The sequence below is a fragment of the Papaver somniferum genome, chromosome 10, assembly GCF_003573695.1.
Source record: "Papaver somniferum cultivar HN1 chromosome 10, ASM357369v1, whole genome shotgun sequence".
Lineage (NCBI taxonomy): Eukaryota > Viridiplantae > Streptophyta > Magnoliopsida > Ranunculales > Papaveraceae > Papaver > Papaver somniferum.
The window spans coordinates 146,683,384-146,755,472 of record NC_039367.1 but is presented as its reverse complement, the minus strand read 5'-3'; the positions used below and the strand labels follow the sequence as shown (position 1 = coordinate 146,755,472).

The window sequence follows — 72,089 nt, the reverse complement described above, 5'->3', positions numbered from 1 at the left end:
CTCAGACTTATTGTTTGTCAAGCACTGTCTATGGGTCTGTTTAAGGAAGATTTAAGATTTAAAAAGGTTTGGTACGTGTTGAATGTATGCTGGGAAGAACACATGTGTACTGGGAATCGAAACTAGGTTAAAGCATGGGTTAGGAGTAAGCACCAGGAAGAAATCTGGTGTCCAGTCGTTGCTTGTGATGATCGACGGAAACATGGGTTCTTGGAACGGTATAGCCGTTGCTTGTGATGATCGACGGAATCATGATCATAATCGTGATTGAGAGTTTGGCTGTGTTGATGGATTAATGCTAGTATATCCAAGGAACTGAACTACAACCATTAATATCGATGGTGGTTGATTGATGAAGATTTACTACTCGTAAAGGATTAGAATGAATGGGTTCTGCTTGTGATTTCTAATTAAAAGGAGTACGAGATGTGCTGATTTGGGTCAAGTCTCGGTGAATCAGGGTGGGCTTGAGAGTCTGGCCTGTTCACGGAGGTGCTGAGTCGAGTTGGGTTATGCCAGTAATGGCAGTGACGGAGGTTATATCTGGTGGTTGCAGCTGCAATGAGGAGCAGGTGTTGATATCTCATGACGGAGGTTGCTGCTATTAACATGTGAAGACGGAGATGTGTTATGTGGATAGTTCATACTTCAGAGTGGTAACGAGTTTTGTTGACTGGTAATTGATCATCGGTGATGGAACAATGGCAGTGATGTTGGTTCGATAAAGCTGCTTGTGTTTACTGGTTAGATGACTTGGCTCGTTGTCTGTGCTCATGAAAATTACAAAAATGAAGAAATCACAGTGGAGTGTTGGAACCGTAAATTAAAAAAAAAAAAGGCAAACTGTTATTGAAGGTTGTCACAGTTGGACAGAAGTGTATTGGGAAGGTAGTAACGGTATGCGTGTTCAAAGGTTATTGTCACAGTTGCTGGAGAACAGTTACAGAAGCGTACAGAAGAAAGTGTCACAGTTTATCACAGTAACAAAAGTACTATAACAATGAACATGTGTGACGGTTTTCTGGCAGAGTCGTTGCGGAAAGCAGATTTGATGATGGTTGAGGTAGTAAGCAAGGGTTGTTGTGGCAGAGCATTGGTTGATTTTAGAAGGTGAAGAAGCTTTGGGTGAGTGGTTGATTAAAAGGGTTAGGTTATGGATTTGAAACCAATATAAGTAGGAGATCAAAGTTGGTATTATAGTCGAGGAGGATTGGTACAGTTTGATGGAGGATCAAAGCTGGTATTGCAGTCAGGAGGACTGGTACAGTTTTATGGAAGATCTAAGTTGGTATTGTAGTCGAGAAGGACTGGTACAGTTTGATGAAGTTGAAATCAAATTCAGAGACTTAGAATGACAAGGAATGTTGGGTGGTTATGTTAGAGCTTAAGGGAGGATGGTGTCATGTTGGAGTTTAAGCTCAAACATGTTGGTTGAAGAGGTTGTGGCGGAAACTTGGAAAACCTACAAAGTGTGGCAGACTTTAGAAGAATAGTTAGAGCTTGTGGCAGAAGCGTGACTAGAACAGAGAAGAACAAAGAACAACAAAGTTGTGAAGAAAAGTAGTATCGGTAGAATTTTTGTTCTTTGATTGCAACATGAGTTGTATAAGTAAGGCGTACGGTAGGAGTGTGTGTTCTTCCTGTGAAAAGAAGTGGACTTGGTTTCTTCAAGTATGAGCAAGTGGATAGATCGCAACTTATAGAGTTTAACTCTCCATAACGATTCTGGAGCTTGTTCGGCTAGCAAGTTGGATATTGAGATTCTGGAGCTTGTTAGGGAATGTTAGATGTAGCTGCGGTGTCATGAAATATCGGGACAGTGGGATGTGATTTCCCATCATCGGTCTAAAGGAGACATAGTGATATGCATGGTGGCATGCTGTCCATATGATTGCATTCTACTGAAGAAATCAAGGGCCTGAAGAATGAACCATTTGTCGGTTGCAAAAGGATTGTTGAGAATATTTTCTCAAAGAAGTTTGAATTGAAGTGAGGCTTGATCAGTGTGTGGAAAGCTTGGAGTAATGGAAGTCCTGGTTTAAGGGAGGATGTTGGAAATAATAAACCAAGACTATATTTGGAAGTCGAGGTATCTTGAGAAACAAGATGTTTGGTTCTAGAAGAGTTCTTTATTTAGAGTTTTATTCTTATTAGGAAAGAGTCTTTGAGTAATCGTCAAGTTTGTGAAACTATAAATAGGTTGTTGAGCCATGAGAATTTGTACACCGAATTTGATTATCAATGTAGTCGTTTTATGCTTCCGCGTTGTGCTTTTCCCTTTTTTCTTGCTCGATCCTACATTTGATATCAGAAAAAGGTGAAAGGGAGGGAGACGAGAAGGAGAAACGACATGCAAAATCGTAACTTCATGATTTAAATATTCAATCCACATTGATAATTCATCATAAAAACTACATTGATATAATAAACATCTGTTAGTTTTCTTAAAGCTCCTTCTTCTTCAGTTTTTTTATTAATTCATTGGTCGTCTTCACATAAGTACCAGAGTCCAGAGAAACTAAGCTTTCAAAATAACTCTCGGCTTTCAAGAGAGGAATATGATAGAATTTTACCTCTCTGCCACTGCCACGTTTTGGGTCATATAAAACTACTGTCGCCCCTCAAGAGCAGAATCTCGCCATTTTTAAATGACCACCGAAGCATAGAATCATCTTGGTCACTGAAAAACTGTCATAGCTATAGGCAATGGTATAACTTTTAGTCCAAGATTCCCAAACTACATAATCCAGCATCACCCGTACTTCAAAACCACTCTTCACACCACTAACCTCTGGGAAGAGAAGTACGGAAAGGCAACCATCCAACACTCCCAGAGACATCAGAATTTTATCCATCTCCAAAACTTTTTTTTTTTTTTTTGATCGGTTTCTCCAAAACTTCTTTTGGTAATTGCATTTCTTTGAAACATTAGTCGCTGATATCCAAAGATAGTAAGACGAGATTTCCTTGAGCTATCGCCAACCAATGAAGGTCTCCATTAACAAGCACCCCAGATATTTCATCATGATCAATAAACTCATAAGGTAGATTTTGCCCGATTTTCCATGAATTTGATGCTAGCGAGTAGACTTGGATTGGGGGCATATCATTGGTTCTCCAATGAGTCCAAGCACCTGCCACCAACACCAACTTGTAATCATCCGTCTTGCATTCATAACCGAAAGCATGTAGGCAAATATTGTTTATGTACTCAAATGGATATGGTGGTTCGGGTATTACTTGATATTCTCTTGTGGCTGGGTTCCAAAACCAAACAGCGGCCGATAAAATTGGCTGTTTGCAACTACAGTCAGACAACAACAAAGAAACCTAATGTCGAAGTCATATGAGTAAAACGAATATGCTGACGAATCACCACATATGTGGTAAAGGTTACTGAACACATAATCTTCCTGTATGAGAATAGGGTTGTTTTTCTGGATAGTAATATGGGTTTTAATAAAATTGTAGGAAGTACTTAGGGCATACCTATTCTTGCAAACACACTTACACACAAGTAATGATTCCATTGGTAACCTTGAAAGAATTTCACTGTACACATCTTCTGGAACGCTGGACATTATTGCTGCTTCTCTACTTTTTCTTTCTTGGACGAATTACTATCAAACGATCTACGATTTCACGTTCTTCTATTTATAAGCTGAGATATGCTCTCGAATACCATGGCGGGCTTTACACGTGAGTTGGCTGAATACCACAGTTGGACTTCGAGCTGTAAAGCCTTTTGCCAAACTTTCCGGGCTCCGGATCCTTGGTACCGAGAAAGCCTCGCTGCCTCTAGCATAAGAAATATTTTCGGGATACCTAAAGTTGAGTTTGCTAATGTTTTTATTCTTTTAAAGAACATTCTCAAAACCAAACAATTTTTGATATTGGTGTTTGGTAAAAAAAAGGTTTCACTTGCAACCATTGTTTTTTTCTTTGACAACATAGTACTAGTCAAAGAGGGTCATGATTGATCCGGATTAAGATTTAAAGTCCAACTACAAATCCAATTTGTTGATTTGAAGTTTGTTCTATTGACTCTACCCTAGACCCCCCGTGCTTTTGTTTGCTTCTTCATTTTCAAACATGCTATCGATGTAGTTTCAGGGGAAGATTTATTGGTCATCTTCTTTTATACATGACTCTCAATTAATTACTTACTCCGGAGAAAGATCATTTGGAATCATGGTGTTGAAAAATAAAAAGAAACACAAAATTTTGTACAACAACAATATGATCATATTCTTTCTTTCCCTCCAACCCCATGTGCATTTTATATTCTTTCTTTCCCTCCAATCAAATTATGCATCGTAATTTGCTAAACTTTTGATTTAATTGTTGTAGAGCATATATATTAGGGGTAGGACTTGGGTTGGGTCAACCCACCCAACTCATGCCCAACCCGAATGTTGGGCGTATATGGGCAATTTATTTCAAAACTTTGGCAAGTTTGGACATAAATTTTATGAACCCGAATTAAATTTGGGCAAGTATGGGCATAAATATTTCTAACCCAAACAACCCGTCCAACCCGAAGAGCTATATATAAGACATTTTTTATAATTGGTATTATCATATATTTAAAGAAATTTTAGATATTATCTTCAAATCTATTAATGAAAATATAAATTATATATATCTCATTAATCATTCAATATGAAAAGAGTTTATATTATTATAAATAATCTATTTGGAAATTTAAAATAAATTGAGCAATTAAATCTTATTATTACTAAATTTATTATCATCACATTAACAAACTTGTATGTCTAGTGGAACTAGGGACAACCCGAAAAACACGAGGAACATAACTTGGGCGGACTTGGGCAACACCTCAATGGGTTCCACAGGTTCGATGGGAAATCTGGACAAAAAATTCCTAGTTCGGATCTGTCTCCGCCAAGCCTTCTAACCCTCCCAAACAACCCAAGTCCCACCCCTAGTATATATAACTTATATGATATAAGTGCCGAAAACTGTTGGGTTTTCACGCCTTATGGCCCAACAACCAAGGTGACCCTTATCAAATAAGGGGGATGATTAAAAGGAGTTTAAGTTAGGAAACTATTTCTTGTCCATGAGAACAAGAAGGCAGCCGCGAGAAAAAGAAAGATGTGAGTTTTGCAGCCGAGCAAAACTTGAGGTGCTCGGTGCCGTGTAGAAAACAAGAGGAAGAGAAAAGAAGATAGCCATCATAGGGAATTGATTGGTGATGTTTGTGATCTTGAAGAAGCGGTTTGGTTGGTGAAGATTTATCCACGGCATCCTACATCTCTTCAAAGGGTTTCTAGGATTTGTTCAAATCCTAACAGTAGTAAGTTTCTTATCTTCCTTGTTTTGCTATTGGTTGAATCTACCTAAAGTATGTGGTAAAGAATTAGTTATCCATCGTTAGCGGTGAGTAGAGAAAGAGGGCATTGTTATCCAAGTGCTTTATGCATCTTGAAGTCGTGTGAAACCCCAGTTTGAGAGAAGTCGTTGTAACCCATTATTTATCATAGTGGAAGTTTGCCCGTGGTTATTTACTCTTCGCGTTGAGGAGGTTTTTCCACGTTAATTTTGGTGTTGTGTGATTGGTATTATTTTTCGTCGTATTCGGATATTGCGTATTATTGCTTGTGTAGGTTTCACATTGTGCATAGCGTCCCGGATCGGTAATTCCCCCAATAAAAACAACGATGGTTATTTGTCACTTGAACCTAAATTAATGTTCGCCACCTCACCTGTAGTCAATCAAACTCAAAAACTTTGAGGGGGAACCAAAGGAGCTAAATGCCACTGTTTCTGAATTGTGCTAGATTTTTTGAGATAGAACCACTGTCGCTTCTCCATGGCTCTCCAAGAACCATGAGAAACAACTAAATGTGACAAAGCTGTTACTTATGTTTCCAAAACCCGCAGCTTCTGTGGTTATAGAAGTTCATCTAGATTATGGTTATACACAAATCGTGTTTCTTTATTAGTTTTCAAGAACTAAAATTTGAGCTTCGGTTACGGTTTACAATTTTAGAATATAAATTCCCAAGAAAATGCGATCTCGGGAAATCATATTCATTTTTAACCAAAAAACAACTTGTATAAAGGGTTAGTTGGATTCTAAGTGCTAAAATCTTGATAGAAGTAATCGTCCAATATTCATAATAAAAGTTTGAGATGCTATCGACGTATTAGTGCCCTGCATCTATTTTCATTTGATAAATATATATCCACATGTTTAGATAGACAAGGAAAAGAAACCATCAGTTATCTTTTGGAATAATTAGGAAAAGAAAAAAAAGAAGAAAAAGAAGAGGTAGAGTCAGAGTCAGACATGACTACTATCTAATGCGTTCGAATTCGAGTCCATCCAATACATTCCTTTTGTTTATTTATAATTGAACGAACCAAAATAATTAAAAGTAAAGGCTAACTCAAGATTAGTGGGTTTCCTTTTCTTGAACTTTTGTGTTAAAAAAGAGAACGAGAATCTCATGCTGTACCGAAATTACGTCCCAAATCTCTTAATACTTGATTACTAATGAATGAGTAAGAATTACGCAAATCTTTGTGCTGAAATGGGGTTTTCAGAATCAAATGGCAAAGGAATTTGCATAATTATTGGTCCTTCCAAAAACAATAATGCAAGATTGATTATTACATTTATGTTGATGAAGACAGATTTTTTTCAAAATGACTTGGTTTGAATTTGAAGGTCTTTTTCTTTTTTGTTTTTTGGTGGCTACTTAATTTTCACAAATGTACTCATTTCTCGTTGAAAAGGGTCTCACCATAAAATTTTCCGCATAGCATTAAAAATCTCACCATAAAGATTTTAGATTATTTATTCCTTTTAATAAATTCAATCCCTTAATAAATGCTCCTGAAATATTCGTTCCATCTTTGCTTTTAAGTAATCCAACCAACCCTATACATACAACAACACTTCAGCATTCCAGACTCAATATACTACCAACTACTAGTAGTAGAAGTAACTACATTTCAGCATTTCTCTCCTTTCTCTCTTTGGGTACATTTTTTATGTACTTAATTTTTACAGATCATTGTGTTGGTGTCATCTAAGATCATTAACGTGTTGATGATCAAGATGACGACAACAGCAACAAATAATGTTAATGATGGGGTTGCTTTAAGTGTACGGCAGCAAACTCTTGAACCAAAAAGATCTATTGGCAATGGTAGTACTGGAATTGAAGATTTGGATGACGATGGAAAACCAAGAAGAACAGGTACATAGTTAACACAACCCAATTTTATGATTTTCTTTTGGATTTCATTCGTTCCTTTTTGACCTACAATTTGATCCAAAATGAAGAAGTAGAGCAATCCCCATTTTAGAATCTTGCACATTCTTTAAGTTCACATTCTTTAAGTTCACATTCTTTTGGTTTACTTGTAACAATTCTTATTTCTTCAAAACAATCTCTCTTTGACGATCAAAAAAATAAAATAAAGAAAATAGAACAATCCCCATTTTAGAATCTGTCACATTCTTTAAGTGATTATTAGCCATGTATGCATGAATGATGCATCTTTTTAAACTTTTTTTTTAAAAAAATTTGTTTTTACCTTTTTACAAGTTGTATTTAGTAGAGACCAGAGACTGCAAAGACTGTATCCTTTTAACAAACTTCTGGATTAAATTAATGAATAGAGTCAAAAGATTGAAAAATAAAATATTTAATGACACCAGAGATGATGCAACATATGTTGGATAATACGTTTCTTCCAAGGTTGTCATTGAGAATTCATTTCAACCACCTCCACCTACCACTTCAATGACCAAAACCAACCCAGTCAAAAACATAGTAGCTCACTTATATATGTTTTTGCACTAGATGCCTAGAAGCATTACGACCGTTAGGTTCAGACTTGCTTAAATTTTAGTTAACCAACAAAAAATGAAAAATAAAATGGATGTGCGTAGGAGCATACCTCTGAGGAGTGTAGACTGGTCAGTAAAAATATATTTTCGTGCAGATATTATAATATTTGATTATTAACGCATGAATTCATTGTGTTTTTATGTATACAGGATCTACAATATCGGCCAGTGCACATATTATCACCGCGGTTATTGGTGCAGGTGTTCTATCACTGCCATGGGTTATTGCACAACTAGGATGGGTTGCTGGACCTATTGCATTAGCAATTTTTTCCTGCATAACGTTCTACACGTCCAGTCTCCTAGCTGATTGTTACAGATATCCCGATCCTAGATTCGGAAAGAGAAATTATAATTACTCTGAAGCTGTAGGAACTTTCTTAGGTATATATATGCATGATTCCCGTCATTTCTCATTTCTTGCATCAGACCTTATTCTTTCGTGAATATATGCAATTACATAGAATTAACCATGAAATTTATAATTGATAGGTCAAAGAATGCAAATGGCCTGTGGGATTATCCAGTATGTCAACATTTTTGGTTATTCGGTTGGCTACGCAGTTACAGCAGTTGTTAGCATGGTGTAAGCAAATGAATATAAGTTCAACTACATAAATAATTCTATGCTTGTTTCTAACATGTATTTACCTATTAATACAGGGCAATATTCAAAGCTTCTTGTTTCCATAAAAGAGGTTTTGGAGAAACTTCATGCAGCACTTCCAATATTCCATTCATGATTGGATTTGGAATTTGTGAAGTTATTCTCTCTCAGATCCCAAATATGAGTGAGCTCACCGTACTCTCAACGGTTGCCACCCTGATGTCTTTCTGCTATGCTAGCATTGGTGTGTTGCTCTCAGTTAATAAAGTCGCTAAGGGTAGGGCCATATCTATAGCTTTTGATATCTATCCGCTTTCAAAACGTTTTTTATTCGATAAATTTTGCAGAACATTTACCTGATTGAGTACAATGTGGAATGTAGGAAATACGGGGAAGACAACTGTAACTGGAGTTGAGATTGGGCCAGAATTTTCAGTAGCAGATAAAGTATGGAGTTCCTTCAGTGCAATTGGTGATATTCAAGTAGCATTCTCATTTTCACTGCTCTTACTTGAAATTCAAGTAAGAACTCTTACCAGTAATTTGATTATACTGAGACTCTCAACCCAAAAAATGCAATAAGCCATATTAGTTGCTAATGAATGATTTTTGCTGCGTAATTGATTAGGATACTATGAAGGGTCCTTCGGAAAACAAAAAGATGAAAATGGCGAACTTGATAAGTGTAACGACAACAACTGTGTTCTATGCCTTGTGTGGGTGCGTTGGATATGCTGCATATGGAAACGACGCTCCTGGGAACATGCTCTCTGGGGTTTATGACCCTATGTGGTTAGTCGTCCTTGCTAACGTCTGCATTGTAGTTCACGTCGTTGGTGGATATCAGGTAAAATTTGATTCCTTACCCTGGAATTTGAATACTCGGATGTTGGTATAATGAAACGTATACTCAAAGATGCTGTTATGAGATTTACTAATTTTCGGCTATTTATATATTCCAGGTATATAACCAACCGTTGTACGCAGCAATCGAGTCGTGGAGTTCAAAGAAATGGGAAACTTCAAGGTTCGTAAATCACGAGTACCCCGTACGCATTCCAGGGTTTAAGAACAAGAAGTGCTATATCAACATGTTTAGGATAGTTTGGAGAAGTGGTTATGTGATAGTGGTTACCCTAATAGCCATGGTATTACCTTTCTTCAACGACATACTTGCTTTCCTCGGAGCTACTGGTTATTGGCCTTTGACTATATATTTCCCAATAGCCATGTACATTTCAAGAAAGGAGATAAGAAAATACAGTCTCAAATGGATTCTACTTCAATCTCTGAGTGGATTTTGCTTGATCTGCTCTATTGCTGCTGTCTGTGGTGCCATTCGTGGGATATCCAAATCTCTTGCCAATAATCCTTTCAAGGCCAAAGCTTGATCTTAGAGGGAGAAAAATTATTCAATGACAGTCTGTTGAAGCGAAAGCCTGGAAGTGTACGAAAATGCAATACAGGAGGATTGTGTTTAGTTGATTAATTACTACTTAATTAATCAGTCTTTGTAGGTTTTGCTGTAAGACAGTTAAGTGATGATACTCTAGATTTTACTATCTAGCTAGTTTGTAGTAACTTAATTATATTGAGAAATTCTAGACCTAACAGAAAACTTGCAAAATTACACATTAGAAATTTAGCACTGAAATATAATCTTAGCTGGGGCAAGTATTAAGATGTTCCAATAGATATTTTCTGTGAAAAACTTTGGAAGGGGCAGAGGTCTCTGAGCACCTAATATCTAAAGTGTGGTCCGAAAAACCTTAGGAAAACACTTTTAGGCCCAAACAAAATCGCCTTGTTTTTCCTACAAGACCTGATAACAATAACCGGGTGGTGACTATCTCTTTTTTGCATCCGACATGACAACTCGTATACCACCAAACAAGGGAAGTGGAATGCTGAGAAGCACTAGTGCAGACGCGGGACAGGTAAACCGCACCACGTAGAAACAAATGTGCAATATTTTTTCAACAAAATCAAGATTCCGACACATTTGGAAATCTAGAGCCAGGAACATAATGGTTTCTTTTTTCTAACATAACTGACTCGTCTGGATCTAACTCATTATATTAAATCTGCATCTGGATCTTTACATTTGACTCAAATATTATATAATAATAGAGTTACAAAAAAGAATAAAAAATTGTTCCAGAGTGCATAAATAGCTCCAAATTAGATATATGAGCCGAAACAGAAATCAGAAAAATGAAAAAAACCAAATGATTCGATTCCGTCCGAGTCAGATTGAAACCACAAATTAGATCCAAACACACATGGTGTAGGTTAACCGTCCAATTAGTGGACTTTTACACGTCAGTCTTCCATTAGTTTGTACACCTGTACTATACATGGTTCACGAGTTAGATTTATTGGCCCACTAGTTGGAACGGTTGCTCCTCATTTTCGCCTTTCAGAATACTGATGACAAGAGTAAAGTGATCCAGAGCTGTTCTACATAATGGTCGATTTCCTTCACCTTGAAATTCTTTGGATTCCTTTTTCCTGATTGCCAGAATTGTGAGAATGGATGCGAAGAAGTAAGTAATTTTAAACCTTTTACGGTTTTACCTATTCTTTCACTCTTAATCTTTCACTTTTAATAGGGGATTTTGCTGTCTCATTAATAAAAATAAAAATTCTTCAGCTTGCACTCCCAGAAATTATTGGAGCCATTGCAGCGTCTCCCAGAAGATATTATTCTCGAAATCCTTTCGAAGTTACCATTGACATCTCTCTTTATGTTCAGGTGTATATCCAAACCTTGGAGCATCCAATTCAATGAAAACCCCAAATTTATTGACATGATCAAAAATTGCTCTAGTCTCATGCTTATAGATGACAAAAGTGTATGTTCTTTGGATAATAATGTATTGTCGTCATCGCTATTTGATGGTATCCAAGGACATGTTAAGAAGATTCATTGCCCACTTGTTCCTTTGGGATGGGATCTTGTGAAGACAAATGTTCTGGGTTCTTGTAATGGATTGTTTTGCATGCATCGTAGCAAGGATTTGTTTTGTTTATGGAATCCATGTACTAATGAGCTCAAATTTTTATCAAGACTTGGATTTGAACGGAATAGGACGTGGTGCGTATTAGCTAAAGGACATGGGTTTGGTTACGACTCAAAGAATGATGATTACAAATATGTGCGTTTTTTTCGCTATAATATGCGCGAGAAATCTGAATTGCACATTTATTCATTTAAAACGAATATGTGGAAACGAATATATGTTTCATATGCACTGGTTAATGTGGTGCAAGACAGGTGGGCACCAAATGGGGTATTTTGTAATGGAGCTCTTCATTGGTTTGCAAGGGAGATATCGTCCTATTACCCTAAATTCTTATTAGCATTTGATATGACTGAGGAGGTCATAAGAGAAGTTCCACAGCTAGAGAATTTGGATACCAAGAAATTTGGTTCCATTAAATATGTGGATGTCTGGACGAGTGTCTTTGCGTTCTTTATAGCAATTCTGCTGGTTTAAAAACTGGTGAGATTCTACTTGAGGTTCAATATGACTTTTTTAGTACAGCTGCAGTGGTGTTATATGATCCAAAGAAACCACCATTGTGGGTGCAAAACAGTTCATGCCACCATCAATACAAGTTCCAATCCTCAACGCCACAACCTACACAGTATGGGCCATGAGAATGAAGGTACTGATGAAAATCTACAAAGTTTGGGAAACAATTGATCCTGGTACATTGGATCCAGACAAAAACAATGTTGCCATTGGATTACTCTTTCAAGCAATACCAGAATGTCTTGTTCTACAAGTTGGTGAACATGAAACTTCAAAGAAAATTTGGGATGCAATAAAGGCACGTAATCTCGGAGCTGATCGAGTTAAAGAAGCCCGTTTGCAAACCTTAATGTCTGAATTTGAAAGAGTGAAGATGAAAGACACTGATACTATTGATAGATTTGCAGGAAAGCTATCAGAGATAACCTCAAAAGCTGCGTCACTTGGACAATCCATTGATGAAGATAAACTGGTAAAGAAGTTTCTCAATAGTTTACCAAGATCCAAGTATATTCATATCATAGCTTCTCTCGAACAAGTCTTAGATTTAAAGAAGACTAGCTATGAAGATATAATTGGAAGATTGAAAGCATATGAAGAGAGAATCCCTGATGAAGAAAATAATGGAGAAACTCAAGGAAAACTCTTGTACACAAACTCTTACCAACAAAACTCTGCGACAAGAGGAAGAGGTCGTGGAAGAGGTGGTAGAGTAAACAGAGGCCGAGGAAGGGGAGGAAGGTTTAACTCACAAGATAGAACAACAATTCAGAATGATCAAAACCAAAGGAAAGAAAAGAAGGATAGATCAAACATTATTTGTTACAGATGTGATAAACCAGGACACTTCTCCTCTGTATGCCCTGAAAGAATACAAAAGATGGAAGAAGCAAACAAGAATGAAACAAGGGAAGCAGATACAGCTCTTTTCATGCACGAAGTTGTATTCTTAAACGAAGGGAAACTAATACCAAAGAACTACGAATCAAAGGATGGAGAAGAAGGAATCTGGTATTTAGATAATGGAGCCAGCAATCACATGACTGGTAAGAGACACTACTTTTCTGAACTCAATGAGAAAATCAAAGGACAAGTGAAGTTTGGGGATGGATCTTCTGTAGAAATTGAAGGGAAAGGATCAATTCTATTTCAGAGCAAGACCGGAGAACAGAAGCTTGTCACAAACATCTACTTCATCCCAAACATACAAAGTAACATTATAAGTTTAGGACAAGCTACAGAAGTTGGATGTGATGTTAGAATGCGACAAGATTATCTAACAGTTCATGACCCAAGTGGAAGACTTTTAGTTAGAGTCTCACGCTCACAGAATAGAATCTATAAGATAAGTCTCATGATTGGAAGGCCATTGTGTCTGAATATGAGACTGGAAGATCAGACATGGAAGTGGCATGCAAGGTTTGGACACATAAGCTTTAGAACTTTAATGGCAATGTCTCAGAACAAGATGGTTCGAGGGCTACCACAGATAAACGATGAATCAAGGATCTGTGATCATGTTTAGTTGGGAAACAAACGCGTCAAGGTTTTCCAAAAGCAACAACATTCAGAGCCTCAAAGCCATTAGAGCTTCTTCATGCTGATTTATGTGGTCCTATTACACCACAAACCCTTGCAAATAACAAATACATATTTGTTATTATAGATGACTTATCAAGATATATGTGGTCTATTCTTATGAAAGAAAAGAGTGAAGTATTTCACAGATTCAAAGCTTTCAGAAATATGATAGAAAAAGAGTTCAAGAGAGAAATGTCATCAAAGTTTGAGATGTCAGACCTCGGAAAACTCACTTATTACCTTGGCATAGAAGTCCATCAAGGAGTAGATGGGATTCAGATTAAACAAGAAGCTTATGCAAGGAGAATTCTGAAAGAAGCAGGACTTGGAACTTGTAATCCAACTAAGATACCAATGGAGTTTAGACTTAAAGTTTCAAAGGCACAAGAAGAAGCAGAGATTGATTCAACAAGTTATAGAAGAAATGTTGGATTTCTAAGATACTTATTACACACAAGACCAAATTTGTCTTTCTCTGTGGGAGTAGCAAGCCGTTATATGCATAGTCCACGCAAGTCTCATGGTGATGTAATAAAGCAGATATTTAGATATCTAAGAGGAACAATCAGATATGGATTGAAGTATGGTCGAGGAGGATCAAAAGGAATTGTTGGGTATAGTGACAGCAGTCATAATATTGACCAAGATGATGGAAAAGGTACAACTGGTCATATATTTTATCTAGGTGAAGCACCTATTACATGGTGTTCACAGAAGCAAGACACTGTAGCCCTCTCATCCTGTGAAGCTGAGTTTATGGCCGCAACAGAAGCAGCTAGACAATCAATATGGCTTCAAGAACTGTTGGGTGAAATCAAAGGAAGAGAACCTGAAAAAGTTCTCATCAAGATTGATAATAAGTCTGCGATTGCACTCACTAAAAATCCAGTGTTTCATGGGAAGACGAAACACATTCACAAAAGGTATCATTTCATACGAGAATGCATCGAGAGGGAGGTCATTAACGTTGAACACATACCAGGAACTGAGCAGAAAGCAGATATATTAACAAAGGCATTGGCTCGGATCAAGTTTGAAGAGATGAGGAAATTAATAGGAGTACTAGATTTTTCACAAGCACAGTTGAAGCTTAAGGGGGAGAATGTTGGATTAACTTCAACATAGAAGTCACTAACAAGCTGGTTAGGACAAAATTAGGAAATTGATGTAATCCTAAGGGAATTAGAAGTTATCTAGTTCTAAGAAAAGGAAAGACATGTAATAAGGTAATAGGACTAGGAAAAGGAATTCATAGTTCTATATATATATGATCACCAAAGTTGTGGTTGATCATATGAGCAAGATTAGAGCTTTGTGTTTAGTTTTGAGAGATTTTCTAAACATCAATAAAGAGAGTTGTCTTTATATAAGCTAAGATTGATCTTGCAGTTGCCATTACGAGGCGGGTATGGTTCTGAAGATCCATAACAACTTTGAGCAAACGAAACTCCCATCACCATTCTATAGGTATGAAGAGCTTAGTTAAAATTCACCCGGATTCTTATGTCAGGGAAAATGACCAACAGAGAGCATTATCTATAAAGGATTGAAAAAACATTACAAAAGGAAAGAGGGCTGATAGGTAAGCAAATAGTTGGCATTTCTTATAGAGAGTAATGGAATCCACGAACTCAGGTTTAATTTTTACTCTTTGGTATTGTTGATTAGGTTTTGATTTATGCTAAGTATATATTTTTTTATTATTTGTAATCAAAATAATTAAAGGATGAACTTAACTTAACCATACGATTTGCAGATTGTTATTGTCAGTTGAGTATGCAGCAAAGTTCATTTTTCCCTGCAGTATATTGACTCATAAGCATCACTTAGAAGCCCGTTTGAGGCACATGCCATCATCATAAATGAAGTTGTATTTCCCCGCTTTGTCTTGTTCTTTTTTGGGCGAATCCGTCGACTCTTCGGCCTCCATACCTTTTCTTTGTTTGAACTTTGAATCTGGTATGGTTGACTGGTGATTTCTCTCTAGGGATGTTCGGCAAATGTCTTTGGTAAGTCATAAGCGATGGAGTGTCATAATGTGCCCTGGTCATGATAAGGAGTTTATCCACGCCATTATGCTTGCTCCTTTACCCGTATTTTGTAAGTCAGAGGTATCAACAATGTATTCCGAGTCATAAGCAGTGGAATGTCATTGCGTGCCCTTGATGTGAATTCATACCAGGGGAAATCGGGGCCACCCTTAAAACTTTGCTTATAATAGCATCTCCAATGATCCATACCTAACTTGAGTGTTCCGCGGGCTAGGTGGAAAGTCAAAGTTAATTTCGTGCAGTGGAGAAGGGCATTTTGAGGCAAACAAATTCAACCGGTACAGTTTGGTTCAGATGACGCAGACTGATTCGAGACTCGGCTCTAACTGCAGTGAGACTCGGATCAAACTGGCTCGACAACAATGACATCGCAAAAGCCAAAAAACGGTCACATATGGGACCGATATACATTAAAGCGTATGAACAAACACTCAATTAATAGGTTTTGTTCATCGTGTCTCAAGTTGACTAGATCGAATCATCCTGAGACGAACGGCTTAAACTGGACCGACCGGATCACAAAGCCGAGATCGGTTCCAGTTGAAGCGACAATCATCCCATATAGAGCCGGACGGGACATACTGAGCCGACAACGCCTAGTCCATCCAACGACTTCTAATCCCCCTCTTATAAATTGAACCGAATTGAAATCTTAAACCATACCTTCCTTATACACCACCAAATTTTCTGAGTAATGGCTCGATCGTATATGAATCCAGCGAAATTTACGATCGATGAAGACTTGTCTCTTTGTCGAAACTACGTAGCTCTATATCCGGCTAGGGTTGAAGAACGGCGAAACTACGTAGCTCGTATATGAATCCAGCGAAATGCGCTAATGAGTATATCTAGAGTATCTATGAAAACTTCTGCAATGATACCGATAACCCCAATATCAGCAATATGGCTGGGTTTTTTTGTCGAATCGGTGATATAAAAAAAGAAATCGGAGAATTCATAGATTTTGTTCGGGTTGCTAACCGCTATTGACTTAGGGGTGAGACAAATGTTGATGTTGTATTACAAGATCGAGAGGAATGGTGAAGATAGAAAAAAAAAAAATTTACTTATGAAGCTTATTATGCAATCTTAAAGGATTTTTTGATATCTCGTTTGGGTATTGAAAAGTACGCATACTACTCGAGCAAGATATTGATATAGTAGTTTTAGATTTTAATCATTATCGATCGTCTCAAACTAAGTTTTAATTTACTTTCTCGATAAATTAGTACTGATTATATGTAACAGTTACATTAACTAATATAATTTCAGTTTACAAATATTAAAATAAAGCTTAATTTTAGCTATTCGGCTGCACGCCAGTTTCTGTAATACGCCCCCATTGCATCAAACTCTCAAATCCACCATATATTCCTGTAGGTTGAGACCCTTCAGCATCATGTTCTCCATTTTGCTTTCACCGCCATTGACATGAAGGATCAACTGGAGACCCGTCGAAGTTTAGTGATCTCTTATAATCTTGATAACCTTTGGGACCTTGTTTATTGTCTTGGCGATGCGAAGATTATTGCACTGGATGAATTGGACATTGTTGCACTGGATGATATGGAGATTGTGGCACATCATGTACTTGTGTTTCCCGAACTACTTCCTGGTAGTATGGAGTTGTTGTACGCTGAGAAAAATTAGGACTGAAGTTCAGTGTATCCCCAAACGTGCATAGTTGTTGGAGGTATATGCATGTAGTTTCAATATATCTTAACTCCATTAGACTCAATTGTTCTATAAATTGTTCTTGAGTTTCCAATGTGCCTGTATAAGAATTAGGACGCTTAGGACCTTGTGAGATAATGGGAAGAATTTGACGCTCTCCGATAAGATTATAAATCTCTAGTTCCCAACTCAAAACTGGCAAATCAGATCCAGCCGATGAAGAAGAAGATCCGATTTGTCATCTTGATTAAGTCGACGAAGATGAAGCTCCCAGTGTAGGATAAATGGTGAAAATTGGAATCACTAGTGGTGCATCCAGTTTCGCTAATGCTCTACCCAATGCGATAAAATCCAGACCATAGATATTTAAAACTTCTCTAAGAATTATCGCGGCTTTGTAATACTCTTGTACCATCGGTCGTAATGGTATTCGTCACAAGGGGTGAATTTAATCTCATAAGTTGCTCAGCCTCTTGACTTTAGCTCTACGTATATCGACATTACAACGTAGCCATACGTGGAGGTTGGAGTGGCTCTCCAAATCAACCAACTAACAGTTTAACACATCTCTCCAAAAAAAAAAAAAACCAATATCACTGAGAGGACTATACAACACCATGCTCTATAATGAAAAGTCTATGATCCTTCCGACAATAGCAGTGTTGTATTCTTCAAAATCCACATATAGACCGCCTCCAAATAACATTATATTTGTTCTTAATTGACATTTGGGATCTCCAAATCACAAGAATTTTATATCGCTCATAATTTTGTTGTCTTTGCTTCCAATTATCACTTTAGTGCCTCACTATCATTGGCCAATATTTCTTCGTGTAATCATAAAGTCTTGGTACACCAATGTTGAAACATGTGAAAATGCGGGGGTATAACAACCACACCCAATATTTCGTTCGGCAATCTGTATGGACTAAACTCCAATATAATTCTGAGAATACCAACTTAAAAGTGAGACTCAATCAAGAAAGATATCAAAGAGCTTTATCTGTTTCTCAGTACAATCAGTAAATCAACTAGTTAGAAATCCTGAGACTGATTGATATGAGAATAACTCGGATGGTACCAGAGACCAGTGTCCGAGTGTCAATCAAGTTCTATCCAACAAACAAGGTCGTATTTATCAACCGTGATTGAACAACGCACAATTTGTGATATTTCAATTATATAAACACAGACACCAGAAATTTTGTTAACCAGGAAACCGCGAACGCAGAAAAACCCCGGGACCTAGTTCAGATTTGAACACCACACTCTATTAAGACGCTACAGACTCTAGCTTACTATAAGTTAACTTCGGACTGGAATGTAGTTGAAGTCACACGCCGATTAAGGTACAGTCGCGTTCCTTACGCCTCTTGAATCTGAGCAGGACTCTGCGCACGTGATTCCCTTAGCTAATCTCACCCACAACTAAGAGTTTCTACGACCCAAAGTCGAAGATTTATAAACAAATCTGTCTCCCACAGATATGTTTATTCTGGTTTTGTTTCCGTCTTTAGATAAATTAAGGTGAACAAGAAACTCAACTAATAATCTGGTTTTATACTTCCGAAGAGCATCCTAGAAATATTAGTCACCTCACAATAATCTAACTGATTAACATAAGAAGTTATTGCGGAATCACAAGAGTCTGAGACGAAGAACTTTTGTGATTACTTTTTATATCTTACCTATCGGAGATAAATCTCGAGTAAATCTTAGAGAAGATAAAACTCAATACGATATAAAAAGTAAGATCAGAATACATAACTACAAAGAAAATAGTTGGATCTGGCTTCACGAATCCCAAATAAAGTCTTCAAGTCACTAACCTAATAATGGTTTTAGAAAACCAAGGTTAAAGGATAATCGACTCTAGTTTGCAACTAGGACACACGAGAGTATCAGGATTAGGTTTCCCAGATGCCAGAGTTCTCCCTTATATAGTCATTCAAATCAGGGTTGCTTATAATCAAAGCTAAGATAGCTTAGTAACAAAGCAATTGATATTCACCGTTAGATGAAATCTTGATTTAAGATTCAAGCTAAGTCTTCTTAGAAATTAAGCAATCAATCTCCAAGGTTAGATGGTATTAGCTTGATATACACAAATGAAATATACCTATATTTAGATATGGATGAACCATACACAAACGCGTATACCTTGTTGGCACATTAATAGTTAACCGAAGTTAGCCACATGAACACTTATAGTTTAGCCACATTCATCTAACAATTCTATGTCAAATATGATGATCAATCAATCATGATAGATAATCAAATGAATCTAATTGTGTTTCAAGAGAGTTGTTCAAGTGTTCACTATCTCATAGAAATATATATGAACCACTGAAAGAAAATCGTTTTGGTTTGTTGTAATTATACAAAGTACTTAAACAAGAACCAATTCATGAACATAATCTCACGGTTTGTAAAACTAGTTCACATACCTTATTTCATTAAAGTTCCAGGGACTTTAGTTCGCAAATTGTGTTCGCAAACGAACCTGAGTTCATGAGTATGTATTTTATACTTACCGATTTTAGAACCTAACCGTTGTGTTCGCAAACAATGTACGCGAACCATAGTTCCGGACTTTGGCCTTGTCGTGTCGTTCGCAAACAGAGCACGCGAACAACAGTTCTGGACTCAGCCTTGTCTAGCCGTTCGGAAACAGAGTACACGAAAAACAGCTCTGGACCTTTTCATAGGTAAACCCGTTCGCAAACAAGAGTTTTGGACCTGAACTAAAACTCAACAGTGCACATACAAGGTAAACATATTGTGTTATATCCAGGCATTGGTAGTCGTTCTAAACTCTCATTTAATCATTCAAACATCCTTAGAAGACGATAATGGTAATCTTACACATACCACTAGATTCAAGTAATCGATCAATACGAAATTTCCCAAGTTAACATCAAATAATTGCCTCACACAAATCATGTAAGATGTTCAAGATAATTTTCACATGATCATCTTGACTTAATATTTAGTTTCTAACAAATAATTGTCTGCAACTAAACTCGTCAAGTAGATGATGAACTTTAGCTAAATCTAAAAGCTTCCAACACGTTTTTCGAGAAATATATAAACGAGATAACTCGGATTGAAATTTCAATTGTGTATAATGTTAAAGTCTGTATAGCTATACGACTTAGTCTCATTAGAAGATAAAATAGAATAGACTTCTGAGTGATGGATAAGTTTTAGTATCCACATACCTTTTGTTGATGAAGTTCCTCCAAGCTCTTCAATAGATATTCTTTTTTAATTGGTGAACGCCGTGAACTCTATAGCTCAACTGCACACTTCTATCCTAATCCGAGACAGAGCTATAAGTAGACTAGAAATCAAGTATATAGTTTTGATCAACTAAACTTGACAAACAAGCTTAAGATACCAACGCTTGCGAGTTCGACCAAGCAGTGCTCTAACAACATGCATACCACCAGAGCTGGAGTAAAAAACATATAAAGGAAAGTAAATTATACTTAGTCCAAGTACTGTATTGGTGTATTTAACTTGCTATATATTTGTACAATAATATAAATCTAAAAGAATATATTGGGGTATTTACCTCAAGGATGCGCCAACAACCTTTAATGTTTGACGCCCCACGACATGCGAGATCGAGACAAATATACAATTCGTCTAATATAGCAGACCCCCAATCATAAGTGGCAGCCTTTTCCACATCTGTCAGCGCTTCTAGCCACCACCCTTGAGTGCTTGAATTTGAATTCGGGAAAAAACATGAACCAAGTATCTACAAAATAAATACCCTAGGAATCTTTATATCTTTAGCAGGGTCATACTCTGCTGAATCATGACCGTTATTACCACCACGCAATTCGTTGAATATAAATGTCTTTAAACCGGAATTAACAATTCCACCACTTCTTAAAGCTATATGATTTTGTTGTGTTGTTACTTGAAAGTACAACGGAAGTACATCTTTGTATCCCTCTTCGTCCAACCAACCTTCTTGGTCAAAAGGAGAATCTAAATTAAGCTTGTATAAACCATTTTCAAGTTTTGTAAAACCAATGACAACCGAGTCTTTAACAAACTTAAAAAATTATTTGTAATATTAAATTCAAACCAAAAGACACAAGTCTTGAAACATAAATAAGATTTCTAAAAAACGAAGGAGTAAAAAAAGTTCTTTCTAAATCTAAAGTAAAAACAGAGTCAAGAACAAGTCTAAAGGTTCCAACATCTTCAATAGTTCAAGCCATCCTATTCCCAGAATAGATGCAACGTTCATTGTTTGTTAGTTTTCTTTGGCTAAGGAAGCCATGGACAATACTTCCAATGTGGATTGTAGAACCAGATTCATTAATTCCACCAAGTATTATGATGGAAATCGACCATATTAAATTCAAAACATACTAATGCTATGTTGTAATTTTGTACATAGGAATTCCCGTTATACCTTATTGATGAAAAATCCAAGAAGGTAATCTTTGGGATGATTTGACTTAATGGAACCCATACACGGGGGACTGCAAAAAAATACCAAGTTCACTTCATTTTCAAGGTTGTAATTACGTACATCTCCTCTTAGAGATGGTTGGTTATGACTCGAAAAGTGATGATTACAAGGTTGTAAGGATTGCACCCTAATCAAAATTCGACCAACATGTATCTGAGATCTATTCACTTAGATCGAATTCATGAAAACGGATTCAAGATATCCCTTGCCTACTACCTGATGGCTATAGATCACACAAGCATGTGGTGTGTTCTTTAATGGAGCTCTTCATTGGCAGTCAATATCTAATTCTACAACCTTAATTACTTTACATATTAAGGATGAGCATATCAAAAAAATCCCACAGCCAAAAAATTCCAATTTCAAGTATATATGGATGGGTTTCTTCGCATGATTTGTTTAGTTATGACTTTGGTTTTCAAGTATGGTTGGTGAAGAATTATGGAAAGAAAGATTCATGCACTAAAATTTACAGCATTCCAAAACCACCATCACTTGAATTGAAATGGTCAAGGGTTTGAGAACGATCAAGTGTTTAAAAACTGGTGATATTTTATTTTAGTTTCATTACTATTACATTAACGCAGTTAGGCTTTGGTTTTATATGATCCAAAGAATAGAAAGTCAAAGGTTCTGAATCTTGATAGGGATATTTGGTATTCAAACATACTATCATTGTTCCGTACTTGTTTGAAAGATCGGTTCCACTTGATTCAGCTCAATTTTTTTCAAAGCTGACCAGCTCATTCAAGAAAGCAAAGAGTCCATCAAAGAATGCAAGTGAAGATGCTAAGTTGTATTCTTCCATAGAGGGACAGACATGGAGTCCAATGCTATAAAGAGCCCTTTAAAGTATGCAAGTTGTGGACCTAAAGCTGCAGATATCATTGGAAATGGGTCAGCTTCTAAATCAGGTGGAATGCAGGCTACAGAGAAAGGACTCAGACACAAACCGTTTCATTTGGATAGTGATTTTCCCTACCAATGAAAAGATTTGTCCGGAAATGCTTCTCAACCTAAGAAAGATGTTGTTATGAACTCTACAGCAATATCAGATGTGGAGTTATCGTCAACACCAAAGGGGACAAGTAGCAAGGGTGCCAACGATGTTGTGACAAAAAGTCCAGAAAAGACAGCAAGTGGGGGTTTTAAGAATCAGAAACATTATCTCCTCTCCATAAATCACCAGGGCATGGGCAGAAGTTGAGTGATGCTGCAACAAAGGGGAAGTATAACCCTTTATTGTATCGGGTCACCTTGGCTTCACACCAGACAAAAAGAAGATGGAGACAGGAAAGCTAGGAGCTAATGAGAAGAATGAGAATTCAGTCTTGACAGGAGACAAAGTGTGATTCAAAGTGTGATTACTGGAAATCCAGCAACACATCCAAATGGAGAATATGCAAAATCTAAGACATAATAAACACTAGAACTTAAACTTATTTATTAATCTCAAGCGAAATACAAGTTATACTCGTGGATTACAAGGAAACCCTAACTCTTTCTCCTATCCTATAGGTTACAAGGAAACCCTAACTCTCTCCATCTCCTCTGCTATGTCTTTCCCTCTACAAAAGATCTCTATTTATAGGCCTAAGCAACCTTACTGGCATACAACTCATATCATCTCGCCGAGGTTACTTTATGCTTCTCCCGGAACGTTTTCCATAAAGTTTCTCCCCATCGCTCGTTGACTTCACCTGGTCTTGTCGGGACACCTGTCCTTTTTATTGCGCCCTACTGTTTCTACTTCGCGGTTTATCTTCTTAGCCAATTAATCTTGTCGTGACTTCGCCTTAGTACTTTATTCGGGTGGAAAGTTATCTCGCGTTTGGGATTTGTATTTCGCCTTCTAATGTTGACTAATTTGACAGGTCACTGACATGGATCTTTGACTAGGATTTCTTTACCTTACTTGGTATGACACGTGGAAATCCTATTTCGTGTACCTACATTTTGTCTTTTTTTATTCTGTCCAAGTTGTTGCGAGGATGGAATAAGAACCGTTTCAGTTTCCTTAACCGTCACTTTCTCCATAACCATAATTCCACGTGGCCACGTTCCCTGGGTAACCGTCCGTCATCGGTCACCTTTACTTCGATCATGCCGCTTCCCGGTTTTACCGGTCCCTTCTTCTTACTATAAATACACTTCTCCACCCTTACTTGAGTTTCTTTTCAGCCTCTTCCAATCTCTGCTCTTTTCTTGTTTGATCTTTGTTCTTACTTTTACCTTATTTTCCCGAAATCCTCTACTTTCTTCATCACCATGTCTCCTAAAGGTGTTTCTGCATATGCTTCACTTAAAACTCTCGAGGAACTTCATGCCGAGCTCCAGGAGTTAGGTTTAACCTTAACTCCAGCTGTTGATTCTTCCTCAGATCCCGCTGTTCTTGCTACCCAAGAGATGGAACTGAACTACCGGTAGCTTGGTTCGGACACTTGGTCTGCTGATAAGGTGATAATCTCTCTAGGTCAGTTGAGAGCGGGACTATCTTTCCCCTTGTATGATCTTTCAAACCCCATTTTCTTGGAGATTCTCGGTAGGCTGCAGTGCGGGGTTTTCCAGCTTACTGGTAATGCGATTCGGATTTCCAACGAGTTCAAAGTCCGTTCTCGCGATGGTATCTCGCAACTCCCTTCTTCAGCGGACGAATTCGATTCCTTGGATTTCAACATAGACTCTTTCATGGACAACTATTCAGCTGTGTTGACAAGCACCAGGGAGCATCAGGAGTGGGGTATTGAGCTTGTTAGGAAGGTGGTTCCCCCCCCCTAAGGATCTTTTACTAGATGTGGATTCCCAACTTCGTCTCTCTGTTGATGACTGGGCGAGGTTTCCTTTAGTAGTCGGTGGTCCCTTCGTATGGGGTTACGACGAAAAGGGCTTTCCTCGTAATGGTCCCCTTCCCAGACATTGTTACCTCGCGGGATGTGAACCCTGGAGACTTCGCTAGACTGTTCCTAGCGAGGTATGATTTTTCCTACTGCGATTTGTATCATTTGGAACTATCATTTCTACTTATGTTTCTCAATTCGTTTTAGTATGTGATGCCTGCTGCTGGACATGTCAAGGCGCGACAGGATAATAAAGTGGTTGTTAAGAAGACTCCATCTGAACAGGTATCATTTTCGTCTGTTGTTAGCGATTTTGTGATAATTATCCATCCTGATGGCATGCCTCTTCACAGGGTGAACTACCCACTTCTGGGGTACCCAAGGGTCACAAGAAACGTTCTCATCCTACTCCTCCTCCTTCTTCTCAGGTACCATCCTTATTGCCTTTTATTTGTAAATTTTAGCCTTTTTGGTAACTTTTGACTTCGCAGACAAGTGCTCATCCGTCTGGTGCATCCAAGAGGTCGCGAAAGACCCTGGATGTGGATGCCTTAGCTGCAATACAGCCCTCCGCTCTCCTTGGTCGTCCCGTTCGCACTAAGCAACAGTCCCCTTCAGTTAGTGCTCCTGCTCCTCCGAAAGAAGCTGATTCTGTTATCCGTCCCAAGGTCGCCGATTCCCCTGTTCATCCAAGAGTTGAACATCCTAAGAGTTCTTCGGAGGTACCTCCCTATGGCGAGAAGGGAAAGCAACCTGTCCGGCGTGTAATGTCAAATCCTCTCTTCGACCCCGATATGCAATTCCTTCGAGGTATCTACCACAAGGCTCAAGAAGATCCGGCTATGAGATCTCGTGCTTTGGAGTCTTTGTCCGCCTTTGTTTCTAACGACTTCCTCTCCCAAGACTCATCTGCGCTTTTGAGTGCTTCAATGAATCTGTCTCTCCAGCAGCACTCTGCCTTGATAAACCAGGTGATTTCTTTATGCCTATTCTGCCATTTTTTGTTTTCATCTCCGATATCTATTTTCCGAGTTCAAATTTTCTTCGCAGGAAGTCTACCGTCACATGGCCACCCTCGTGGAAATTCAGCTTGTTCGCGAGATGGCTAGGAAGGATGAAGCTAAAATCAAAGCTTTATCGGAGGACCTTCAGAAGGAAAAATATCATTCCCGCAAGCAAGGACAAAAGATAGAGAAACTTTTCAGTAAGTTCTTTTTTCTTGGACGTCCTTCTATTGTTCTTGCCTTTGCTTCCATTATTTTCTTATTTTATGCTTCGTCAAGCTCGATGCATGCAGCGTCAAATGAGCGCTGACGAAGCTTCCTCCTCGCTGGAAGATATTCGCGCTGAGTTGGTGAACCTTACAACTCAAAATGATATTTATGTTTCTGAGACTCCATCCTTAATGAAAATGCTGAGACCCTTTGCTTGCAAGTGGATCGTCGGTCAGCTGAATGCTCCCGTAATGAGGAACTGAACCTCCATCTCCATAATGACAACCTGCGCCTTAAGTCTGAGCTTCAACGGGTATTTAATTCTCTTACTACCTCGCGGAGCCTCCATTCTTCGTCAATAGCCAATTATCAGAAACTTGAGGAAGATTACAATCGAGTGATCAAAAGCAAAACCGAGCTCGCAGCTACTCTTCGTAGGTCTCGGAACACTGTGGATGGTCTAAACGAGGAGGTTGATTGTTTCAAGAAAAAGGTGGAACTCCTGCAAGCTAAATTAGCCACTTCCTCTCGTCCACAAACTGCGAAATCCTCTCCTCCGATCAAGCCTGCAAGTCTCCGTGGAAAAGGCGCTCTCGCCATTCAGTATGACAAGAGCACTTTGAAATCCTCTCATGGTGAAGGTTGGGATATAATGTATCATGAGTTATGTGTTCAACTCGAAGATTCCAACCTCAAAGTTGTCAAGATCGATCATTTATACTCTGATGTTCAGAGTACTTTGAATACTATTATCCTTCAGGCGGAAGGTAGTTTTTAGGTGTATTATTATCTTTGTTTGACCCGGCTTACTCCCTTGTTTATAATGTAGTTTATCTTATCTTCGCAGAATCAGATGAGCGTCATAAGAGTCAGGCCCTTCGTATCACCAGGGAAAGAGATGAAGCTCGTGATGATATTTCTCGTCTTAATGAGGAGATTGAGAGTCTAAATGATAATATGGACGAGATCATCGATTCTTCCAAGAAGGTATCCAAGACGGCCCGCAAGAATACTCAGAGCTATTTAGTTCCACTCTTCAATGACTATTGCGCTGAGCATGGCATTCCTCCTCCTTCTTTTCCTGTGGAGATTTTTTCTGATGATGAGAAGCCTCAGGATGAAGCTGCTGATCCTACCAACGAGGAATTGTCTCTTGATGACGACGAGGAACCAAAATTTGACACCACGAAGGACAAAAAGGGGTCCAAGGGAGCTTCTACTTAGCATTACCGAGGCATGCAACGAGATCCCTGAGTCAACCATCATCGATGGTGCCATTCCTCTATAGCAGTTTTAGTTTTGTCTTCTCTCGTCTCAGATTAGTTTTTTATAACTAATTATTTTTTATGGGCGCTCCCAAGCTTGGGGGAAACCGCTTTTTTTTGGGAATCATCACATTTCATGATATTATGCTTCTGTTTTATCAAGCGTGTGTTTATTTGATTTCCGCCATTTTCCTCAAGTATATACTGACCATGGAAACTCTCGAAAGAATAGCGAAGACTTTAAGTATATACTTGCCTCTTATTCTTTTGCGAGTTTTCATTTTCGTTTCTGCCTTCATCTTTTAAATCACCTCAGTTCCGGCTTTCTTTCTTCACTCATCCCTGCTGCCTTTTGCTTTTCGGCGAGGTTGAGAATGTTAATTTAAAATAGTGAGGAGCACTGGTTGCTAAAGAATGTGACCGGTCTTAGTTTTTTGCTTCTGGTTCCTTCTTTCCCTGTCATGTAGCCTTAGATTGTATCTTAAGCGCTTTGTAGTTTCGTGCGGATAATGCCAAAAGGACAAAAAATATAAAAGTACATAATTGCCTCTTGTTCTTGTTGGCATTATCCAATCGAGACGATAAGGTTCTGAGAATTCTCTTTATAACCTTGCTTTTTTAGTAGTTGTGTCTATTTCTTGCTTATGAGGTCTTATTGCGCCTCCTAATTAAGGTCTTATTGCGCCTCACTCTGTTTTTAAGGGTATTACTTCGGCGAAGTCTCAGGCGCTTGCTATTTTTGCGAATAGCAATCCATCAACCTCGCCTTAACATTTGGTAAGTTTTCTTTTTGCGACAATATGACAGGCCTATTTATTCCCATGAATAGCAGCCCCATGACATTGTAGTCTTTTTTGCTCACACAGCTCCCTAATCTGGAGGGTGCCATCCCTTTATATTCCCCCTGAGTTACCCTTCAAGGAGGTTAACCCTAACATGCATGTTGGTCTCCTCCCATCTGGTTATTACGACATTCAGTTGTTTTCGTTACTTCTTATCCTCTTCGCCGATAAGGCTCGGAGTTACGAAGTCACACCCTAAGTGGGGTTTCTTTGGGATCGAGTGCATCGTAGCCAAGACTTTCCATACGGACATGTCCGGTAACATTCCAGACGTCCCAGGCACCCGCAGCTCAACCGAATACGTCGGCGCCTTGGTCATATTTCTGCACCCCTTACCGAAGGCCATCATAAAAGGGACCCTCAGTGGATAGGTCTTATCATTGACCCTAGCTTTTTGCCTGAGAGTTGTCCACGACATGCGTTAGGTCTTTGCCTCTTGCATTTTCATGCGAACTAGGGTGCATGTTGTGGGTTCCCAGCCTTCCTAGGCGAAGGTTTTAAGTTTCCCTAGAAACTTTTTATTTCATATTCATTATTTGCCTCCTAATATTGAGGTCTTACTGTCTTTGGTTACTCGGCGAATATTTATTTCATCAATATTTCATCAAATTTTTATTGTTATGCTCTTGAAAATTGTGTACATCGATCGTTTCATTTTTATCATCAAAATAAAGCGAATACATTTATCTTATCTCATTGTATCTTTCCTATTCTTATTTCATACAAATGTGCTCGGCTTGGTATATTTTCAACTCCTCCATTCGTATTGCATTTCTTATCTTGAATAGTGCAGAAAATAAAGGTTGCCCGGTTGATAAAGCATAGATGAACGATCGCACCAACTCTTCTTCCGAGATTCTTCCCTTCAATTCTTTGCATATTGCTTCCCATCTTGCGACGAGACTTCGCAAGCTCTCATGCTCCTTTTTCCTTAACGAGAAAAGCGATGTTATTTCTGACTTGCACGGTTCATTCCTTGAGCATTTTTTTTACCATTTGCAAATCACTTTATCTCCTTTCCTTGGGGATATTGTTTCTTCCTCGAGTAACTGCTATTGATTGTTGCATTCGATACTCCCTTTCCCTGAATTCTCTTCTGCTGCTTTCTATGGCCTTCTTCAAGTCTTCTCGCTCATTTTGCTCACCTCGTCCCAGGACTTCTAGTTTTCGCGTGTAATGTCTTTCTTTAGTTCGTGCTTCTCCCATAGCATATCTCTCCTCCTGCATATTACTATTTGCATGCTTCTTTTTCAAATGATTATTTCTGATGATCAACTTCTCATTTTCCCTTTCTAACCTTATTCGTTCCCTGACCACATCCTCTTTCCTCCGCCTCTCTTGGTAAAGTTCTTCCTTTAACCGGTCCATCTCCTCGTCTTCGCGACTTTCTTTAAATTTATTTGGTGAATTTTGTATTTCAACGCTTTCCTCGACCTCTTGTCTCTGTGCCTTTTTGCCTCTTGACCGGTTCATCTTCCCTCCTTCTCGTGGAATTCGCTTCTCCTTTGTCGTGGGAGTTTCCTTTTTATTCTTTGTCATTTCATTTCCTTCAGCAACCTTCCCCTTCGCGGCCTTTAAACCTTGTTTTTGATTGACCTGTCCTCCTTCCTCTGGAATTGCGTTATTATCTTCCTCGATACGAATTTTTGCTTCATTGGTTTCCTCCTCATCCTCCTGCGTTCCGCTCATTTCTTTGTTAGACTTTATCGTAAACACCATCAGCTGTTCGGCTCTTCTTTCTTCGGTGACTTTCTTCATTTGTTTCATCTTCTTTCTTAACTTCTCCTCGTAGTTATGCACGTCTTTTGTTATTCATTCTTTTGGTCTCTCAGATCTCTTGTTATCTCGCCGATTCCACTTGGCATTGGGAACCGAATCGCCTGGTGATATGTCGACGCAACTCCCTTTATTCCATGTATCCAAGGCCGCCCTATGAGAGCATTGTAGGGAGAATTGACATCTACGACACAGAATGTGACCTTCGTCTCTAGTTCGCCAGTGAGAATCTTCACGGTCAGTTCCCCCTTTGACTTAGACGCTACCCCATTGAACCCATATATGTTATATGTAGAAGGTACTAGATCCGAGTCCTTGTATCCCATGGTCCTAAAGGTATGGTAAAAGAGGATATCGACTGAACTCCCAGTATCAACTAAGATTTTGTCTATTGCCCAAATTCTCCTTTCCTCAGCTTGCTCTTCCTCCCATCTGGAATATTTTCCGAATCCCAAGGCCACAACCAGAGGATTTCTGCGTGAAATTTCCCCATCAGGTGCATCCTTCGCCGAGAAGGTTATCTCCCTCTTTGCCATTCCTATAGCGGCTCTTTCGTCATGACGCTGGATATTTCGTTTCCCTCGAAATCCCTCTTGTGTACTATTTTAAGCACATTGTCATGAAAGTCTTGGAGACTTCTTGCCGCGTGAATTATCGAATTACAGTTTAATTGTTGCTTTCCTCGGTCTATCTCGATCCGGTATATTGGCTGATTCTCACGAGGTGGCGGGGGTGGCACATAACCTTCTAGGAAATGCGCGAGTTCCCTTTGGTCTATCAAGCGAAGTATAATTCGCCGAACGTTCCTGTAATCACCTGTTTAGTGTCCATGGAAGCGATGATACTTACAAAATTCATGACTTCGAGACCCTGATGGGGGCTCTCTTCCGAAATTTGGTGGGGGCGGGATTTCTTCCGTCAACACCATTGCCTCCCACACTTTTGCTACAGTTGTGTTAAGTCGTGGGAGTTTCACATCTTCAAAGATTGGTCCATTAGGCCTCATTTCCCCGTATCTGAGTCCTTGATTATTCCTAGGTTGGTATCCTGTATTGTAGCTTCGTGGCTCATGATTTCTTCGTTTTGACTCCTCATACCTTTTTTGATCAATCCAATCCTGATCTCCACTCGAGACGGCCACAAGCTTCGTCGGGAAGGGAACTGCCGGCTCTCTATTTCCTCGCCCGAGTTCATCCTATACTGCATGCACCGCCCTTGGTAATAGCCCACAATTCCCTTCTTTCGCTGTGGACAACGTCATTTAGCTGACCTGCCTCTGCTTTTCCTCCAACGCTATGTATTCCTCCTGGTACTCCCTCATCTCATTCATCGTTATCGAGTTTCGAAAAATGAATATATGTGTGTACAACAGGTCCGTTGGGATCAAAGCATTCACGAAGGTTAAGATGAAGTTTCGTTCATCAACTCTCCCGGCTAACTCGCTGCACACTATTCTCCATCTCGTGACCAACCCCCGCAAGCTTTCTGTTGGCCTTCTCCTCAAGTTGAACAGTGTCTTTATCCCTGGTCTCAACAAGTTGTTACTTATGTACGTCGTCAAGAATATACTCTGCAAATCTTTGAATGATGATATTGACTTTTCCGGGAGTCCATCAAACCAGGATAAGGCCTCCCCTGTTAAGCTCGCGAGGAAATATCGACAAAGTACTGCGTCATTTCGGATCCATTGCATCAACGAAAAGGTATATTGTTTCAAGTGTTGCACTGCACTTTCCGATCCACTGAATATGCTTGCAAGCATCGGTAATACGCATTTCTCCGGGATGTCTGTATGCATGATCTCATAGGTGAATGGCGATTTAGCTGCTTCCTCTATTGCTTCTGCTAACTGTACTCTTCCACCTCTTCGTGAGTTATTAATTAAAGCCCTCATATCTCTCAACTCGATCAGGACTTCTTGGTTCAAGTTTCCTCCATCCTCCTCATGGCGACTGCCTCTCATCACGCTAAGCCTCCCTTCGCCTGGTCGTCGCCTTTCCTCTTCGTCTCGAATAAGGTTCGCCCGACGTTGCAGGTCGTCCTCCTGCCTCTGTTCATCCTCATGTCTCCGCCTATGATCTTCCCATTGTGAGATATCTAGTGCTTTTATCAAGTCTCTTTCTTCGTCTTCGTTCGTCGTCTTCTTCTTCGTCCTCCTTCATCTTCCTCGTGGTCATATCTCCTTCGCCGCAGTTCATCTTCCTCCGAAGATACAGTGTTTCCTTCCAAATCTATGGCATTCATCTCCACGTTTTCGTTAAGCTGCCGGTTTTGTTTCCTCAACCTAGCATTATGCCTTTCCAAATGCACTTGTTGTTCCGCCAAGTCCCGGTCTCGTTATCGTTTACGATGGAGCGTCTCCCTTAGCTGTCCAACATCATGTTTTCTTCTCCGATATTCTCTTCCATATCCTCGCGAGTCATCTCCTCCTCCACAACGGTGTCTGTATCGGATGTGTACAGTGAACCTTCCCTGAGGCCATCTTCCTCCGTTTGCCGCTGGTTCTCTTCTCGTCTGCCTCCTATAGCTGATGTTCCGGCCCGTTCCATCTTTCCTCTCCTCGCCTCTATACGTTGGCTTCTTCTTGTTGCTATCACATGCCTTGCTCGATCTGGTGTCCTGGCCATCTAACAATCTTCAACTTCCACAGGTCTCTGCTCTCCATGCGAAATTCCAAGATCTCTTCCTATTCTATGTCCCTAACCTTGTCTACGAATATAAAAACTCTAGATCTACAACCCTAACTTCAAACAACTCGCTAGATCTATAATCTCCACAATCTCTAAAACTACTTCTTTCCTTTTCTAACTCTTAGATGGGGATAAATCCCCAATCTAAGTTCCTTATTTCTGGACGCCAAAATGTGATTACTGAAAATCCAGCAACACACCCAAATGGAGAATATGCAAAATCTAAGACATAATAAATACTAGAACTTAAACTTATTTATTAATCTCAAGCGAAATACAAGTTATACTGGTGGGTTACAAGGAAACCCTAACTCCTTCTCCCATCCTATAGGTTACAAGGAAACCCTAACTCTCTCCCTCTCCTCTGCTATGTATTTCCATCTCCAAAAGATCTCTATTTATAGGCCTAAGCAACCTTAGTGGCATACAGCTCATATCATCTCGCCGAGGTTACTTTATGCTTTTCCCGGAGCATATTCCATAAAGTTTTCCCCATGTTTCGCTGACTTCACGTGGTCTTGTAGGGACACCTGTCCTTTTTATTGCTCCCTACTGTTTCTACTTAGCGGTTTATCTTCTTCGCCAAGTAATCTTGTCGTGACTTCGCCTTAGTACTTTATTCGGGGTGGAAAGTTATCTCGCGCTTGGGATTTGTATTTCGCCTTCTAATGTTGACTGATTTGACAGGTCACTGACATGGATCTTTGATTAGGATTTCCTTACCTTACTTGGTATGACACGTGACAATCCTATTTCGTGTACCTACACAAAGATAGAAAATAATAAGTAACTGCAAGAAAAAAATCCCCTGCTAAGATAACTAATGGCGCTAGGAGCAGTGATACATCTAACTCAGTAAGCACTAATAGCACATTCAGAGTTTTGAGTGCCCAAGATAAAGATAGAGCTGCTCTTGAGGACTATGCGGATGGAAGCGAATTCTTTGATGTTTCAGAAAAATATGCTCATTATCAGAGCTATGGGGACAAAACTGGAAGGAAAACCGATAGAGAGCTTTCAAAACTCAAATGAAATGGGGAAATTCCTAAGAAGGGTAACTTGGAAACTCTGGGTAAAGGCCAGAGATCCGCAGCTAGAAAACACAAATAATATATTTTCTTCTTCTAATGTGTTTATCCTTTTTGTTTTATTTGTGTCGGAGAGTATGATTTTGGACTCTATGTTTTGTTTACCTTCTTTGCTACTGGTGTCTGCTTTGTCAGCACCTTTAGATTTACGTAGGCGCCTACTCTTGCATTCTTTATTAACCTTTTAAGTCAAAAAAAAAAAACATGCATTGAGAAAGGAAGTGGTATGTATTACATATTCACTTATTTTCATGAGTGATTAGCTAGCGGTGCAGTTTGACTAGATTATGTTTATCCATCATGATTTGGTATTTGTTTAGAGCAATTAAAATTTTAACAAAGAATTGCTAAGATTGCTCAAGAGCAAGAAGAAGAAGATTCGGAGAATCAACCTCTCGCAACCATGGCTTCTGTGAGAAGGTAAGTTATTTTAAACTACTTTATGAGTGTTTAAATCGATTTGTAGCAATGGGTTTAGGTTAGAATCGCGAACCCTAACTAAAACAGTTGAGTTTCAGTGAGTACCGGCACTGAAATATGTATGAATACAGTGCCGGTTTTGTGTTCCGGCATTTAATCTTGGATGAATGCAATGCCGTTTCCAACCCCAGATTCACCTGAAACTGAATTTTTCCTACCGGCATAGAATTTGGGTCGAAGTCTATGCCGGATTTTAGTACCGGAAGTCTTTAATAATAATTTGTATATGTCGGTAGTGGACTTAAGACATACAGGAGAGTTTATGAATTTGTCACCATTACCGGCATATATTTTGGCTCGCATTATATGCCGGTTTTTGGTACCGGCATTCTTTTGTAATAATTTGAGAATGCCGGTAGTGGACTTAAAACATACAGGAAAACTTAAGAATTTGTCACCTATACCGGCACAGATTTTAGGTTGATTAATTTGCCGGTACAAAGTTACGGCATGGAATTGATTTATTTCGAGAGTGCCGGTAGTAGTCTTTTGATATCCAGGAGAATTACATATGACTACCGGCACTCTCGATAGTCAATGTTCACTGCCAGACAAATCGAGGAACGACACGACAGCATCTTAAATGTGGTGGTTAAGTATCTAAAAATGAAACACCGGATCAACCACGCTACCCGCAATACATTCTCCCCTCAACAACTCGTAAGTATCTTTATGATTAATTCGACATAATCTACTCGTTTGCAAATTTTATGTAACAAATAAAGTTTGTGTGTTGTTTTTGTAGCATGAAGCCGTGAAAACCCGTTACTTACAAGAAAAGGGGGAAGAATTCATGTTTGAAGCCAACGTCAACCATATTGTAACCAAAGTCACGGAGTACCACCAGCTGGGTGAATCAGAGACGGATTCTTCTTAAGAAGATTGATAGTTTAGTGGTGTTTGCATAGGTTTTTAGGGCATTTGGTTAGGTATTTCGTAAGGTTTTGTGGGTAGATATTTATGTAAACCCTCACGAGACTATAACTCGTCCACTAGGGTCTCCTAGGGGTTTAAGGGCTTGATGCACGTGCTAAGTGCATTCGTTGTTCCGTCGACAAGGATTACATTTGAAATAAATTAAATTTCCGACATACTATGTTTACATAACTCCATGCCGGTATCATGTACCGGCGTAGATCTTATATATTTATTACATGCCGGTATATAGTGTCAAAAATTATATGGTTTATGTGTATAATAAACCATGTACCGACATTGATGTTATAGATGACACAATGCCGACTCCATTTTCCGGAAGTTCGTTTATCCTTACTACTATGCCGGAAAAATCAAAATTCAAATTTTTGCAAGTACAACTTCATTGATTGAGTACAATAACGGCCATATTTGGGCACCATCCTATAAATACACTTGCTCTCCCTACAAAACAACACACACCTGGTTCCATATATTCTCCAAAGCTGATACCATTATATAATATTTATAACTCTCTAAATACCTCAACATACAAAGAAATGGCATCCTTTGATTCAAATGAAGATTTGGCGATCACCAAAGCTTGGTACGCGAAAACTCGATCTAGGAGGCAGTCCTCCGTAAGGGTGGATTCCGTAACCTTTTGGGGTAAGGTATACAACAAATATATGCAAGAGTTTGGGAATCCGAATAGAAGAAGTGTTCAACAGATTTATGATAGGCACCAAGTTATTGAAAGTGCGATACTTGCTTATTTAGACATCCAAAAACCAATTTTCAACGATCCCCACTTTAACTTGTCCATTGACCAATTTGTAAGTATTATTGTGGTTTATTTTACGTGATCCATGTTGTTTGATCTTCCTACTAAACACCACTAACCAAGTAAGTTTGTGTTATGTTTTTGTAGCATGAAGTCGTCAAAGCGCGCTACTTGGAGGAAAAGGGGGAAGCATTCACATTCGATGCAAGCTACCAATTCATGGAATCCAAAATCCCAGAGTATGCCCCTGAGATGATGGAGAGTGTATCGTCCTCGGACGAAGATTGATGGATTTAGAAATTTTAGTGTAGGTTTTGTGGGTAGATCTCTATGTAAACCCTCACGAGAATATAACTCGTCCACTAGAGACGCCTAAGGGTTCAAAGGCTTGATGCACATGCTAAGTGCATTTGTTTTTCCGTCGACAAGGATTACCTTTGAAATAAATTACATTTCCAGCATTTTATGTTTACATAATTACATACTGGTATCTGGTACCGGCATAGATCTTATATATACTCTATATTATTGTATGCCGGAATTCAGTGTCAAAATTCTGAGTGCAATAAACAATGTTCCGGATTTTTAGCTATATACATTAGTGTGCCGGAAATTGGTTCCGGCATTGTCAAAAATCTATCGTACAATGCCGGAATAGAGCATTCAATGCATAACAAATATTTTTCTTTTAACCATAAACCAGTAAAGACCATTTCCGGCGTGGGATCTAAGATACTGACAATGCCGGAATGATAAAGTGGAAAAGAGCCGTTGTGTCCTCATCTATTTAAAGGAATGGATACACCTATTGCAGTTGATACCTCAAAAAAATAGGTGAGCTCCAACACATTTCTCTCATGGCAAAGAAATCACGAACTACCGATTTCAGAGAATTTTTATATGAAAAAAATAATCCACTCCGATAGGGAATCATCCACCACCAACTTAATTCCCATGATACTAGAAAAACTTAAAAGGAAGGAGCAAACCACCAAGTCACTTGCCGCAATGGAAGAAGAAATACTTAGAAGGAAAAGAGTAGAAGAAGAGCAAGCAATACAAGAAAAATATCACAAAGAAACTAAAGAGATAATCAAACGTGTAAAATAAGCGAACATAGAAGCGCATGTTGAGGAAGAAACCGAATGGATTAAGAATTACTTCATAGTTTCGGATTTTCCGGAAGACCACCGCCCTTCAAACCTTTTTTGGGGTCTTGTTTCGGATGGTCCTTATATGTCGAGGTTATATGATGGTAAGTGCAAAAAACGCAAAATGGATTACGGGGATGAGTTTGTAGTGAATCGGACAATTTCCCTCATAAAATTGTGTTGCAAATACAACGAGTTTCTCGCAACATACCGAGATAAGAGGTATCAAGCTCAGGACGCATATACCAAATGGAGAAAAGAGCCTTTTAGGCATTTCGAAGCTGCGTTGTTTGTTGAATCTCGTACCAAGAAATGATGTTAGTTGCAATTAGCTTGAGATCTTTCATTTTATGTGTTTAATGTTTGTGTGTAACGTTGTTTATGTGTTTAATGTTTTTTAGTTTATTTCGTTAGTATTAATATGAAGCCCAATTTGGGTCAGTTTCCTTGCTTAAACCTTTTGGAGAAGCGTTAATAATGAATCAAGAATCACTACCGGCGTTGAACTTTAATCAACTTATTATGCCGGTTTTATGGTTACAATTGAAACTTATTGTCATAATGTCGGCATTCAATTATGCCATCTTTACATGTCGGCATCCTGACTGTTACAAACACAAGTTATGTGGCAGTTACAAACACCTTCATTCCACTAATTTGACGGTTACAAACTATTTTATCCCACTTATTTGACGGTTATAAAATCCTTAATACTAGTTTATGCGTCGGTTACAAACTCCTTCATTCTATTTAAGTGACGGTTATAGAAAGGAAATTATTCAATCTCCCTTTGTATTCACTCTCCCTTTTTGTTTCATCTTCTATACCAAAGACAATGGGTCATCGCAAACCTCGTGAAAAACCCATAACCAATCCTGAAGAATCTGCTGATGATGGTGGTAAATCGAAATCAAAAGTGCAAGAAATGCCTGAGCCTGAAGAGTCTGTTGGTGAGGCGAGAATAACATAATTGCTCCGGTAAATGATGTATATGTTGAATTGAAGTATTTTTAGGGTTTATCCAAAGTGAAACTTGGTTGTTTAGTCTTTCTACTACAGTAGAAGTAAATTTTGAAATCGAAATTTGAAGTTCAGTTACATGTTTGATTCGCGGTAGATTTCAATTTGAAAATCATGCCAGATTATGTGTCTTGAATCCCTATTTTATTGCATGAGCCTGCCGGCATGAATATTTAATTGAATACCATGCTGGTTGTAGTTGTCGGCGTTGTATATTTGATCAATACTATGCCTTTTTCGTTAGCCTCTTTTGTTAAAAACTCTGTACTAAAATTACATAATTCCGGCATACACAGTATCTATCTTACAATGCCGCCAGGTTTTCCGGCAGTATCTATATGTGAACTTACTATGCCGGTTTTCTTTACCAAAAATTGTTAATTTTGTGTCTAAAATTCAAGACAACCGGCATGGATTTTTAATTATTTACAATACCGGCTCACTTTCCGGCATTGATGTTATGTCCAGTATATATGCCGAATGTGATTATTTAACTCAGTTTACATATTGGAACATAGGTCTACAGCAAAACAAAAGAACAAAGGAAAAGGAAAAGTTGTTGTAGAAGCAAAACATAAGTCTTCTCGACGTAACCGTCCTGATCCGGCTACTGCTAAGGTCACAATTAGGGATCAACCTATAAGATACCCAACCAGCACTGATGATGATGATGACTGAGAACAATTACCTGTATCGGAACGAGCATGTGGCTCATCCTCACAAGCAGGTGGCTTAAGACAAACTGGTGTCGTATTTGAATACCCTAAGGATAATGAGAAGGCACCCCCAGCCAAATTTCCTGATAAATATGACATGATTCTAGACCGCGATGATGGAAAATATTTGGGTGAATCGATAAACCCACAACTCTTATTTGCTTACAAACACTCTTGGGCTCGTTAGATCTATCAAATTTATGTAAGACGTTTGCATCTTCTTATTATATTCTTTATCTGTGATCGAGTGAATTTAATTAAGTTTGGTGTGTTTTTATAGGACCACAAGAAATCCTTCTGTGTTAGCCGCCATCAACAATCGGATGTATGGCCTTTGAAGCTTGAGTGTGACGCTGTTAAAGCAGTAGTCAAAGCATCTGATTTGTATCCCTCGATAAAAAATTATGTGGGCACTTATACCGTCACGACGAACTGTTTTTTGGAGAGGTTTTTTGGTGAAACTGATACCATGCATTTTCCTATTGGCGAGATGACCATTATCCTTGAAAATGTCCAAAGGATAATAGGTCTTGAGGTTCTTGGGAAAGCCGTTAAGGTAGGAGATGAGTCTAAGGACCTAGGATGGGACAAGATCTATGAGCTGACTAAAAAGTTGTTTGGATGGGACAACGAAACCACTTTGGAAAATATGTACAAGATAAACCGTTGCCAGACAAAGACTATCACATTCGTCAAACTCATTGAATTGTTTGGGAATACGAAGAACAAGGAACTGAATCCCGAACAAGTTCAGCAAACTGCCGCTGCTTATATGTTGTTCATCTTGGGAACCTCTATATTCCCTGACACTAATGGTAACAGGGTGCATATGAACAACCTACAATACTTGGATCCGTTGGAAAAGGTTGATGAGTATTCATGGGGCACTGCTTTCTTGGCACATTTTTTGGCAGAAATGCGTCGAGCTTCTAAGGCTTACGCCCGTCAATTTAATGAGAATTTCACTGTAATTTAGGTATAATGAACTACTTATTTTGTGATGTTCCTCCACCACCAGCACGTCCCTCCACAACTGCGGAAACTGTACCCGCACTTCTACAGCTCGTTACGTTGTTGGTACGTACGTCTTGTTCATTACTATTCTTTTAATTTATATCTATGAACTTATACAATTGTACATACTAAGTACATGTTTAAAATTTCCTTAACAGCGTCGGCGGATTGGAAATTTGTCAAAGTTCTTTAAGAAAAATAACAAGAAAGGAGAGGTGCTGACCCAGAAAGAAATGGAGAACGTCGAGCAAAAGATAGACAAAATTGAAGATCCAGAGGCAAAAGACTTGTGGGGAGAAAGGAAGAAGAGGGTACACAAGAAGCCAAGAACCGAGTGATCGTGTGTTTCTTCTATAGTATTTGTTTGGTTTGAACAATCTAGTGTTGGTTTATGTTTGTTTCTGAGTCTTGAACAATGTGTTTGTTTGTGTGTTTTGCTAAACTCTTTGCTTGACTTGGTTTATGTTTGATTTATTTTTGGTTTGGAACCACATAACTTTGGAGTTTGTTCTTGTATACAATCTAGTATTGTTATTATATTTATTATGTTGATAAACTTGTGTCAAAGTAAAATCAATGCCGGTTTCCTAAATGAAAGACTTCCGGCATTCAAATGTGTTTGGATACTATGCCGGTGGTCTGCAATCTCTTTGGAAAATATGTTTTTCACAGAACCGGCACTGTTATTATGTTAACTTCTATGCCAGCGAATTTACTGATTTCTCTGGATGTTTTTCCTGTATTTCCGGCATGATTTCAAAACAATAATCTACGTCGGCACCATGGTTCCGGCGTCATAATTATAAAACACAACTATGCCGGTATTTACAATTCAAACTTCCAAAAAAACAAAAGGTTGTGTATTAGTGAACCACATATATCGAAATTACTCATCATCGCTTCCACACGTATTCACTTGAATCTCCTCCTCTTGAAGAGGTTTCTTTGATAAGGCCAACGCATCCCAAAATTGGTGATTCTCCTCATACAATGCCATCCTTCCCTTCCAGATATTGGGATCTAGATCCTTTTTTTTTACCATCCCAAAAACAGGTGGCAATGGACAATTGTCCTTGAGTTTTGGAATAACGAAATGATTACCGTTCACGAACGCCAAAACAACTCTTCTCTTCTTAAGGAATACTTCGCATTTTTTCCACTTTGGGGTAAATGTTACTTCTACGATGGGGGTAAAATAATGAACAACACATCTAAATATATCCTCCACTAGATGCCCACAAAGCGGCATTCTCATCCAATATTGAGAAGGAAGAAAGTTCATCTCTTTCTCGGGCCTAATACTTGGGCATGAATATCATCAAACCCCTCGCCTACACCGAGCAATTGCTCATAAAAGCTCCTCTTATTCACAAGTTGTTCGGCCACCCTCGTTCTAGCATATCGGCATGGTGTCATACCTCTACTAACCGCCGTGTCAAAGATTCCTAATTATTCTATCACAACATGATAGCCACAATTTCCATCTCCATCGACATCATCCGTATATACAATATACTCGCGAATAACCTCATGAAGTTGGTCTATGTAAGACTGTATCTTGGTATGATAACTTCTAATTGTCCTACCTGTTCTGGATCCTGATACATCTTCATATTACCCTTTTCTAACTTGATTATATCCAAACCATCCTCTGCAATCTCTACACTTGCACTGTCTTCGATATATGACGGGATTCCGTACTTCTAATTATTGATTTAATGGGGGTTGTAGTAATGAGGTTCAAACTCTCGGATCTGTGAAGGATAATTTTTTAGACTTAATAAAAAATAAATAAAAATATACAATAAAATATTAACAATGGTGAGAGGTACTGGGACTAATGATTCGGCCAATCTTCATAAAATAGGGCTCAATGAATTACTCTCGACAATAATCGCTCAAAACATAAATTATATGGACTCTTATTTTGCCAAAGTAGATTCTCAAAAAAATTGATTGTAAATTTTAAGCATGGAACATCAAATCACCTAAGCTAAGCATGACCCATCTAATCAAATAACACCCAATTTAATCAAATCATATTTCAATTAATTTTTAATGCAAAAGTCTTAAAAAGAATTAATTAAATTACCCATGTATGAAGCTCGTCCTCCTCCGTCGTCCCAGTGTTGGGGTTTAACTCATCATAGTAAAAATGCTCTCAAAAGATTTTATTAATGCTCAAAAGTAGATTACAAATGATGAAATAAGAAGAAAATCGTTTTAAGACCGTTCTTTGCGACCAACAGAAAGCGTCAAAGAACAACGGCACTTTAGAAGTGTTGTAAGCACAACACCGAAGTCGCAGGAAAGGAACTGAGAATTGTCGCAAATATGCGACACTAGTCAACGATTTTCCTGGACTGTACAATGTTCTTCGTGTTCTTGGCTGAGCAGCAGAAGAACTTCTTCGCCTATCGACCTCTTCTTTTTATTCTCTCGGCTCTCCTCATCCCCCCAGACTCTCGACACCCTCTCTAGTAGACCCAAAGAGCCTATTTATAGTGTTTTAGGACCAAAAATCCCAACATTACTTGCGTATATTCTCCTTTTAATCCGATTATTCTCCACTGCCAATAATAACGATAATTTCCAAAATTAACTCTGTCACACGTTAGAATTGGTTCTGCACACTCCAATTCAGCTCTCCCACACCTAGTAAGTCGTCGAACGTCCCTTAATCACTTCCATGCATACCCAAAACATACACAACAGCGTGTACAGGGTGTGTTCAGTCCGTGTAGCTCTGTTTTGAGCTCGAGAATCAAATCGATATTTCCATCCAATTCCGATCAAATTCGACACCCAAACTATCTTCCTTAGGCTAAATCATAACATCCTACCAAGTTTGAGCGATTGAATCGCACTCTAAACCATTCATTTTGACGATCACAATTCTGCCAATTGAAAACTTCATTTCCCGCCAAAACACAAATTCAAATTGTTGAAGAAGGTGCCCTTTATCCAGAGTGCTGGGGTGCGAACAGTAATTTGGGTGGAAATAGTAATTTTTGGGGTGGAAATGGTAATTTTCTGGGATCCTCCGGTACATTTCTGGGACGTTTCCGGTGCATTTCTAGGGTGCCTTTCGTAATTTTCTCCGGGGTGTAAAACACTGCTTTTCGAGATGATTTCGCCAAAAATATTTATTTTCCAAAGGTGCCTACAAACACATAAAACACCAAAATTAGTACAAACTCGAGTGCCAACAATATATAGTATTGAGATCAAATTAAGCACAAAAATGTGTCTATCAACTTCCTAGGACTACCCTTTCCCTTGGAACTAAAACTACATCAACTTTGCTATCACTTGGGTTTGTCACCACCTTTGCCTCATCACCTTGTTGTTCTTTGTAACTTGATGTTGATACCTTTGGCGGCCTACCCCTCTTCATTGGAACCTCTGATGAGTTGGATTTTGGTGTGGATACGGAATCCTTCATTTGTTGTTGACTTGATAGCGGTTCCTTCCCCGGCCTACCTCTTTTGTTTGGAACATGCGCTTCCACGAAACTTTATTCCGAAATATCACATGCTGTTAGATCTTGTTTCTTAGTTGTGGCGCGTTCTTCTTCATGTTGAGTCATTTCTTTCAATTCTACCCTTTGTTTTCTCCTTGACGTTTTATTTTGTGGTCTACCTATTGGATCTCCCTTTCTTGGATCTTCGCTTTGTGCGATCCATGGACAAGTAATTAGCCTTAGTTGGCTCAACAAGACTTGCCGGCTTACCGATGTGCCACGTGAGTAAGCTTCGAAGAATTCCTTTGCTTCGTTCGTATCCCATGGAGATTGCCCGGGATCTCCCAAAGGGGGAGGGTCGAAAGACAGTTGCTTCCAAAACGGATCAATAACCTCAATAGGTATCACTTCTTCATACTTCACAAGCATATGACGACACGGAAGCCCCAATGATGACATGTCGGACAAATACACACATCACCTGGTTTTCCGTAATTTTTCTCATATTCCATTTGTCTCATCATACGTTTTATTGCCCAATGAGAGACGTTGAATTCTATTCCTTGGAGAAGTTTACCATAACGAAGAAATTGAGTCATCCTTTCTATTGAGGTTTTCTAGAAAGCCTCCTTGATCCTATTGATATCATCCTTAAAGTATTGATCCATTGCCTCGGTGACCGTAACCACATTTCCTTGACCAGACTGGATGAGATCTTTAAATCTCCCATGAGCGGACTCCGCTGCACTAGTTGATTAATTATTGAAGTGTCTATACCGGTTTGTCCATGCACACACAAATTTTTCCTTGAACTTATCCAATCATTGAGTCCAACAATACCGGACGGCAGTCGGATAAACTTCATTCCAATCGGCAATAAACTTCTCCAATCTCTTTTCGTACATAACCTCGGTAAGAGACCAATAAACTTTGTCCCAATCTCTTAGAAATTCCAACCACTTTTTATGATTTTCCGCATGTTCTTTGTCCACTCTCTCCTTTATCTTGCCTCTCTCATCTTCTTCTTCTTCGGGGGATAGTTTGTTTTTTCGAACATCTTTCTCTAGTTGAACAATCATTCTCTTCTTAATATCCGCTTTAGTGGGTTCAAACAAGGCATGGCAAGTTTTTATGATATTTTGACGTATATGATATGTACATAGGAAATTTTGTGCGTCCGGGAAGACGTCGGATATTGCTTTCATTAATGCGTCATCTTGGTCGGTTACGATGACCCTCAGAAGTTGATTTTCCCGGAAGAATAATTTCAATTGTCGTAATGCCCAATGATAATTATAGTCCCTCTCGTTTTCCATTAAACACCAAGCCAATGTGAATGTTACCTTGTCCGAGGTTTGCCCCACGATGTTGGACAACGGAATATTGTACTTGTTTGTCTTGTAGGTACAATCCATATATAAAAAGAACACCACAACATGTATTTGCCAATTGTGAAAGCAAAGGATGCGAAATGAATATTTGAAGGGGCTTCTCGTCCGGCCCTCTTTTAATGATACGCGTGTAGTTGTAATCCCAAGATATCTTCTCAAATTCTTGCATAACGGACCTCCCTTCCCATTCCACCCTTCTAATAGTTGCTTGTGCGCTATAAATTGTACGTAGAGAAGACACGTTAGACGCATCCTTTTCCTTGAAGCCTCTGAGAATTTGTCTCGGTTTGATAAGTCCTTTGGTCAATCTCTTTACATCCTCGAACTCATGAGGTTTTAGCTTCTCAACTAGGGAGTGACCAACAAAATCTTTCAGATCCCGGTGGTTATGACAGCCACACAAAACCTCACAATCCCAATTGTTCATGTCATTTAAACGGAATACAAGCTTAAACGGGCAATTATTCTTACTCGTACGAGTCTTATGTACCCTATTAGTCTTCTTTGGATATACATAATCCTTTCTCTTGTGGCTATTCTTCTCCTTGTATTTCGATCTATTATTCCCTACATAAGATCAATTTCACGTTCATTAGAAGCAATCCATTAGTGAAGTTCAAGATATTAGGTGAAAAGTATTCTTTGGTCACATAACGGAGGTATTTTATAGTATTCCGACGTATCCCGATGAAGCGGCTTTGCATTTGTTGGATCAATATATGTCACCACCTAAAGATCAAATGAAAATTAGTTCCAAACGAAATTAAAACACAATGCCGGAAACCCGTACCGGCATGCTCGACCAATGTCCCGGCATTGTCGAACTTAACCAAAACTGAAGACCAAATTTCAAATATATTCCGGCATAAAATATTCATTAGACAGCAACGCCGGAAGTCAAGGTGCCGGCATTCTCATAATTTATTGTCCCAAGCCGGTACACGCTTCCGGCATTAAACATAATTGATATGTAATGCCGATATTTAGCTTTGAAAAACATTTATTCCTGTATGTTTTTTGGTAGGTACCGGCATTGTAAAATTGAAACTTAACAACGCCGGTTGCGCTGCCGGCATTCTCGATATTGATGGTACCACGCCGGTACGGAGTTCCGACGTTGATGTTTATTAATTTCCCATGTCGGTGTTTGGTTTTAGATGGAAATGTTTCCTATATGTTTTTCATGCAGTTCCTGCATAAAAACCTATCAATGAAACCATGTCGGTTGAATATTCAGTAGTATATTCCTTGGTAGGTAAAAAAAGTTAATTGCGTACCGGCATATTTTTTTGGTAGAATAATATGTCGGATAAATATTCAAAATGGGGGATATCGCTCTACCGGCATGGTCGTAGTATGAATACCATGCCAGTATTGAGTCTGCCGGCATGGTATTCATACCATTTCTATAGGTTTTACAGTTGAAAAAATGGCGGGTTTAAAGAAAAAATTCGATTTTTCAACTTCCTAGCAGCTTTACCCATGTATTGGGATGCTTGCATGTTGTGCAAGTTTACTTTATTGTGTAGCTTCTTCGAAAAGCTCTCCATACTCGTCAAAATCATCATTCAAGGGTGTTGGCTCAACAAAGAGTTGTTGTCGTTAGCTCCTTGTTGTAGTTGAGCTAAAGATTCAGCAGCTGCAATTCTCTCCTCAAAATCATCTTCCATGACAAAAAAAATTCCACTCAAAAATATTTTTCCCTCCTTCTACTCTCACCTCACTCACCCAAATTCAAATAAAACATACACTAATCATTTATCAAAAATCTTATGATTTTACTAATTATTATTAATCACTAATCCTGATTAGTGAGGAGTAGATTAGGTTATACGTAAAATGCTTAGATAAGGGGTGACCCGAATTGATATCTGGATCCAATTTTTTTCCTTTTCTGATATCCCCCAATTTTATTTTTATCCCCCAATTTCGCATTCAATTTTAACCCCATTTATTTTGATAGCTAGACCTACTTATTTTTTACTTCATCGGTATGTCTTCATCCAATGTAGTCAATCTCAGTCTTGCTCCGTCTCGGTTGGTCCCGAGACACTGAGATAACTTTATCTCGCGGAGATTTTCGGTGAAGTCACGGAGTCTTTATTTTCAAACTTAGCCCCACGATATCTCGCCAATCATTTTGGACAATTTAAATATGTTAAACTTGTATACATATAAAGAAACAATATCAATTTTTAAGAAACGCAAAAAAACATTGAATTTTTTAGGGTTAGATTTGATTTTTGTTACTAAATTTTAATATGTAAAACTTGTCTCGACAAGATCTAGGTTGCATCTCGCTGAAATCTCAGCCGTTTTGGCGAGATTTTTGGTCAAATCTTGTCTCGGCGAGATTAAAAGACTCGTCTCGGCCATGGATCGAAACCGAGATTCTCGGCCGAGATTGACTACATTGCTTATACAGAACTAGTAGTAAAACACCAAGTTGACCAAATTTGGAGTACAAAAACTCAGTTCAAATGCTGGGATCCATTAAAATTCCTTATTAAACAAAATTGATATAAAAACCCCAAACTTTTAAAAATTGATACAAAAACCCCAAACAAAATTGGGGTCATCAAATTCTATGATGAAACAAAAATTGGTTTCAACTTATTTTTGCCTACTTTGTATCATGAAACCAAAGATTTTAATGATGAAACAGTAAGTTTATGATGAAACCAAATTTTGGTGGTAGTGTTTCTGGTTAGAGGTGCTGTTGGTTGGTGGTGGCGCTTTTTATGGTGATGGTAGTGCTAGTATTTGTTGGTAGATGTGGTGTTGGTTGCTAATAATGGTAGTTAGCGGTGGCAATGATGGTTATGAAGCTGATGGTGATGGGTGGTGATGGTTGGAGGAGATGGTGGTGCTGGTATATATTGATGGTGGATATGGTGGTGCTGGTTGGTGATGATAGTGGTGGCGGAGATGATGGTGTTGCTGGTTGGTGATGGTAGGTTGGCGGCAATGATGATGTTTGTCATGTTACCGTAGTAATGGTGTTACTGGTTGGTGGTGATCGGTGATGGATGGTGACACCTTTGGAAATTTTGTGTTACTTTTATTATTTGGGATTTTTGTATTACTTTTGATTTGATAGTTTTTTGTGGATGGATAGTGAAATATTTGGGGTTATAAGTCCCGTCCGGTTGCCCTATTTCCCATATTTTCATCCTCAGTCACTCAAACTCTCGTCAATTTGGTGAATTTATCGGTCCCATGAAAATATATTGCATATAGTTTACTAATTTGCACTTGCTAGTTACCGTGTCTTCTTTTTACCCTTTTGGGTTTGTCGAACTCTGTTCAAGATCATTACACAAATTTCATGTTGGTACATTGTCTTCTTTCATAGCTACTATTTCCAGCTTTTCCTTTTTCTCAGGGCGGTCAAATTTACCTTATACCTTATCAGGGCCGTCATAGGCCTAGGTCAGGGCAGTCAATTTACCTTATACCTTATCAGGGCCGTCTTAGGCCTAGGGAGAAATGGATGACCACCCTAGGCCCAAAATATGAAGAGGCCCAAAATTAATAATCAGTCCAGTTACCAGTACATACGGATATCTAGGTTTATTTGTCTTCATGAGTCAAAAGAGTTGAGAGCAATAAGATACTGCCAGGGCACGCTCAGTCGCTCAGAACAAATTTCAACTTGTAAGTTGAGATTTATCTTCTTTTACAACAGTTCATAATATAATGCTAACCCTTAATAAATTTTGGATTTATTGTAGTTTATTATAGAACTTTTTCATAAACCTTTTGTTGAAAATTTTGTAAATTTGAACTTGAATCAGCCCTCTGAGTAATTTTCAGACATGAAAGATGAAAGTTGTAGGTTTGTTTAATATCCGTATATATTTTTTATATAGTGTATGCTCTGTGATGTGTAATTGATAGCAATGATGCATAACATGGGACTTTATGATGCTTATTTAGTAACAAAGAAATGCATTATTTTGCCGGGCAAGTTCTGTCATTTCCCCATGTCGCTCACTAGTTGATGCATCTTTTGCAAACGAAATGCTGCATCATTTGGCATTGTCGCTTAACTTAGAATGCATCATTTGGATTGATGATGCGTCGTCTAGGATTAGTGATGCGCATTCACCATTTCATATTGACGCTAATGCATCATCCATCATAATGATGCGTTTCGTAGTGAAAATCATCCCACATTTTGTATACTCATACGATATTTCCTATGTGTTGGAATGAAACAAGCAAGCCAGTAAAATAGGGTTATATCAACTACTAGTTTGTTGTAAAAGATAAGATTTTAGCTTCTTTTTTTTCTTTTGAAAAATTCAATCCCTTAACAAATGCTGCTGAACAGTTCCACCTTCCCTTTTAACTCATTCAACCCTATATATGCTCAAACAGTTCAACATTCATCTCCACAGTCGGACACTAAAAGTACTTAGTTCTTAGAGTACATTTTACTGATCATTGTGTTCTTTTTTCTTCTGTGTCAATGCGATCAAGAGATTACATCAAAAGTTTAAATGACGATAACAGCAACAAATGGTAATGATGTGGTTGCTTTAAGAGTACAACAAGAAAATCTTGAACCAAAAAGATCTATTGGGAATGGTACTGGAATTGAAGACTTAGATGATGATGGAAAACCAAGAAGAACTGGTACATACTTATCACAACCCCATTTATAATTTTCTTTTGGTTTCATTTTCATTTTATTTTTTTATCTATAGTTTGGTCCAAAATGAATAGGTAGAACAGCCCCATTTTAGAATCTTGCACCTATATAGTCTGATACTACACAGTTCATCTAGTAAAGACCAGAGACTGTAATCAAGCACACTGTAGTGCAGTTCTGTGATAATTTTATGTTTGAATGATACATCTCTCTATACATTTTTTTACTTGTCATATTGATTCTACTAGTTATTTGCAGCTACTATAATCAAGTACATTGTAGTGCAGTTGTGTACCCTTTTAACCAATTTCTGTTTTGAACGAATAGAGACAAAAGATTAAAAACTAAAACATTTAATGCTACCAGAGATTATACAACAAGTGTTGGATAATATGTTTTTTCCAAGGTTGTCATTGACAGTTCAATTCAACCAACTCTACCCACCACTTCAAGGACCAAAATAAACCCAGGACCATAAATAAACTTATAATAGCTCACTTATGTTAATGCGCTGGATGGCCAGAACTAGAAGCAACGGGATCATGAGGTTGAAACTTGTTTACATTTTAATTTACGCTTAGGAGCATACCAAGAGGAGTGTAGATTGGTCAATAAAATATTATTTTTTATGAACATATTAAATTTTTCTTAATTCATAAATTCGTTGTGTTTATACGTGTACAGGATCTACGATATCCGCCAGTGCACATATTATCACCGCGGTTATTGGTGCAGGTGTTCTATCACTGCCATGGTGTATTGCACAACTAGGATGGGTTGCTGGACCTATTGCGCTTGCCATCTTTGCCTACATAACGTTTTACACGGCCAGTCTCCTAGCTGATTGTTACAGATATCCTGATCCTAGATCCGGAAAGCGAAATTATAATTACTCTGAAGCTGTTGGAACTTTCTTAGGTATATATGCATGATTCCCGTCATTTCTCATTTCTTGCATCGCACCTTTTTTTTAATGAGTTTATGATAGAATTAACGGATTTTGTAATTGATAGGTCCAAGAATGCAAATGACTTGTGGGATTATCCAGTATGTGAACCTTTTCGGTTATTCAGTTGGCTACACAGTTACAGCAGTTGTTAGCATGGTGTAAGCACATGACTATAAGTTGACCAACATAACATTTTTTGAATTACACGAAAAAGCTTAACAATTTGCCGAATTCTTGCTCATAAGGAACCCATATATTCTGACTCTTGGATGATGGGCAGATTAGCCCCGAATCCCTGGTCGTTTAGGATTTGGTCGAAAACTGTTGTCCTGAAGTTTCCTTGTGAGCAAGGTTATTTTGCAGGCAGGATAGCCAATGTCACAAATAATTCTGTGCTTGTTTCTAACATGTATTTTCCTCTTAAAACAGGGCAGTATTCAAAGCTTCTTGTTTCCATAAAAGAGGTTTGGGAAATACTTCATGCAGGGTTTCTAATTTCCCGTTCATGGTTGGATTTGGAATTTGTGAAGTTATTCTCTCTCAGATCCCAAATATAAGTGAGCTTACAATACTCTCAACCATTGCTACCTTGATGTCTTTCACCTATTCCAGCATTGGTGTGTTGCTCTCGGTGAATAAAATCGCTAAGGGTAGGGCCATATATAGCTTGTGACATGTATCCGCCTTCACAATATTATTTTACTCGTAAATTTCTTCAGATTTTTTACTTGATTGAGTACAATGTGGAATGTAGGAAATACGGGGAAGACAAGTTTGACTGGAGTTAAAATTGGGCCAGGATTTTCAGTAGCAGATAAAGTGTGGAGTACCTTCAGTGCAATTGGTGATGTTCAAGTTGCATTCTCATTTTCACTCATCTTGATTGAGATTCAAGTATGAACTCAATCTCACATTATCAGGATTCTTAATGCAAGAAAATAAAATTGGCCGCTAGATCGGCAATATTAGTTGCTAATGAGTGTTTTGTGTTGTGTAATTGATTAGGATACTATGAAGGGTCCAGGGGAGAACAAAAAGATGAAGATGGCAAACTTGATAAGTATAATGACAACAACTGTGTTCTATGCCTTATGTGGGTGCCTTGGATATGCTGCATATGGAAATGATGCTCCCGGGAACATGCTCTCTGGGATTTATGACCCTTTGTGGTTGGTTGTCCTTGCTAACGTCTGCATTGTGGTTCACCTCGTTGGGGCGTATCAGGTACCACTACTAACAGTACTTCTTTGCCATTTTTTATAGAATTGTAGTGGAACTGTAAAATTTGAATTCCCTAGCATCTAATTTGAACACCCGGACATAGGTATACTGAATGCATCCTCAAAACAGCTTAGTTGACAATCATGCTGTTTTGAAATCTACTAATTTTCATCTATCTACTATACTTGTTAGGTATATAACCAGCCCTTGTACGCAGCAGTCGAATCCTGGAGTTCAAAGAAATGGGAAAATTCAAAGTTCGTAAATCACAAATACTCAGTAAGCATACCAGGGTTCAAGACCAAGAAGTGCCATATCAACATGTTTAGGATAGTCTGGAGAAGTTGTTATGTGATAGTGGCTACACTATTAGCCATGGCATTACCTTTCTTCAACGACATACTTTCCTTCCTCGGAGCAACTGGTTATTGGCCTTTGACTATTTATTTCCCGATATCCATGTACATTTCCAGAAAGGAGATTAAGAAATACAGTTCCAAATGGATTGCACTTCAATCTCTTAATGCATTTTGCTTGATCTGCTCCATTGTTGCTGCTTGTGGTGCTGTTCGTGGGATTGCCAAATCTCTTGCCAATAATCCTTTCAAGGCCAAAAATTGATCTTAAAGGGATGAAGATTATCAATTGACAAAATCTTTTGAAGCGAAACCTGAAAGTAAAGCCAGTGTACGGGAATCGCATAGCTTAATGATCTTATGAAGTGATACCGGTAGAAATACTCAGTCTTTGTAGGTTTGATGTAAGAGAGTTAAGTGATAGTCTAGATTTTAAAATCTTAGCTTGCTTGTAACTCATAATAAGAAATTCTACACAGCTTTTTTCTTCTTTTGGACATTTTCGGTTCGGATCAATTAAACTTTATTATTGAGTTGGACATTTTCGGTTCGGATCAATTAAGCTTTATTATTGAGGAATCTTAACTTATATGTTAATTTTGCCAAAGAAAAGTACTATCAAATAAAAAATATTTGCATTTATCTCTTCACATCTATCGTCCAAATCATTTGTTGCATAAGATTACCTCTTAAGAGGTTGAATAAGATTCACGATGATAACTAGGTTGGATAATCCGATGACAACTAGGTTGGATAAGCATGCAACAGTGACATTTGTTCGTTGGATATCCATGACAAAAAAAAATAAAAATAAATTGATAATTGGGTCGAATGTAATCCTCCATAATTCGGTTAATAGGGAAGCATTGTTATCTTGACTCTCATGTTTAACAAGTTTTTTTCAAATTTTCAAGTCTCCCAAAATATCACCTCTTGAGGAGAGATTTCAACCATGCCTATTTTCATAGAAAAGTCTCCCCAAATCTCTAAAAACAAGAAATCAATGACTTTCAATTCTTATTCGAATAACAGGGGTGTTAAAGTGACTCTTACAAATTCTTAATCCAATAACATGGAGTTTTAGAGACTTTAAATGACTTAAAAAAAAGCCTCTAACGAATAACAAGAGACATTGGGAGACTCTCTAAAAATCCTTATGGACTAACAGTAGATTTGGGAACTTCCAGAAGTCCTTCCAAATCTAGTTTGACTACCCCTGTAAATTTGGTGTCATATGATCCAAATAATTTCACTCTCATGCTTATAAATGACAACGATATATACTCTTTATATAATGATCGCAGGCCGGTCCTGAGTTGTTTTTGCCCTGAAGCGTACAATTTTTTTGTTGCCCCCATAAGTACATCAATGATCATTTTTTTCTACAATGCTCGAACAATAATAATAGTAAACTATCAAGAGAATAAACATATACAAGCATACAAAAGAAAAACAAAGATTGAAGATGAGAATTAGAAAAACTTTACAACTTCACTCCTAAATCCTAATAGCTCTGATTGTTTTTTCTTTTATAATCCCGCCGGTAATAATTATCCGATGGAATGGATAAAAAACTTCCATTTTAACATTTACTATTCATATTATGTCCGATATACAATTCAATCATGAATAAGCCCCTAAAATATTTTTATTTTTAACAAATCCTAAATAGCAGAACAACTATTTTGTTGTCTTTGGACCTTGTTGCCCTGAAGTGGGGCTTTTCCTGCTTCCCTTATTGGCCCGGCCCTGTGAATCGTTATCATCATCATCTCATTACTTGATGATGTTGACAGCCATATTGAGAAGGTTCATTTCCCAGTCGCTCCCCAACTAATTAATTACCTGGGTTGTTCTAATGGCTGGTTTTGCAGAAGCACTAATAATCTGTGGAGTGATTTGAGTTTATGGAACCCATGTACAGGGGATTACAAAAAGATAAATCCACCACAATCTGAAGTTCATGATTCTTTTCATTGCCGGTTAGAAGTGTTAGGATATGGCTTTGGTTATGAGCGAAAATATCACTTTTCACGAAACGGAGCGAAATTATCACTTTCCTGAAACGGGTGAAAGTATTACTTTTTTCATCTTCTCTTTCCAAATTCAAAGTCTAATTTTTCATCCAATTCCAAATCTAGGTCTTCAAGCCCATGAGAAATACTCATTAAAAAATTTAGTATATTTGGATCGCCCGAATTCCATTTACCGTCGCCGGAATCTGGCCAAAATAGTCACCACCGGTAATTGGAATCTTCCCTCGGTCGACGGATTATTTACTATCATACAGATGATCTCCGGTTAGTCAAGGGTCAAGGCAGAGAGAGTCAGCCGAGTTAGCTGCCTTACTTGGGCTTACTGGATCTTACTTAGTGAAGTGGATCTGTCACAGGTTCTGAGTCGACTCGTCGACATGAAAATCTGACAGAGTTATGTCCATTCTCCGGGCAATTCTCAGGCCATTTTAGGCCTTTTCTTCAATTCCCTGTAACAAATCCTAACATACATCTAATTCATTCTTCACTGCAGTACCAACTTCTTGTTGTTCTCAATAAACAGCTTCATCCTCTTCTCTTTGTTCTTCAGTTGCAGTTTACATCACATACTTCTCAAGCAAAACCCATCCACTCAATGGCAGCAGCAACATCTCTTAAACTTAGATTTCGGTATCATTGTCCACCGCTCATTTGCCATTGTAGAAATACCACTTAAATCCCGTCATCTCATCTTCACCCAACGATCACAGTAGAAATGTCCACCACATATAGACAATCACTAATTCAAGGGTGCATATACAGACTACTGTTGGATAAAATGAGTTATTTAATAAATGATTTTTTGGTCTTGGTGTGGTTTGATCTCATGGCTTAAGGGTCTAAGGATACTCACTCATTTTTGAGTGAATGAAATGGAACCTTTAGTCCCACATTGTGGAAAACTAAAGAGGTGCTCCACTATATTACCATGTTCTCATGGATATGTTGAAAAATACATGTTTCGACCCATGCCCATGCGCGTGTACCAAGCACCAAGTCTGTGTCTACTTGAAATTATTTTTTGCAAGTTTTTAACTTGATAAATAATTTATTTAAGAGTTTTATTTATGGAAAAAATTCCTTTTTTGTGTTTGATTGTTTTACAAGAAACAAAACTCGTTTTATAAGAAAAAACCTAAACCTAAATTGATTTGCAAGTTAATTTTCCTATAAATACAACTCGAAAATCTCTTTTCAAAACACACAAGCAGCGACCATCTCTAGGCCTACTTTTCTTCATCTTCTTGCTTTTATTTTCGTGCGGCGTTTTACTTCCATCCTCGTTGCTGAGTTTAAGAGTGGGTAACTTGTATTGTGCTAATACAAGTTATATCGGGCAGTCTTATTCTGGACACATCTTCGCACGTTGGGGTTTAGCATTACTTTAGAGTATACCCGCGAACTAATGTGTTAAGGACAGCTTGTTGAACCTGTGATTCTGCCCTCATCAATTTGTTCGTGGTAGAGTTGTTTGATACGGTTCTTTATATTTATTGTTTGATACATCTGACGTTTCTTCTATTGTTGTAACACTCCAACAACTACTACTAACCCAAGCTTGATTCCAGTACCGGAGCTCATTTGATGTTGCTGCCTAGAAATTAGCCATCGTTGCCTTCACTGATATTAAACTTAGTTCCATTTTCTTTGTTAAGAACATCACCAACTTGAATAAAGAAATCAACCACCACTGCAACTCCCATTTCAACATATCTTGTAAATCACCACCAAACTACAACATAACCTCCATAACACCCATTGCTGCAGCTGCTTCCAAAACAACAACAACATCAGCCTCAACCATTTACCATTGCAACTGCATCTTTACCGGCACCACTTAACAGCATCATCTCTGCAAACCTAATTAGCCCCGACAATTCGTACTATCAATTCATAACTCAAATTCATTGCCTGCAACTCAAATTCAGATCCCAGATCCAATTCGAACAGAACCCATTCTTTCTAAACTTTCTGAACTTCAAAATGCCCATGAATATCCACCATTTATCTCCCATCAATTACCACAAACCATCAGAAACAACATCATGCCCTAATTGCAGTTTCAGGAACCCTAAATTCTCTTTTCCATAGCTAATTTCTTAACAACAGCTTCATCATCTCTCCATTCCACTCATATCAACTTCCTTGTATTCTTGTCTCGATCCAGGTTCATGTTCATCTTAAAATCCACCATCATAGCTTGAATTTCACTTCTCAGCTTCAGATTCCTCATTTCCATCAAACCCATATCAATCTACCATCATCAAATCCCCTCCTCCTTAAAATTCAATAGCCGAATTCCTCACAACCTCCAACATCTCCCATGAATTTCTATGAATTTCTCTGCATCTCTAACTCTCAGACAGCAGCGCCTCCTTCGAGAGGACAAATCGAGAGGAGGAAGAATAAGAAGAAGAAGAAGAAGAAGAAGAAGAAGAAGAAAGAAAGAAATGAACAGATTGAAATTTCTCAATTCCGTGGCAAGCAGCAGCAGAAGATTTAGGGCATTAGTTTTTTAAGAAAAAAAAGGAAAAAACTAAAATTTGGAGGTGGTGGGATTCGATCCGCGACCTTTGTGTCGATTTGACAAAAAATCCAGCCATGAAAGGGGTATTATTGGTTTTTCAGCCCTAACCATTTCCAATCTTTTTGTTTCAAGTTGATGACTTAGATTTTACAAAAAAAATTGCCATATAAAGTCCTCCCTCGGGTCCAGAGCATAGCTCAGTGGTATCCCATCAACTCCAGTAAGGAGGAAGTCAGGGGTTCAATCCTCGCTGCCGTAAAGGTTTGTAGTAGATTAGTTGTATATTGGGTTTAGCGGTGTTGGGTCTGGCAGTGGGGCCAATCCAACTGGCTGGATTCTGGTAGGGACCTGGGTCCGGCTTTCGCGTATCAAAAAAAAAAGTGTACAACATTTCTAAATTTGTATTACTTAATGCGACAAATAATTTAGGCTTGAGAAGGATCAAGTGTTTAAAAACCGGAGAGATTCTATTAGAAGTTCATTATCACAGCATGAGTGGGGCAAATACATAGGCCTTGGTTTTATATGATCCGAAGACTGAAATATCCAAAGAGGTAAAGCTTAATAGGTATGCATGGCGTTCAAGCTCACCATCATGGTTTCATACATATATGAAGAGCTCAATTTCACTTACCTCAAATTAATGTCACTAATTGTGGGGGGACTTAGTTTTTCCGATACAGACCAGCTTAACATTTGCATCTATCTTATTCAGTAATTTCGCTATTTTGAAGAATAAATATCTTCTCTTTGTTTTTTTTTTTTTTTTTGTTCTTTTTGTTTTTAAAAATTACGAAGTGTTGAAACCATTCAATTCTCAAGATAACAAAATGTTGGGCAATTCTACTCATTAGTTACAGAATTTTAGTGGAACTGTGAAATTTGAATTCCCTATCATATAATTTTAACACCAGCACATAGGTATACTGAATGCATCCTCAAAACAGCTACAATTATGCTGTTTTGAGATCTACTAATTTTCATCTATCTACACTTGTTAGGTATACAACCAACCCTTATACGCAGCAGTTCGTAAATCACGAGTACTCAGTAAACATATTAGGGTTCAAGAACAAAAAGTGCCATATAAACATGTTTAGGATAGTCTGGAGAAGTTGTTATGTGATAGTGGCTACACTGTTAGCCATGGCATTACCTTTCTTCAACGACATACTTTCCTTCCTCGGAGCAACTGGTTATTGGCCTTTGACTATTTATTTCCCGATATCCATGTACATTTCCAGAAAGGAGATTAAGAAATACAGTTCCAAATGGATTGCACTTCAATCTCTTAATGCATTTTGCTTGATCTGCTCCATTGTTGCTGCTTGTGGTGCTGTTCGTGGGATTGCCAAATCTCTTGCCAATAATCCTTTCAAGGCCAAAAATTGATCTTAAAGGGATGAAGATTATCAATTGACAAAATCTTTTGAAGCGAAACCTGAAAGTAAAGCCAGTGTACGGGAATCGCATAGCTTAATGATCTTATGAAGTGATACCGGTAGAAATACTCAGTCTTTGTAGGTTTGATGTAAGAGAGTTAAGTGATAGTCTAGATTTTAAAATCTTAGCTTGCTTGTAACTCATAATAAGAAATTCTACACAGCTTTTTTCTTCTTTTGGACATTTTCGGTTCGGATCAATTAAACTTTATTATTGAGTTGGACATTTTCGGTTCGGATCAATTAAGCTTTATTATTGAGGAATCTTAGACCGGAAACCGCTTCGATGGATTTGAGAATGCTCATAAGGTTGTGTATTTCATCCCACGTGGGACTGATGAAGAACACGGAGTCGTCAGCGTAGTGCAAGTGTGTAACCGGGGCAGTTCCTTGTTTTACAGAGAATGCCGTGAGTAAACCATTTTCCACAGCCCTGTCAATAATGCGAGATAGACCCTCCATGGCGAGAACAAAAAGTAGTGGAGAAAGAGGATCTCCTTGCCGGAGACCCCTAGAGTTAGAGAAATTACCAAAGGGTGATCCATTTAAAAGAATTGAGAAAGTTGGGGAACCATAGAAATATCGCAGCCAACTCATCCATTTAGCTTTGAAACCCATTTTCCTTAATATAGACTCAAGAAATGACCAACTTACGCGATCGAAAAAATTCCTTTTTTGTGTTCAATTGTTTTACAAGAAACAAAACTCGTTTTATAAGAAAAAACCTAAACCTAACTTGATTTGCAAGTTAATTTTCCTATAAATACAACTCGAAAATCTCTTTTCAAAACACACAAGCAGCGACCATCTCTAGGTCTACTTTTCTTCATCTTCTTGCTTTTATTTTCGTGCGGCGTTTTACTTCCATCCCCGTTGCTGAGTTTAAGAGTGGGTAACTTGTATTGTGCTAATACAAGTTATATCGGGAAGTCTTATCCTGGACACATCTTCACACGTTGGGGTTTAGCATTACTTTAGAGTATACCCGCGAACTAATGTGTTAAGGACAACTTGTTGAACATGTGATTCTGCCCTCATAAATTTGTTCGTAGTAGAGTTGTTTGATACGGTTCTTTATATTTATTGTTTGATACATCTGACGTTTCTTCTATTGTTGCAAGACTCCAACAATCTTAACACATTATTATTCCTTGTAACAATGGGAAAGAACGATGTTGAAAGACCACATAAGTTTAATGGAAAGACCACATAAGTTTAACGAAAAATACATGTTTCGACCCATGCCCATGCGCGTGTACCAAGCACCAAGTCCGTGTCTACTTGAAATTATTTTTTGCAAGTTTTTAACTTGATAAATAATTTATTTAAAAGTTTCATTTATGGAAAAAATTCCTTTTTTGTGTTCAATTGTTTTACAAGAAACAAAACTCGTTTTATAAGAAAAAACCTAAACTTAACTTGATTTGCAAGTTAATTTTCCTATAAATACAACTCGAAAATCTCTTTTCAAAACACACAAGCAGCGACCATCTCTAGGTCTACTTTTCTTCATCTTCTTGCTTTTATTTTCGTGCGGCGTTTTACTTCCATCCCCGTTGCTGAGTTTAAGAGTGGGTAACTTGTATTGTGCTAATACAAGTTATATCGGGCAGTCTTATCCTGGACACATCTTCACAAGTTGGGGTTTAGCATTACTTTATAGTATACCCGCGAACTAATGTGTTAAGGACAACTTGTTGAACATGTGATTCTGCCCTCATAAATTTGTTCGTGGTAGAGTTGCTTGATACGGTTCTTTATATTTATTGTTTGATACATCTGACGTTTCTTCTATTGTTGCAAGACTCCAACAATCTTAACACATTATTATTCCTTGTAACAATGGGATATAACGATGTTGAAAGACCACATAAGTTTAATGGAAAGACCATATAAGTTTAACGAAAAATACATGTTTCGACCCATGCCCATGCGCGTGTACCAAGCGCCAAGTCCGTGTCTACTTGAAATTATTTTTTGCAAGTTTTTAACTTGATAAATAATTTATTTAAGAGTTTTATTTATGGAAAAAATTCTTTTTTTGTGTTCAGATTTTTTACAAGAAACAAAACTCTTTTTATAAGAAAAAACCTAAACCTAACTTGATTTGCAAGTTAATTTTCCTATAAATACAACTCGAAAATCTCTTTTCAAAACACAGAAGCAGCGAACATCTCTAGATCTACTTTTCTTCATCTTCTTGCTTTTATTTTCGTGCGGCGTTTTACTTCCATCCCCGTTGCTGAGTTTAAGAGTGGGTAACTTGTATTGTGCTAATACAAGTTATATCGGGCAGTGTTATCCTGGACACATCTTCACACGTTGGGGTTTAGCATTACTTTAGAGTATACCCGCGAACTAATGTGTTAAGGACAACTTGTTGAACATGTGATTCTGCCCTCATAAATTTGTTCGTGGTAGAGTTGTTTGATACGGTTCTTTATATTTATTGTTTGATACATCTGACGTTTCTTCTATTGTTGCAAGACTCCAACAATCTTAACACATTATTATTCCTTGTAACAATGGGAAAGAACGATGTTGAAAGACCACATAAGTTTAATGGAAAGACCACATAAGTTTAACGAAAAATACATGTTTCGACCCATGCCCATGCGCGTGTACCAAGCGCCAAGTCCGTGTCTACTTGAAATTATTTTTAGCAAGTTTTTAACTTGATAAATAATTTATTTAAAAGTTTCATTTATGGAAAAAATTCCTTTTTGTGTTCAATTGTTTTACAAGAAACAAAACTCGTTTTATAAGAAAAAACCTAAACCTAACTTGATTTGCAAGTTAATTTTCCTATAAATACAACTCGAGAATCTCTTTTCAAAACACACAAGCAGCGACCATCTCTAGGTCTACTTTTCTTCATCTTCTTGCTTTTATTTTCGTGCGGCGTTTTACTTCCATCCCCGTTGCTGAGTTTAAGAGTGGGTAACTTGTATTGTGCTAATACAAGTTATATCGGGCAGTGTTATCCTGGACACATCTTCACACGTTGGGGTTTAGCATTACTTTAGAGTATACCCGCGAACTAATGTGTTAAGGACAACTTGTTGAACATGTAATTCTGCCCTCATAAATTTGTTCGTGGTAGAGTTGTTTGATACGGTTCTTTATATTTATTGTTTGATACATCTGACGTTTCTTCTATTGTTGCAAGACTCCAACAATCTTAACACATTATTATTCCTTGTAACAATGGGAAAGAACGATGTTGAAAGACCACATAAGTTTAATGGAAAGACCACATAAGTTTAACGAAAAATACATGTTTCGACCCATGCCCATGCGCGTGTACCAAGCACCAAGTCCGTGTCTACTTGAAATTATTTTTTTCAAGTTTTTAACTTGATAAATAATTTATTTAAAAGTTTTATTTATGGAAAAAATTCCTTTTTTGTGTTCAATTGTTTTACAAGAAACAAAACTCTTTTTATAAGAAAAAACCTAAACCTAACTTGATTTGCAAGTTAATTTTCTTATAAATACAACTCGAAAATCTCTTTTCAAAACACACAAGCAGCGACCATCTCTGGGTCTACTTTTCTTCATCTTCTTGCTTTTATTTTCGTGCGGCGTTTTACTTCCATCCCCGTTGCTGAGTTTAAGAGTGGGTAACTTGTATTGTGCTAATACAAGTTATATCGGGCAGTCTTATCCTGGACACATCTTCACAGGTTGGGGTTTAGCATTACTTTAGAGTATACCCGCGAACTAATGTGTTAAGGACAACTTGTTGAACATGTGATTCTTCCCTCATAAATTTGTTCGTGGTAGAGTTGTTTGATACGGTTATTTATATTTATTGTTTGATACATCTGACGTTTCTTCTATTGTTGCAAGACTCCAACAATCTTAACACATTATTATTCCTTGTAACAATGGGAAATAACGATGTTGAAAGACCACATAAGTTTAATGGAAAGACCACATAAGTTTAACGAAAAATACATGTTTCGACCCATGCCCATGCGCGTGTACCAAGCACCAAGTCCTGTCTACTTGAAATTATTTTTTGCAAGTTTTTAACTTGATAAATAATTTATTTAAGAGTTTTATTTATGGAAAAAATTCCTTTTTTGTGTTCAATTGTTTTACAAGAAACAAAACTCTTTTTATAAGAAAAAACCTAAACCTAACTTGATTTGCAAGTTAATTTTCCTATAAATACAACTCGAAAATCTCTTTTCAAAACACACAAGCAGCGACCATCTCTAGGTCTACTTTTCTTCATCTTCTTGCTTTTATTTTCGTGCGGCGTTTTACTTCCATCCCCGTTGCTAAGTTTAAGAGTGGGTAACTTGTATTGTGCTAATACAAGTTATATCGGACAGTGTTATCCTGGACACATCTTCACACGTTGGGGTTTAGCATTACTTTAGAGTATACCCGCGAACTAATGTGTTAAGGACAACTTGTTGAACATGTGATTCTGCCCTCATAAATTTGTTCGTGGTAGAGTTGTTTGATACGGTTCTTTATATTTATTGTTTGATACATCTGACGTTTCTTCTATTGTTGCAAGACTCCAACAATCTTAACACATTATTATTCCTTGTAACAATGGGAAAGAACGATGTTGAAAGACCACATAAGTTTAATGGAAAGACCACATAAGTTTAACGAAAAATACATGTTTCGACCCATGCCCATGCGCGTGTACCAAGCACCAAGTCCGTGTCTACTTGAAATTATTTTTTGCAAGTTTTTAACTTGATAAATAATTTATTTAAGAGTTTTATTTATGGAAAAAATTCCTTTTTTGTGTTCAATTGTTTTACAAGAAACAAAACTCCTTTTATAAGAAAAAACCTAAACCTAACTTGATTTGCAAGTTAATTTTCCTATAAATACAACTCGAAAATCTCTTTTCAAAACACACAAGCAGCGACCATCTCTAGGTCTACTTTTCTTCATCTTCTTGCTTTTATTTTCGTGCGGCGTTTTACTTCCATCCCCGTTGCTGAGTTTAAGAGTGGGTAACTTGTATTGTGCTAATACAAGTTATATCGGGCAGTCTTATCCTGGACACATCTTCACACGTTGGGGTTTAGCATTACTTTAGAGTATACCCGCGAACTAATGTGTTAAGGACAACTTGTTGAACATGTGATTCTGCCCTCATAAATTTGTTCGTGGTAGAGTTGTTTGATACGGTTCTTTATATTTATTGTTTGATACATCTGACGTTTCTTCTATTGTTGCAAGACTCCAACAATCTTAACACATTATTATTCCTTGTAACAATGGGAAAGAACGATGTTGAAAGACCACATAAGTTTAATGGAAAGACCACATAAGTTTAACGAAAAATACATGTTTCGACCCATGCCCATGCGCGTGTACCAAGCACCAAGTCCGTGTCTACTTGAAATTATTTTTTGCAAGTTTTTAACTTGATAAATAATTTATTTAAGAGTTTTATTTATGGAAAAAATTCCTTTTTTGTGTTCAATTGTTTTACAAGGAACAAGACTCTTTTTATAAGAAAAAACCTAAACCTAACTTGATTTGCAAGTTAATTTTCCTATAAATAAAACTCGAAAATCTCTTTTCAAAACACACAAGCAGCGACCATCTCTAGGTCTACTTTTCTTCATCTTCTTGCTTTTATTTTCGTGCGGCGTTTTACTTCCATCCCCGTTGCTGAGTTTAAGAGTGGGTAACTTGTATTGTGCTAATACAAGTTATATCGGGCAGTCTTATCCTGGACACATCTTCACACGTTGGGGTTTAGCATTACTTTAAATTATACCCGCGAACTAATGTGTTAAGGACAACTTGTTGAACATGTGATTCTGCCCTCATAAATTTGTTCGTGGTAGAGTTGTTTGATACGGTTCTTTATATTTATTGTTTGATACATCTGACGTTTCTTCTATTGTTGCAAGACTCCAACAATCTTAACACATTATTATTCCTTGTAACAATGGGAAAGAACGATGTTGAAAGACCACATAATTTTAATGGAAAGACCACATAAGTTTAACGAAAAATACATGTTTCGACCCATGCCCATGCGCGTGTACAAAGCACCAAGTCCGTGTCTACTTGAAATTATTTTTTGCAAGTTTTTAACTTGATAAATAATTTATTTAAGAGTTTTATTTATGGAAAAAATTCCTTTTTTGTGTTCAATTGTTTTACAAGAAACAAAACTCTTTTTATAAGAAAAAACCTAAACCTAACTTGATTTGCAAGTTAATTTTCCTATAAATACAACTCGAAAATCTCTTTTCAAAACACACAAGCAGCGACCATCTCTAGGTCTTTTCTTCATCTTCTTGCTTTTATTTTCGTGCGGCGTTTTACTTCCATCCCCGTTGCTGAGTTTAAGAGTGGGTAACTTGTAATACATGTTTCGACCCATGCCCATGCGTGCGTACCAAGCACCAATTCCGTGTCTACTTGAAATTATTTTTTGCAAGTTTTTAACTTGATAAATAATTTATTTAAGAGTTTTATTTATGGAAAAATTACTTTTTTGTGTTTAACTGTTTTACAAGAAACAAAACTCGTTTTATAAGAAAAAACCTAAACCTAACTTGATTTGCAAGTTAATTTTCCTATAAATACAACTCGAAAATCTCTTTTCAAAACACACAAGCAACGACCATCTCTAGGTCTTTTCTTCATCTTCTTGCTTTTATTTTCGTGCGGCGTTTTACTTCCATCCCCGTTGCTGAGTTTAAGAGTGGGTAACTTGTAATACATGTTTCAACCCATGCCCATGCGCGCGTACCAAGCACCAATTCCGTGTCTACTTGAAATTATTTTTTGCAAGTTTTTAACTTGATAAATAATTTATTTTAGAGTTTTATTTATGGAAAAATTCCTTTTTTGTGTTTAACTGTTTTACAAGAAACAAAACTCGTTTTATAAGAAAAAACCTAAACCTAACTTGATTTGCAAGTTAATTTTCCTATAAATACAACTCGAAAATCTGTTTTCAAAACACACAAGCAGCGACCATCTCTAGGTCTACTTTTCTTCATCTTCTTGCTTTTATTTTCGTGCGGCGTTTTACTTCCATCCCCGTTGCTGAGTTTAAGAGTGGGTAACTTGTATTGTGCTAATACAAGTTATATCGGGCAGTGTTATCCTGGACACATCTTCACACGTTGGGGTTTAGCATTACTTTAGAGTATACCCGCGAACTAATGTGTTAAGGACAACTTGTTGAACATGTGATTCTGCCCTCATAAATTTGTTCGTGGTAGAGTTGTTTGATACGGTTCTTTATATTTATTGTTTGATACATCTGACGTTTCTTCTATTGTTGCAAGACTCCAACAATCTTAACACATTATTATTCCTTGTAACAATGGGAAAGAACGATGTTGAAAGACCACATAAGTTTAATGGAAAGACCACATAAGTTTAACGAAAAATACATGTTTCGACCCATGCCCATGCGCGTGTACCAAGCACCAAGTCCGTCTCTACTTGAAATTATTTTTTGCAAGTTTTTAACTTGATAAATAATTTATTTAAGAGTTTTATTTATGGAAAAAATTCCTTTTTTGTGTTCAATTGTTTTACAAGAAACAAAACTCTTTTTATAAGAAAAAACCTAAACCTAACTTGATTTGCAAGTTAATTTTCCTATAAATACAACTCGAAAATCTCTTTTCAAAACACACAAGCAGCGACCATCTCTAGGTCTACTTTTCTTCATCTTCTTGCTTTTATTTTCGTGCGGCGTTTTACTTCCATCCCCGTTGCTGAGTTTAAGAGTGGGTAACTTGTATTGTGCTAATACAAGTTATCGGGCAGTCTTATCCTGGACACATCTTCACACGTTGAGGTTTAGCATTACTTTAGAGTATACCCGCGAACTAATGTGTTAAGGACAACTTGTTGAACATGTGATTCTGCCCTCATAAATTTGTTCGTGGTAGAATTGTTTGATACGGTTCTTTATATTTATTGTTTGATACATCTGACGTTTCTTCTATTGTTGCAAGACTCCAACAATCTTAACACATTATTATTCCTTGTAATAATGGGAAAGAACGATGTTGAAAGACCACATAAGTTTAATGGAAAGACCACATAAGTTTAACGAAAAATATATGTTTCGACCCATGCCCATGCGCGTGTACCAAGCACCAAGTCCGTGTCTACTTGAAATTATTTTTTGCAAGTTTTTAACTTGATAAATAATTTATTTAAGAGTTTTATTTATGGAAAAAATTCCTTTTTTGTGTTCAATTGTTTTACAAGAAACAAAACTCTTTTTATAAGAAAAAACCTAAACCTAACTTGATTTGCAAGTTAGTTTTCCTATAAATACAACTCGAAAATCTCTTTTCAAAACACACAAGCAGCGACCATCTCTAGGTCTACTTTTCTTCATCTTCTTGCTTTTATTTTCTTGCGGCGTTTTACTTCCATCCCCGTTGCTGAGTTTAAGAGTGGGTAACTTGTATTGTGCTAATACAAGTTATATCGGGCAGTCTTATCCTGGACACATCTTCACACGTTGGGGTTTAGCATTACTTTAAATTATACCCGCGAACTAATGTGTTAAGGACAACTTGTTGAACATGTGATTCTGCCCTCATAAATTTGTTCGTGGTAGAGTTGTTTGATACGGTTCTTTATATTTATTGTTTGATACATCTGACGTTTCTTCTATCGTTGCAAGACTCCAACAATCTTAACACATTATTATTCCTTGTAACAATGGGAAAGAACGATGTTGAAAGACCACATAAGTTTAATGGAAAGACCACATAAGTTTAACGAAAAATACATGTTTCGACCCATGCCCATGCGCGTGTACCAAGCACCAACTCCGTCTCTACTTGAAATTATTTTTTGCAAGTTTTTAACTTGATAAATAATTTATTTAAGAGTTTTATTCATGGAAAAAATTCCTTTTTTGTGTTCAATTGTTTTACAAGAAACAAAACTCTTTTTATAAGAAAAAACCTAAACCTAACTTGATTTGCAAGTTAATTTTCCTATAAATACAACTCGAAAATCTCTTTTCAAAACACACAAGCAGCGACCATCTCTAGGTCTACTTTTCTTCATCTTCTTGCTTTTATTTTCGTGCGGCGTTTTACTTCCATCCCCGTTGCTGAGTTTAAGAGTGGGTAACTTGTATTGTGCTAATACAAGTTATCGGGCAGTCTTATCCTGGACACATCTTCACACGTTGAGGTTTAGCATTACTTTAGAGTATACCCGCGAACTAATGTGTTAAGGACAACTTGTTGAAAATGTGATTCTGCCCTCATAAATTTGTTCGTGGTAGAATTGTTTGATACGGTTCTTTATATTTATTGTTTGATACATATGACGTTTCTTCTATTGTTGCAAGACTCCAACAATCGTAACACATTATTATTCCTTGTAACAATGGGAAAGAACGATGTTGAAAGACCACATAAGTTTAATGGAAAGACCACATAAGTTTAACGAAAAATACATGTTTCGACCCATGCCCATGCGCGTGTACCAAGCACCAAGTCCGTGTCTACTTGAAATTATTTTTTGCAAGTTTTTAACTTGATAAATAATTTATTTAAGAGTTTTATTTATGGAAAAAATTCCTTTTTTGTGTTCAATTGTTTTACAAGAAACAAAACTCTTTTTATAAGAAAAAACCTAAACCTAACTTGATTTGCAAGTTAATTTTCCTATAAATACAACTCGAAAATCTCTTTTCAAAACACACAAGCAGCGACCATCTCTAGGTCTACTTTTCTTCATCTTCTTGCTTTTATTTTCGTGCGGCGTTTTACTTCCATCCCCGTTGCTGAGTTTAAGAGTGGGTAACTTGTATTGTGCTAATACAAGTTATATAGGGCAGTGTTATCCTGGACACATCTTCACACGTTGGGGTTTAGCATTACTTTAGAGTATACCCGCGAACTAATGTGTTAAGGAAAACTTGTTGAACATGTGATTCTGCCCTCAAAAATTTGTTCGTGGTAGAGTTGTTTGATACGGTTCTTTATATTTATTGTTTGATACATCTGACGTTTCTTCTATTGTTGCAAGACTCCAACAATCTTAACACATTATTATTCCTTGTAACAATGGGAAAGAACGATGTTGAAAGACCACATAAGTTTAATGGAAAGACCACATAAGTTTAACGAAAAATACATGTTTCGACCCATGCCCATGCGCGTGTACCAAGCACCAAGTCCGTTTCTACTTGAAATTATTTTTTGCAAGTTTTTAACTTGATAAATAATTTATTTAAGAGTTTTATTTATGGAAAAAATTCCTTTTTTGTGTTTAATTGTTTTACAAGAAACAAAACTCTTTTTATAAGAAAAAACCTAACTTGATTTGCAAGTTAATTTTCCTATAAATACAACTCGAAAATCTCTTTTCAAAACACACAAGCAGCGACCATCTCTAGGTCTACTTTTCTTCATCTTCTTGCTTTTATTTTCGTGCGGCGTTTTACTTCCATCCCCGTTGCTGAGTTTAAGAGTGGGTAACTTGTATTGTGCTAATACAAGTTATCGGGCAGTCTTATCCTGGACACATCTTCACACGTTGAGGTTTAGCATTACTTTAGAGTATACCCGCGAACTAATGTGTTAAGGACAACTTGTTGAACATGTGATTCTGCCCTCATAAATTTGTTCGTGGTAGAGTTGTTTGATACGGTTCTTTATATTTATTGTTTGATACATATGACGTTTCTTCTATTGTTGCAAGACTCCAACAATCGTAACACATTATTATTCCTTGTAACAATGGGAAAGAACGATGTTGAAAGACCACATAAGTTTAATGGAAAGACCACATAAGTTTAACGAAAAATACATGTTTCGACCCATGCCCATGCGCGTGTACCAAGCACCAAGTCCGTGTCTACTTGAAATTATTTTTTGCAAGTTTTTAACTTGATAAATAATTTATTTAAGAGTTTTATTTATGGAAAAAATTCCTTTTTTGTGTTCAATTGTTTTACAAGAAACAAAACTCTTTTTATAAGAAAAAACCTAAACCTAACTTGATTTGCAAGTTAATTTTCCTATAAATACAACTCGAAAATCTCTTTTCAAAACACACAAGCAGCGACCATCTCTAGGTCTACTTTTCTTCATCTTCTTGCTTTTATTTTCGTGCGGCGTTTTACTTCCATCCCCGTTGCTGAGTTTAAGAGTGGGTAACTTGTATTGTGCTAATACAAGTTATATCGGGCAGTGTTATCCTGGACACATCTTCACACGTTGGGGTTTAGCATTACTTTAGAGTATACCCGCGAACTAATGTGTTAAGGACAACTTGTTGAACATGTGATTCTGCCCTCATAAATTTGTTCGTGGTAGAGTTGTTTGATACGGTTCTTTATATTTATTGTTTGATACATCTGACGTTTCTTCTATTGTTGCAAGACTCCAACAATCTTAACACATTATTATTCCTTGTAACAATGGGAAATAACGATGTTGAAAGACCACATAAGTTTAATGGAAAGACCACATAAGTTTAACGAAAAATACATGTTTCGACCCATGCCCATGCGCATGTACCAAGCACCAAGTCCGTGTCTACTTGAAATTATTTTTTGCAAGTTTTTAACTTGATAAATAATTTATTTAAGAGTTTTATTTATGGAAATAATTCCTTTTTTGTGTTCAATTGTTTTACAAGAAACAAAACCCTTTTTATAAGAAAAAACCTAAACCTAACTTGATTTGCAAGTTAATTTTCCTATAAATACAACTCGAAAATCTCTTTTCAAAACACACAAGCAGCGACCATCTCTAGGTCTACTTTTCTTCATCTTCTTGCTTTTATTTTCGTGCGGCGTTTTACTTCCATCCCCGTTGCTGAGTTTAAGAGTGGGTAACTTGTATTGTGCTAATACAAGTTATATCGGGCAGTGTTATCCTGGACACATCTTCACACGTTGGGGTTTAGCATTACTTTAGAGTATACCCGCGAACTAATGTGTTAAGGACAACTTGTTGAACATGTGATTCTGCCCTCATAAATTTGTTCGTGGTAGAGTTGTTTGATACGGTTCTTTATATTTATTGTTTGATACATCTGACGTTTCTTCTATTGTTGCAAGACTCCAACAATCTTAACACATTATTATTCCTTGTAACAATGGGAAATAACGATGTTGAAATACCACATAAGTTTAATGGAAAGACCACATAAGTTTAACGAAAAATACATGTTTCGACCCATGCCCATGCGCGTGTACCAAGCACCAAGTCCGTGTCTACTTGAAATTATTTTTTGCAAGTTTTTAACTTGATAAATAATTTATTTAAGAGTTTTATTTATGGGAAAAATTCCTTTTTTGTGTTCAATTGTTTTACAAGAAACAAAACTCTTTTTATAAGAAAAAACCTAAACCTAACTTGATTTGCAAGTTAATTTTCCTATAAATACAACTCGAAAATCTCTTTTCAAAACACACAAGCAGCGACCATCTCTAGGTCTACTTTTCTTCATCTTCTTGCTTTTATTTTCGTGCGGCGTTTTACTTCCATCCCCGTTGGTGAGTTTAAGAGTGGGTATTGTGCTAATACAAGTTATATCGGGCAGTCTTATCCTGGACACATGTTTCGACCCATGCCCATGCGCGTGTACCAATCACCAAGTCCGTGTCTACTTGAAATTATTTTTTGCAAGTTTTTAACTTGATAAATAATTTATTTAAGAGTTTTATTTATGGAAAAAATTCCTTTTTTGTGTTTAATTGTTTTACAAGAAACAAAACTCGTTTTATAAGAAAAAACCTAAACCTAACTTGATTTGCAAGTTAATTTTCCTACAAATACAACTCGAAAATCTCTTTTCAAAACACACAAGCAGCGACCATCTCTAGGTCTACTTTTCTTCATCTTCTTGCTTTTATTTTCGTGCGGCGTTTTACTTCCATCCCCGTTGCTGAGTTTAAGAGTGGGTAACTTGTATTGTGCTAATACAAGTTATATCGGGAAGTCTTATCCTTGACACATCTTCGCACGTTGGGGTTTAGCATTACTTTAGAGTATACCCGCAAACTAATGTGTTAAGGACAGCTTGTTGAACCTGTGATTCTGCCCGCGAAAAATACATATTTCGACTCATGCCCATGCGCGTGTACCAAGCACTAAGTCCGTGTCTACTTGAAATTATTTGTTGCAAGTTTTTAACTTGATAAATAATTTATTTAAGAGTTTTATTTATGGAAAAAATTCCTTTTTTGTGTTTAATTGTTTTACAAGAAACAAAACTCGTTTTATAAGAAAAAACCTAAACCTAACTTGATTTGCAAGTTAATTTTCCTATAATTACAACTCGAAAATCTCTTTTCAAAACACACAAGCAGCGACCATCTCTAGGTTTACTTTTCTTCATCTTCTTGCTTTTATTTTCGTGCGGCGTTTTACTTCCATCCCCGTTGTTGAGTTTAAGAGTGGGTAACTTGTATTGTGCTTATACAAGTTATATCGGGCAGTCTTATCCTAGACACATCTTCGCACGTTGGGGTTCAGCATTACTTTAGAGTATACCCGCGAACTAATGTGTTAAGGACAACTTATTGAACCTGTGATTCTCCCCGCAAAAAATACATGTTTCGACCCATGCCCATGCGCGTGTACCAAGCACCAAGTCCGTGTCTACTTGAAATTATTTTTTGCAAGTTTTTAACTTGATAAATAATTTATTTAAGAGTTTTATTTATGGAAAAAATTCATTTTTTGTGTTTAATTGTTTTACAAGAAACAAAACTCGTTTTATAAGAAAAAACCTAAACCTAACTTGATTTGCAAGTTAATTTTCCTATAAATACAACTCGAAAATCTCTTTTCAAAACACACAAGCAGTGACCATCTCTAGGTCTACTTTTCTTCATCTTCTTGCTTTTATTTTCGTGCGGCGTTTTACTTCCATCCCCGTTGCTGAGTTTAAGAGTGGGTAACTTGTATTGTGCTAATACAAGTTATATCGGGCAGTGTTATCCTGGACACATCTTCACACGTTGGGGTTTAGCATTACTTTAGAGTATACCCGCGAACTAATGTGTTAAGGACAACTTGTTGAACATGTGATTCTGCCCTCATAAATTTGTTCGTGGTAGAGTTGTTTGATACGGTTCTTTATATTTATTGTTTGATACATCTGACGTTTCTTCTATTGTTGCAAGACTCCAACAATCTTAACACATTATTATTCCTTGTAACAATGGGAAATAACGATGTTGAAATACCACATAAGTTTAATGGAAAGACCACATAAGTTTAACGAAAAATACATGTTTCGACCCATGCCCATGCGCGTGTACCAAGCACCAAGTCCGTGTCTACTTGAAATTATTTTTTGCAAGTTTTTAACTTGATAAATAATTTATTTAAGAGTTTTATTTATGGGAAAAATTCCTTTTTTGTGTTCAATTGTTTTACAAGAAACAAAACTCTTTTTATAAGAAA

At 37.5% G+C, this 72,089-nt stretch overlaps 4 protein-coding genes across 4 annotated transcripts; 2 read left to right on the top strand and 2 right to left on the bottom strand.

Annotated features, from left to right (window-relative positions):
- The first annotated feature begins 6,852 nt into the window (after nt 1-6,852).
- LOC113319224 (amino acid permease 8-like) lies at nt 6,853-10,122 on the top strand. Its single transcript, XM_026567492.1, has 7 exons — nt 6,853-7,232; nt 8,039-8,272; nt 8,381-8,474; nt 8,552-8,772; nt 8,878-9,017; nt 9,124-9,342; nt 9,458-10,122. Exons 1-7 carry the CDS (start codon nt 7,082-7,084, stop codon nt 9,884-9,886), a joined length of 1,488 nt encoding a protein of 495 aa, XP_026423277.1. The 5' UTR covers nt 6,853-7,081; the 3' UTR covers nt 9,887-10,122.
- Nucleotides 10,123-29,001: 18,879 nt separating this feature from the next.
- On the bottom strand, nt 29,002-29,682 carry LOC113316441 (troponin T, cardiac muscle isoforms-like). Its single transcript, XM_026564617.1, has one exon. It carries the CDS (start codon nt 29,680-29,682, stop codon nt 29,002-29,004), a length of 681 nt encoding a protein of 226 aa, XP_026420402.1.
- A 1,348-nt stretch (nt 29,683-31,030) lies between these two features.
- LOC113316440 lies at nt 31,031-31,732 on the bottom strand. The gene has a single exon (XM_026564616.1). The coding sequence runs from the start codon at nt 31,730-31,732 to the stop codon at nt 31,031-31,033; it is 702 nt and encodes a 233-aa protein (XP_026420401.1).
- A 17,116-nt stretch (nt 31,733-48,848) lies between these two features.
- On the top strand, nt 48,849-52,198 carry LOC113316438 (amino acid permease 8-like). Its single transcript, XM_026564615.1, has 7 exons — nt 48,849-49,122; nt 49,823-50,056; nt 50,152-50,245; nt 50,517-50,737; nt 50,842-50,981; nt 51,093-51,311; nt 51,501-52,198. Exons 1-7 carry the CDS (start codon nt 48,987-48,989, stop codon nt 51,927-51,929), a joined length of 1,473 nt encoding a protein of 490 aa, XP_026420400.1. The 5' UTR covers nt 48,849-48,986; the 3' UTR covers nt 51,930-52,198.
- The last annotated feature ends 19,891 nt before the right edge of the window (nt 52,199-72,089 follow it).

What these genes read in the sequence shown, in the direction of transcription:
- LOC113316438 (XM_026564615.1), top strand. Translation starts at nt 48,987, where the DNA reads ATGACGATAACAGCAACAAATGGTAATGATGTGGTTGCTTTAAGAGTA. An exon ending in ACAGCAGTTGTTAGCATGGT is followed by an intron (nt 50,246 to 50,516) that starts GTAAGCACATGA and finishes CTCTTAAAACAG; the next exon opens with GGCAGTATTCAAAGCTTCTT. An exon ending in GGTGAATAAAATCGCTAAGG is followed by an intron (nt 50,738 to 50,841) that starts GTAGGGCCATAT and finishes TGTGGAATGTAG; the next exon opens with GAAATACGGGGAAGACAAGT.
- LOC113316441 (XM_026564617.1), bottom strand. Translation starts at nt 29,682, where the DNA reads ATGAGCGGAACGCAGGAGGATGAGGAGGAAACCAATGAAGCAAAAATT.
- LOC113319224 (XM_026567492.1), top strand. Translation starts at nt 7,082, where the DNA reads ATGATCAAGATGACGACAACAGCAACAAATAATGTTAATGATGGGGTT. An exon ending in TGGAAAACCAAGAAGAACAG is followed by an intron (nt 7,233 to 8,038) that starts GTACATAGTTAA and finishes TTATGTATACAG; the next exon opens with GATCTACAATATCGGCCAGT. An exon ending in ACAGCAGTTGTTAGCATGGT is followed by an intron (nt 8,475 to 8,551) that starts GTAAGCAAATGA and finishes CTATTAATACAG; the next exon opens with GGCAATATTCAAAGCTTCTT.
- LOC113316440 (XM_026564616.1), bottom strand. Translation starts at nt 31,732, where the DNA reads ATGAGAGGCAGTCGCCATGAGGAGGATGGAGGAAACTTGAACCAAGAA.